Source organism: Zingiber officinale, chromosome 3B, assembly GCF_018446385.1.
Source record: "Zingiber officinale cultivar Zhangliang chromosome 3B, Zo_v1.1, whole genome shotgun sequence".
NCBI lineage: Eukaryota > Viridiplantae > Streptophyta > Magnoliopsida > Zingiberales > Zingiberaceae > Zingiber > Zingiber officinale.
The window spans coordinates 134,098,188-134,148,661 of NC_055991.1; the positions used below are offsets into that span (position 1 = coordinate 134,098,188).

Consider the following 50,474-nt stretch of genomic DNA (forward strand, 5'->3'; position numbering starts at 1 on the left):
AAAAATCACTTGGTGAATCAAGCTAACAGAAACGCTTTCAAGGGTTCACTCCAAATAATCCAAAGCATCGTCGGGGATAGAGGCATTAAGCTGGTCGCGATCAATCGTGGAGCCGGGTAGATCGGCAGGCAGATGTCCCTTTTTCTTGAGTTGATCGAAAATGTTGTCCACAGCGCAGCCAAAAAGTCGGAGAACTCGGTCGACGAACTTATTCACGAAGGTGTCGGACCGGATGTAAGCCACCTTCATCACTTCGAATCGGTTAGGCTTGCTTTCTTTATGAGTCTCCAAAGCCGACCGGGCGCTCTCCAGATCCGCCTTCACCATCGCAAGATCGGCGCCCTTGTCGGACAGCTGGCTTCTTAGAGTGGCTTCCTTAGACTCACGAGCCTGCCGCTCGGATAACAGCAGACCTTCAACATTTTTTAACTTGTCTTCTGTTTGCTTTAATTTCTGCTCGAGAGCCCGGGCTTCCACATTTTTCTTCTCCAGATCCTCAACAGCCCTTTGCTTGCGGTTGGTGGCCAGGGTGATCTTGCCTTCAAAGGTGGATATCTCTTTCTTGAGTCGGTCAATATACCCGACTTGCTCAGTGCTCTTGCCCCACTCGGAAGTCAGTAGCTCTTCGCTCTTAGCCAAGTCAGCCTGCAGCTGAGCCACCTGAGTGTCATTTAAACCATGAGTGGTACCCGACTGACCAGGGGCTTCCTGCAACCGTTTCAGCTCATCCTCCACAAAGGCGAGTCTCTGGCTCATAGCCAGGCCGTCCACCCAAAACTACGGGAGTCAGAAGCAGAAGTGGATCAAAAACAAGGCTAAATTAATAAGTGCGGAAGCCAAAAGGAAAACTCACCCCGGTGATCTGCTTAGTGTAACTGTCGGGCATCTTCCCATATCTCAGCCAATTGGCCCCGAATGATAATCCGGTGTTCAGTCTGATCGGCCGAGCCACCCGGCGCCAAAAGATCTTCGGTAAGAAGGTGGAGTGTGGCTGTGACATGTCTTCGGCGAGGCGTGGCCGAATGGGAAGAGGTCGATCGGCCCGCGCGAGAGGAGGTGGGTATGGGGTTGATGCTTGACCTCAAGATGCGGCCTTGAGACGATAAAGGTGGCAGACTGACGGTGGGAGAAGCGACGAGAGGGTCGGAAGGTGTTCGGTCGGACGAGGCGTGGACGGCCTCTGACGATATCGGGCCAGAAGCGCCGGTCCGATCGACTACCCTCTCAGTTGAGGACGCAGAGCAAGCAACGTTTTTCGCTCGACGCCTCTTGCATGCGTTCTCGAGCGGCGCCTCAGATTGCGAGCCCTCCTCCAGAACAAGTTGAGCCGCCGGAGGCTCTGCGATTGGCGCTCCCACCGCCGCTAATCCGATTGGCACCAGGTTCGACTCCCCACCAGCTTCCTAAGTGAGCTCCTGCTCGGGCATTAGCGGTTCGGGGAGATCTTCCGGCTGAAACCCCCGCTCAGCCAAGACTTCAACCACTACCTTGTCAACATCGGTAGTGGTAAGCTTCGATTGTCCGATCAAGCGTGCCCTCATCATGATGTCAGCTGCAAAATAAAGAGAGAAATCAGTTAGATAAAGATGAAAAAGGTAAAGAGATGATGTACCTAGGTTGATTGGCTCAGACGGGCTGATCGGACTAAGGCCGAAAAGTGCCAAAACTCCCTCCTCCAACAACTTGTGAATGTTGAACTTCTGGCCAGCCAGCATGGAAGCAGAAGCAAGTAGGCAGGAGTATTCTTGTACCGAGGCAACAAAGGTTGAGGCTCCAGCGAAAGATGGCAAGTGGTTTGGAAGGAAGGCCGATCGGGGAAGCGAACAAAAAAAAAGTATTCTCGTCAATGCTTATTAGAAGAAGGCATCCTGTCAAAAAAGACCAGGCCCGGTCGAGCTTGCAAGAGAAAGGTGCCTGGCTGATCGAAAAGCTTCGGGTAGTAAAAAAAGTGAAAAATCGAGGGGGTCAAGGGGATGCGATGTAAACGGAATAAGATGATTACCCCACACAAAAGGCGAAAGGAGTTCGGGACTAGCTGGGAGATGGATAAGCCAAAGTATTTACAAACATCCAGGATGAATGGATGGAGAGGAAGCCGCAGGCCGGCAGCAAATTGGTCGCGGAAGAAGCAGACACAGCCGGTCGGCGGAATAGAAGGCCGATCGGTGGACAGCAGGACATGGATCTCGTAGCCAGGAGGAAATTCTAAGGTGTTGGATAAAGTTCTAGCGTCCTGCTCGTCAAACCTGGACTCCATAGTATCGTACCAGGGGCATAAGACGAGGGCTCGGATGTGCCGGCCATAGCAAAAGGAATAAAGTGAAAGAAGATGGGAAGAAAGACAAGCCGGAAAAGGAAGACAGGGGTAAAGAGAGGAGTTCGCCGGAAAAGCAAAGAAGAGATAACAAAAAGGAGCCACAGAAGAGGGCGATAAACTCACCCGAGATGGAAGCAGCAAGGGTAGTAGAAAGATTCGCCGGAGAACACAGAAGATTCGCCGAAGAACACGGAAGAGATCGCTGAGGGGAACAAACGAAGCCGCCAAAAATGAAAGCACGAAAGAAGATGGCGATGGCAAGCTTATAAACACTCAGAGATCTCGCCTGGCCATCCGATAGACCGCACGGACACTTAGAGGCAGATCTGGCCGTTCAAATTCAAATAGCCCAAAGGTCACATCCCAACGGGTCACGTCAAACGTGCGTCGGCAGAGGGTGACACGTGGCGTGACTCGATAGGGCAGTTGCCAGAGTAATTAAGGAAGCATGCGGCACATGAATGCGTCAGGGTGATACGATTTCCAAGAGATTTTGCGGAGATCGCCCAGGCAACGACTCCCTGAGCCGATCAAGCAAGTTATACAGCTCTGACAGTCTTTCGTTCCTTCCGATCGGCTAGCCGAGAACACCCCAACGAAAGGAAAATCAAGGCCAGATAACCGAGCGCTGGCCAAGAGGCATAGTTGACCGAAAAACCCTGCAAGAGATTGTCTTTTCGCACCAGTTGGTCCAGTCAGTCGGACTTATAGCCTTCTTCGACTAGACTTAAAGAGGAGGCATGTGATCTAGTGATGACCTAGGAGGGCCCACCACCGAGGAGGTTCAACGTTAGGCCGGTCGTCAAAGTCGAAAGGCGGTCATCTAAGAGACTAGCCGAGCCGAAGTCCCCATAGGCCGAGCGGCAATAAGAGTTTGTGGCAGTGGGGCCGAGCCCACAAATCGATCAGCCTAAAGAGTTCAAAGAAGTCGGGCTGAATCTAAGATGGGCTAAGGAAAGAGATACTCAAGACGATCGAAATAGATATACCCGTAGAAGGACAAAGAGTTGGCCGCCTGGATAGACCAATGGGAGGGTCATCAGATTAGCGGCTGACATTTAAGAAGGGAAATATATCTTAACATCTTTTTGGGAGTCAATGTCGCCGGCTGACGGCGCAAATGGACAAAAAATCGTATGGAAGAAGATTACGCCGCCTTGGCAGAAATGCGTCCGCCCCGTTATGGTAAGGTGTCAGGGACCCTTTTCCGATATTAGCTATTAAGGAAAGCTTGGGAAGTCGCGTCCGCCCGGGAAGTGTGTAGTCAACTCGTCGAAGCTCTATATAAGAAGAGGAGTGGCCACCCGCGGAGGTACGCGAAAATACGTCTTTGAGCACCACCATTCGCTTCTTCATTTCCTTCATTTTTCTTCCTGCGGTTGTGTGACTTGAGCGTCGGAGGGCCGTCGCCGGAAACCCCTTCCCGGCTTGGCACTAACGACTTGTGATTGCAGGAGCGAGGCATTTCCACCGCACACGGAGATCCACATTAGCGTTATTTCCCGGCAGCCGTCCACTCAGCTTCAGGGCAGGATCACTATCATTACACATATCACCAGGTTAGGGGTTGAAGCGTTGTGACATAACATTGATAGTTTGAGATACGTGACTATCATCTCGACTTCAAATAGTCCGTGGCTAGAGTTCACAACAATTTTGAAGGTTTTGCAGTATCGACGATCAATGCATCACCAAGTAAGGTACAAGATTTAATTTTCTCAAAGAAGAAGTAAATTATGTATTTTACTTTTATAAACTTTCGACATTGGTATCAGAGCCAAGTTGGTTTGATGCACTTCGTTGACCAACTGATCAACGAATTTACAAGTGAGAAACTTGTGAACCCGCTTGAATATCACATGCGTAGAGTTTCCTCAGGATGTCCAGGGCACACAGAGATGCTCAAGAAGCCTGAGAAGAAATGCTCGACGCGCGTGTTTAACCACACACAAAACTTCTCATTTGCGCTCTCAACATAGGTGCTCAGGAACGTGACTGAGTCGTGGTGCTTGAGAAGAACTAAGGAAGAACTGTGGTGCTCAAGTTCTCGACATACGAGTGTGATTCTTGGGAGCAGAGGTCCGCAGTGCTCGGTATGTAGAGGTACTCAGCACAAAGTGCTATGCAGCATGTGCACTGCTTGACACTTGTTTGAATTACACTCGATTTATAACTCAGAGTGGGAGACAACCACTTGACCTTGGATTGAACCGAGTGTCTCGAGGTAAGACGAAGAGGTCCAACTCTAAGATGCGTGACATAACGCTGCCGGTGTTTGGCCGTGTGTGGATTCACAGCGACACATAGGTTAGTCTTGAGAGTATAAAGTGACTACTTGTGTACAACATCTCAATTCGAATGGTGAGAGACAATTTCAAATTGTGGTGTATGGTGTCTGTTGGCTCATAGTCTCGTCTTGAAATTTGTATTCAAGTTATTTGAATAAAGATGATTTGTAGGGTACACAAAGTTAAGATATTAAGCATTAAATGTCACTAACGTCTCTCTATTTTGTGTAACAGAGATATAACTGCAACAAAGAATGCCATACTGATCTTGTGAAGGGAGACAAGCTGAATGGTGATAACTATGAAATATGGCACTGGAAGGTTCAGTTTATTTTTTAAGGAACAAGAACTTGGGGAGGTTCTTAAGCATGAGATGGTGGACCCCGGGGAAGGTACCATAACATAGGCAAGATGGGATCAGGAGGTATATTGTGCTTCGAAAAAGAAGGATGACCAAGTTAGGGTAATTCTTCTCAATAGTATGCATGATGAACTAATCCCAATTTATGAGCAGTATACTACAGCTGTGTCTGTTTAGAATGCTCTTAAAGAGCATTATGATACCCCGTCAGCTCCTAAGTTGAGGATGCTAACCTATAAGTTTATAACTAATAAGAAGAGGTCTGATCATACTATGAAGCAACATTTAATGCATATGTCGAGTATGATTACCTCTCTGAAGAATATGAGGGAGCTTATATCAAATGAACTTCAAGTATTATGACTGATACAATCCTTGTCTGACTCCTGGGATACTGTTAAGACCTATCTCATGCACACTGAAAGTATCTATACTTTCATGGATGCGAGTAGGCATTCTGAACTCGAGGAGGAGAGTTAGGAGGTGACCAGGTCGGCTTCAGGTTATACTCACTTTGTAGAGTCGAGTAAGGGCTCCCGGGGTACAAAGTGCAAGTGGCGCAAGTATGAGAAGAAGACCAAAGGTCATGGTAAGAAGAAGCCATTTGTAAAGACCGATGAAAAAGGACAAGGACAGAAAGGCAAGAAAATGGAGCTCGTAAAGAGCAATGTCTGATGCTACGTATGTGGTAAGTCGAGGCATTTTGCACATGAGTGCAGTGAGCAAAATGTATATCCTTCTTCTTTACATGCTATGAGTTATGTGTCATCTAGTGTGATGTTCGCTAACTCATCTCCTTTATGGATTATAGACTCAAGAGTCACAGACCGTGTAGCTCGTGATAGGAGTGCATACGTGGAATTCTGGCATTTAAGCCTACATGCGAGAAAATTGTATGTGGGAAATGGGGCATTTGTGGAGGTCGGAGGGATTGACACTTGCAAGCTATTATTGCAAAATAATCAAATCTTGTGTCTCCATGACGTGTTATATGCTCTAGAAATAAGACGGAATCTAGTTTCTGTTCGTAGTCTAGACCAATTAGGATATTGTGCTGTAATTGAAAACTCTAAGGTTTTCATCTCGTATGACAATACTTTAATATGCTCTGGTTTAGTACATGAGGAACTATATGCACTGAACTTGATTTCTGTTCATGAGTTTTATCCTACATCTATCATTGTCTTTGCATCTGATAGTGTAGTGGATGATGTTAATGTTTGGCATAACAGACTTGGTCATATAGGGCAAGAGAGGATGGGCCGGTTAGCAGCATGTGGTTCATTAGGCCAGCTAATCAAGGTCAAGTTATCCTTATGTAAGTTTTATCTAGAAGGCAAAACTACAAGAAAACCATTTGGAAAAGCAATAAGGGCTGGGACTCCATTGCAGTTAGTTCATTTCGACATTTGTGGACCCATGAATATGAGAGCTTGAAACGGAGCCACATTTTATTACCTTTATAGATGACTTCACGCGTTTTGGTTATGTTTACCTGATCTCACACAAGTCTAAAGCACTAGGGTGCTTCAAAAGGTTTATTAACGAGGTAGAAAATCAACTAGACATGAGAGTGAAAATTCTCAAAACCGATCGGGGGCGCGAGTATCTGTCTGAGCAGATTAGAGAGCTTTGTTTCGAAAAAGGCATTACAAGACAGCTAACTATTCCTGCTACTCCTCAGCAAAATGGAGTTGCTGAGAGAAGGAATAAGACTTTATTGGAAATGGTGAGGTCTATGATGGCACAGGCCAATTTACCAATCTCCCATTGGGGGGATGTGTTATTGACTGCAGTCTATGTCCTTAATCGTGTTCCAACAAAGTCTGTGGTTAGCATCCCATACGAACTTTGGACAGGGAGGCAGCCTGTCCTTAGCCATCTTAGGTCATAGGGTTATGCTACGTATGTTAGAGATTCGTCACACAAGTACGACAAGTTAGGCCCACGAGGAAAGTGTATCTTCGTCAGATACTCTGAACACTCTAAATGATATGTGTTCCTAGGAGAACATACGGACGACACAATAACTGAGATTGAATCTCGTGATGTCATGTTTCTTGGGAATAACTTTCCTAAGAGAGGAGAAATTGATTGAAACTACACCTTCTATGAGATAGATGACCCTAAAGGTGCAATCGAGCCCAGAAGCGGGATTTAAGAAGGTTAGCTTTATCACAACCGATGAAACATTCTGCTACAATGTCATGCCATTCGAACTGAATAACGTTGGCGCCACCTTTAAGAGGCTCATGAACAAGGTGTTTTAGAAGCATATTGGTCGTAACTTGGAGGCATACGTCAACGACATATTAATAAAGTCAGCCCGAGCTGTTGATCTGTGTGCAGATATTGAAGAAACATGCCAAACCTTGAGGACATACGGGATGAAGTTGAACTCGAGCAAGTGTCTATTCGGCGCTAAGAGTGGGCGCTTCCTCGGATATATCGTCATCGAATGGGGTATCGAGGTGAATCCAAGTAAGCTGAAGGCGTTACAAGACATGCCCCGTCCCGCAACTTGAAGGAGGTCCAACGGCTGACCGGACTGATCACCGCACTGTCCAGGTTCATCTCTAAGTCATCTGACCGAAGTCATTCGTTCTTCAAGGTTCTGTGCCGAGCTACAAAGTTTCAATGGGACGCGGAGTGTGATCGAACGTTAGAAAAGCTCGAGGAGTACCTAAACTCATTACCTGTATTAGGTAAGTCGAGCGCTAGAGAACTACTCTGGATCTATTTGTCAGCCACCGAGTATGTGGTTGGTTCAACATTAGTAAAGTAGAGCGGCCCTGAACAACAACCCATGTACTTTTTGAGCCATATATTGAAAGATGTAGAGTCCCATTACACCTGTCTTGAAAAGTTGGCTTATGTGCTGGTGTTAGCCGCTTAGAGACTTCGTCCATACTTCCTGGCTCACCCTATCATTGTGATGACCAATAGCGGCCTAGGAAGAGTCCTCCTCAACCTAGAGGCATCCGGACGACTGATCAAATGAACAACCGAACTAAGCGAGTTTCATATTTAATATCAGCCCCGAACGATGATCACAGCTCAGGCCTTGGCTGATTTCATCACGGAAGTCCAGAACACCGAGTCAGAAGCAACTTGGAGAATATATGTTGACAGTTTGTCCACCTGACACGGCAGCGGGATCAATATTCTGCTCATTTTACCACGAAAAGACTGGATGCAACTTTTTGTCTGGCCGGATTATAGGGCCACCAACAACAAAGTCGAGTATGAAACCTTGATAGTCGGCTTACAGGCAACGTGACATGTCGGAGCCCCCTGTCAACCGCCCAACAGCTATCAGGGACGTTCGAGATTAGCAGCTCCCGACTCAAGCTATATGCAGAAGCTTTCGAGAAGCTGAAGATAAATTTTCAAGAGGTCACTGTACAGAAGATCCCCTGTCGGACAATCAAGCAGCGGATGAACTGGCTAAGTTAACTAGTTCATTATCACCAGTCGGGATTAGCCAGGAGATCGAACATGTTTCATTAGTGGTGCACATGGACCGGATGGAGGGAGTGGTCTTCTAGAGCGACTGGAGAACATTGCTGATTGAATTCCTCCTATCGGGTAGCACTTCGACTGATCATGAGGCAGCACGACTATTAAAGAAGAGGGTCGAATGATTCACCCTAATCGGATATCAACTTTATAAGAGATCTTTCTCAAGGTCGCTGCTCAAATGTGTAGGCTCAGAGGACATGAAGTATATACTCTAAGAAGTACATCTTGTCTCCTGTGGAAGTCATCCGAGCGGTCATTCGTAGGCTCGAAAGATCTTCCTGGATGGATATTTTTGGCCAACTCTCTAAGAGGATGCCGCTCGGACAGTAGCCACATGCCTGTCCTGCCAAAGGTATCACAACATCCCGCACCGACCAACCACGGAGATAAAGACATCCACGGTGTCTTGCCCGTTCGATCAATGGGGCACGGACATCGTGAGACTGTTTCCCATGGCGACTGGTCAGTGGTGGTTCCTACTCGTCGCAGTGGACTACTTCTTAAAGTGAGTAGAGACCGAGCCACTAGCAAGGATAGGTAAGTAGATGGTCATCAAATTCATCTGGTAGAACATCTTGTGTTGGTTTGGCATCCTCCACCGGATCGTCTCAGATAACGGGAGGCAGTTCACGGGTCGGAGGCATAGGGAGTGGTGCGAAGGTTATAGCATCCAGCTGGCCTTCACCTCAATGGCCTACCTCTAGAGCAACGGCTAGGTGAAAGTCACAAATCGAGAGATTCTTAGAGGCTTACGAGCTTGGCTCGACCACACTGGGGCAGCTAGGTCAACGAGCTCCCGAGTGTCTTATGGGCACTTCGCACGACTCCAAAAGAGGCGATCGACATAGCACCATTCCAGCTAGTGTATGGAGGAGAAACAGTGGTCCCCGTGGAGGTTGGAGTAGAGTCTGACCGGGTGCAATTTTACAACGAGGAAAATGCCGAGCGGAGATTAATGGAGCTCGACTTGGTGGATGAATTGCGGGATAAGGCTGTCGTTTGGCTAATGGCATATTGACAGCGGATGAGGCAGAACTATAATCGAAGGGTGATTCCGAGGTCTTTCCAGGTCAGAGATCTGGTGTGGATGAAAATCAAGTCGGCCGATGACGTCACCAAGCTCGAGGCACCATGGGGAGGACCCTATAAAATCGTGTAGAAACTCCGTTCGGGGGCCTACTATTTGAAGGACGAAGACGGAAGGCGGCTTGAGCGGCCATGGAGTGCAAATCATCTCCAACCCTGCAAGGTCGGGTGAGAGGTGCGTGAGCAAATATAAATGTACCTATGTATATGCCTTCTGGATACAGGACAGACATGAATAAATAACGAGAAGTTTTCCAGACTCTTGAGCCGATCGACCAAGTTAAAAATCTAGCAGTGACTATAAACCCTTGTCGACACAAACGGTTGAGTAGAGACCTTAAACCCTAGTCTTCATCAACGGTCAAGCGACGACCTTAAACCCTAGTCTTCATCAACGGTCAAGCGACGACCTTAAACCCTAGTCTTCATTAGCGGTCGAGCGGTGACCTTAAACCGCAGTCTTCACCAATGGTCGAGTGACAACCTTAAACCCCAGTCTTCACCAATGGTCAAGTGACAATCTTAAACCCCAGTCTTCATCAGCGGTCGAACGAAGACTTTAAATGTCAGTTTTCACCAACAGTTGAGCAACTACCTTAAACCCCAGTCTTCACTAACGGTCGAGCGACGACCTTAAAACTTTATTGTCATCAGCGGTCGATCGACGACCTTAAACCCCAGTCTTCATCCATGGTCGAGCGACAACGTTAAACCCTAATCCTCGTCAACTGTCGAACGATGACGTTAAACCCCAATCTTTGTCGATGGTCGAGCAATAACCTTTAACCCATGTCTACGCCATTAGACGGTCGAGCAGTTATGAAAACGGATAGTTTGTTGTCGATCGAGAGGTCACATTAGCATAGCAGAAAATATAAAAAGGAAGAGCCGAATGACATAGAACGAAGGAGTGATAATAAATAAAAAAGGCTCGCTGAACGAATGACCATTCATTAGCACTTGCATAAATTTTTACAAGTCCAAAAAAGGTAGTACAAAAAAGAAGGCGCGTGGGAGCAGACTCACTCAAGATAATCCAGAACGTTATCGGGAATCAACTCGGTCATCTTATCCCAGCTAATGACCTTGCTTGTCAAAGCGGTTGGAATGTAGTCGCCGTCCTTCAGTTGAGCGAGCGTCTCATCGATCACAAGGTCGACGAGACGGAGCGCCCGATCAGTGATCTTGTCGTTGAAGACGTCCGGGTAGAGGCAAGCATTTTTCTGTGCATCGAACCGCGTAGGTTCGACATCTTAGTAAACTTGTAGCGTCGCTCGGGAGGCTTCTAAGTCTGCCTTCAACTGCACCAGCTCCTCATCCTTGGCGTCAAGCTGGACCCTCGCTGCAGACCGATCGGCCAACCTGCCCTCTCGTTCGGCGTCTAGAGACGCCTCTGTATCCTTCAGCTTCTGAGTCAACACCCGAAACTCCTTGTTTTTGATCTCTAGATCTTCGATCACCTAGAGCTTCCTGGTGTTGGCCAAGTGGATTTTGGACTTGAAGGAGGCGACCTGTTTGATCCTGTCCGAAAGCTGAATCAACGGACGCTGGGCACGTGGCGCTCTCCGAGTTGCTGACTTAGATCTCCGATTGGTCGTACGAACCTCCGGCGAACCTGCACAGAAGTCGGTCCGGGAAGGGGTTCCCGGCGACGACCCTCCGACGCACAAGTCAGGTAAGCTAACAGTGAAGAAGTGGCTGCCAAAATTGTAGAACGCGTACCTCCGGCGAAGTATAAGGCTCGTTATATAGAGCGGTGAAAGAGCTCACGCACACCTACCGAGGCAAATACGTGTCCTTAGCCCATACCTCGGTATGTGTTTGTCAGAAAGCTTACCTGACACCATACTGCTACAGTCCAGACACGTGTTCGATGGGACAGCAGAACACCTTGCCGCCAGATTTGGAGTATGGCCTAGTCATAGGACTCGACAGCTATCATAAGACGTTCCTTGTCCTTCTCTCCTTAGTTCATGCCGGGACGTCCGGCCGGCACTCATCTCCCGTCCGGCCGGTCGGCACTCATCTCCCGTCCGGCCGATCGGCACTCATCTCACGTCCAGCCGGCCGGGCCGGCCGACATTCACCTCACGTCCGTCCCTCCGTATGCGTCGGTATGCTGGGGCGATCCTCGATAAGGTGCTATGTGGGGACTGCTAGCAGTATGTTACCATATGTCTACGGCCGAGCATGACTTCCGCTCGGCCCTTCGTTACTGTTCAATCGAGCGCCGGAAACCCGACCCTGCCGGGGCGCCTTTTGCCCTCGGTTATTCACCGGTCGACCGGCCGGGAGGTCGACCCATCCTTCTCCGGTTGGCCGACCGGCCTTCCCTTACCCGGTCGGCTACCTGGCCCTTTGACTTCCACGTGGCGTTGACCCCTCCAAATGGGGGTCCCCTGTTCTAACCGCCGGATCACTTGCCTCCCCCTCAAGTCTAGTCGAAGGAGGCGAAGTCCGACTGACTGGACTGCCGGTCTGACTGAGTAACGCCCGCTGCATTAGTCCGCTCGGCCAGGCTTAGGGATACTCATCCGTTCGGCGATGTCTTGCCCGTGCCTTATATTCCCTTGGAATCCATGCGGAATTTTCTCCCCTACTGCCAATCACGTGCGCTGCGCGCGGTAAGGGGCGCTCATTAAATTCGACCAGTGCCCTGCTAACACGTGGCGATCCCACTGTTGTCAGCGTATGGCGGTGGCGTTACCTCCGATGGGACAGTCGCCGTTTGAAATGAACGGCTGGATGATGGCCTCGTTCTTCACGACCTGAATCGGACGGTGGAAGCTGCTCGAGGCCGTCATTATAAAGCTCGCGACTTCTTCTCTTCGCCGCATTTCGCCTTCATCGATCCTCGATGCCTCACCGCTCTTTTCTTCTCCGGCGACCTCGCTTCTCCGACGACCCGAAGCCCCTTGCGACCATCCTTTTGCTTGTAAGCCTTTCTTTTCATCGCTTCCCCCCTCCTTTTCTTCCTGTTAGTCGTCTCTACCATTCTGCCCTCTTCTTTCCTTGCTTTATTTCCTTTTCCTTTCATTCCGCATTCGTTCCCTGCCCTACACCATGACTAGTACCTCACATTCGACCGGCGGCGCTCCTGGTCTCTGGTACACGACCATGGAGAGCCGTTTTGACGAGGAGGACGCACTGCGCCTCGCTCGGACGTATGACATCCCTTCCAACCACCACATAGTATTAGCCACACCGGCCGACCGGCCCCACGAACCGCCGCCCGGCACCGTTCTTTTCTTCCGAGACCAATTTTTGGCCGGGCTACGCTTTCCACCCCCTAAGTTTTTCTTGCAAGTTTGCAACTACTTTCGCATTCCGCTCGGCCAGCTAGTTCCGAATTCCATCAGGCTGCTGAGCGGGGTGGTAGTTCTGTTTAAACTGAACAACATTCCCCTAGACCCCAAAATTTTTCACTACTTTTACTACCCTAAGCAAGCCGAATGGGGTACTTTTGTTTTCCAATCTAGGATAGGTTTCATCCTTTTTGATAACATGCCGAGCTCCAACAAACATTGGAAGGAGCACTTTTTCTACGTGCGTTTCCCCGAGCCACCGGCTTTTCGCATCAAATGGCAAACGGCGATGCCAGCGCAACCGGAGCTCGGCAAGTTCAGGGGCGATCAGGCCTACCTTCACGCAGTCGACCGGCTGGTTGGCCAGCGATATCACATCAACAAGTTGCTCCTTCCGGGAGTACTGCATCTGTTCGGCTTGTCTTCTATCCCAGCCGATCTGCCTTGCAGCATAAGTAAGTTCTCTTATCTTCCCGTTTCTTTTGTTCTAACTGATTTATTCTTTGCTTCTGCAGCTGAAGTCATGTGGCGCGCCAAGGCTACCTAGCGGCTGAAACTGAGAGCCGCTGAGATAGAGGCGGCCAAGAATAAGGAGGTCGCCGAACGGAACTTGTCCTCAGCTGATCCGGTCGGCGGAGAAGATGAGGGGACTCAGGGTGCCTCCGAAGCTTTAGACGCTTCTGCCTCTCTCGATGAGGCTACAGGCGATGTAGAGCCTTCTACTCAAGTCGGGGTAGAGGGCCGTTCCGCCGACGACGTTCCCCTGGCCACTCGGAAGCGCAGACGGCCAGAGCCAGCATCTCAACCAACTCCATCTGAGGAACCCACTCCATCTAATGAACCGCAGCCCGAGCGGGGCGAAGAAGCTCCAGTGCTATCCGGGACGAAGAAGAAGGAGAGCATACCTAGGCTAGACGAGAGCTTCGTGCGGATCGGGCTCAAGCCGAACATGTAGAGGACCCCCTCATGCAGCAACTTGTGGATATGGTACTTCTGACTGGCCAAGTGTGAAGACACATGGAGGCAGTCCAATCGTCTCTTGTATTTCTTGAGCTCCAAAGGGTTCAACACTTCTAACTGCCAGCTGGTCGGAAAGTCTAGCCGCTCGGGGAATTTAACAAAAGAATAGTAGTCCTTCCAATGCTTAATGGAGGATGCATCTTATTAAAGAAGACCAAGCCCACTCGGGCTTGGAATAGGAAGGTCCCTAGCTCGAACAATTTAGGATAGTAGAAGTAGTGGAAAAGCTGAGGGGTCAAAGGAATGTCATGCAGGCGGAAAGGGATGATGACCCTGCACAACAGCCTAAAGGAGTTCGGGACTAATTGGTGTAGAGAAATACGAAAATATTTATAGACTGCGGAGAAGAAGGGGTGAATAGGGAACCGTAGACCGATGGTAAATTAGTCCCTAAAGAAGCATACAAAGCCCGGTGGCGGCTCGCTCGGACGGTCGAAAGCCGAAGGAAGGCTGATTTGATAATCAGATGGAATTTCAAAAGCGGCTCGCAAACTCTCAACATCGCCTCCATCAAATCTGGACTTCATGGGCGTGTGCCAGAGCCTAGGAACGGAGACAGGAGGTTGTGAGGAGCTTGCCATCGGAAACAAAGGTCAACGAGAAACAACGAAGAACTTCAATTGAAAAAGAGGACGCTAAAAACAACGAAAAGATTCGATAGAAGGGGAACGGAAGCTTAGTAGCAAGATCGCTAAGATCGCCGGAGGGGCATAAGAAATCAGACGTTGTCGGAGAGCTCGGAGGTGAAGATGCGGGAAGTAAAGAAGTAGGCGACGCACGTGAGGTTTATAAACCTCGCGGCCGATCAACCTGAGCTGTCCGATCTAGCGTTACGAAAATCTAGAAACAAATCCAACTGTTGAATTTGAAAAGGCACACGTTGTGTCGAAGTGGATATCCGCCTATCACGTCAAGTGTGCGGCGGCAGTGTGGGACACGTGTCCTTCAGTCATCGGGCAACATTTAATGAACTTAATGAAAAAGGTATGGTCGCGTGCTCAGCCATAGTTATTAGGGATTTACACGGTCTTTGAGAAATTTGGATGATATCAGTCGAGACCGTGCTCTCCCAGGGAAGCATAGGGAAAGAAATAAAAATTGTCAAGTGTTGTTGATCCTTTCCCCGATCGGCGTAAAGAACAGGTCACAGGGTTGAACCCGACAATGGAAAAATGAGGCTGAGTGACGTTGGCTTATGTTTCTATCAGCGATTAAGGACCGAGCATAGTCCGATCAGACGTCGTCCGATTGGATGAGGAAATCACCTAAAGCACCACCTATCTAGTCAGTCAGATTTGCAACCTCCTTCGACTAGACTTGAGGGGGAGGCTTGTGATACGACAATAAGAAGGAGCTCACCTGCCCGGATCAATTGCCACAGTGTAGGTCAAAGTCAAGGCGGGCAACACTAGGGCGTAAGCAAGGCTCGTCCGCATAACCCAAGCTGGAAGTGGCTACATCGGTTGATCAGAGGAAGCACTGTCCGGTCGACCGTCTGGATGAACCAATGTCTGATTAGCCCGGTTGGCAGGAGAGTGGGCCGAGCGGACCACCCGTCCAGTGTTGGAACCCCAAGGTGTTTTGATGTAATCAAACAAGTTAAGTTAGGTCCTGTTTAGTTTAACCCTTTTGTCTAAGTGTGCAGGAGCTTAGGAGCACAGGAAGTCGAGCGGAAGACGCGGCTAGTGAGAATGACGACACAGGGAGAGAGTCGACGAGCTCGGTGCGTCTGAGGGACGAGGTACCACGGAAGAGTACACTGGTAGACAATAAGAACGTACGTAGGGATGTAAACGAGCCGAACCGAGCCGAACAGTATCAGGCTCGAGCTCGGCTCGTTTAAGTTATATTCGGGCTCGAGCTTGGCTCGAGCTTGAATTGAGCTTTTATCACAAGGCTCGAGCTTGGCTCGTTTTAGAATTATCAAGCTCGCGAATAGTTCGAGCTCGGCTCGTTATTAGCTCGATTATCAAAGTTAACGAGCCTAACTCGTTAAGCGAGCTCGGGCTCGTTTAGAGTTCGTTTTGGCTCGTTTTTTGACTCATTTTAAAGCTCATTTTAAGGTTCGTTTTATAGCTCTTTTTTGGCTCGTTTTAGAGCTCATTTTTGGCTCGGTTTAAGGATCATTTTAAGGCTTATTTTTTTGGCTCGCGAGCCTATAAACGAACATGTTCGTGAGCTCACGAGCCAAATATCCTTAAGCTCGAGCTCGGCTCGATAAAACTGTCGAGCTTGAAATTGAGCTCGAGCTCGGCTCGATAAGATAAACGAACGAACTCGAACGAGCTTTTTACCGAATCGAGCTCCGAATAGCTCGCGAACTGTTTAGTTCACTTACATCCCTAAACGTACGCGATGTTCGAGGGACGAGAAACCGGGGAACTGGAAGGCTGATCGAGGAGAAGGCCGGAACTTGGGTTCGGGTGAGCCCTATTTTGGATGACCAAGATCACCCAAGCTAACGGAGCCAGAGCGGAAGATCCGGACCGAGACGAGTTGAACCGGAGCAGAGGAACCGAACCGCAAAAAGTCAACACTGTTGACTTATGTGGTCCGGGCGCTCGGAACCTAAATTTTATCTGCGATGATGTGGACGCAGACCGACGCGTCGGGGATAGAATTCTATCCCCTTAGGGCGCCCGGAACCCTTCCAGGCGCCCTGAACAGTGCTATAAATATAACACTGATTTTCATAGTTAGATCAATTCACTTGTAATCTATTTCTCTGTGCTATACTTTCTTCTGTGCTGTTGACGCTGTAAGAGGCTACTCTGTCCGAAGGAGATCTTTAGATAGTGTGTCATATTCTCCTTGGATTAACAATCTTCTGATTGCAAACTAAGTAACTCCTTTATGTCTGCTTTCTTTTAATTAGACTCTTTCTTTTTTAATACAAGTGTTCTTTATTTAGTTGATAGTTCGAGAAAGGTTTGATTTATTTGTCTTAGAGCAATTCACCCCTCTCCTCTTGCCGGCCTCCAAAGGGACCAACAAGTGGTATCAGAGTGAGGACGCTTCAGAAGGACTAACCGCCGATCGAAGCAAAGTAACCAATGGTCGGACCAAACATCATTCCACCAAAATTCGAGGGAGACTTCGCACACTGGAAACGTCGTATGGAGGTATTTCTAAGAACCAATTTTGAAATTCGTTTAATAATAAAATATGGTTTTGTAGCTCCTACGAATCAAAATGGAGAGGAAAAAGAAGTCTTTGGACCAAGAAGGAGCAAAATGATTCAGTAGCGAACAACCGAGCGGAGTATCACTTGCTGAGCATGCTGCCGCCTCAAGAAGTTAACCGCATCGGAAGCTACTCGTCAACCAACGAACTCTGGGAAAAATTCCTGGAACTCCACGGAGACACATCTGAACTCAAGCTCGCAAGAAGAGATATACTTCAGAACAAATTGACAAATATCTGTCTGGAAAAAGGTGAGAAAGTAGCCGATCTACACGCAAAGGTAAAAGAGTTAATTACCGGACTCGAGAACCTCGGTGAAACGGTAACTAACCGGGACACCATACGTTATGCACTCAACGCCTTTCCCAGAACTCCAGAATGGACCTCAATCATCGACGCCTACTACATCTCAAAGGATTTGGAGGTAAGTACCTTAGAGGAATTATTTTCTACTCTTGAATTACATGAAACCAGATGTGCAGGGACATCAAAAGACTCAAGCCAGATTATAGCGCTAAATGCAACCAAGAAGGATGAACCCGAGTCAGATTCAGAAGAAGATCAAGAAGCTTATATGGTAAGAAATTTCAAAAAGTTCTTTAGATCTAATAAATTTAAAAAAATGCAGAATAAGAAAAATCCAAGAAATAGAAGAAGGGTTCGTTGCTACCAGTGTCAAAAGGAAGGGCACTTAAAAGAGGATTGCCCAGAACTCAAGAAGGATAAAGTCAAGACACCTAAGAAGCACAAGAACCTAAAAGCTACTTGGGACGACACTTCATCATCTGAATCCGAAATACAAGAATATGTCAGACTAGCATTGATGGCGAGTTATGAAGGGCAAAGTACATCAAAAGCCAGCATCGATGAAGGGGGAAAGACTTCAGATGAATGCAGCGAAGCAGGGGGAGAGTCAGACTTCAAGTCTGATATGGTAAGTGAGTATGCCTCTTACCTCCTGATCAACTTTATTTTGGCATTAAGTCTATGGCAAAATCCACGTACAAATTAAAAAGTAAAAATAATAAATTTAAAAATGAAAACTTAGAAATAAAAAGAATTTTAGCAAAATCATATTTGATAGAAGATTTTGATAAAGTAAAACTTGAAAATAATAAATTAAAAGAAGAAATAGAAAACTTAAAAAATTCTACTTGTTCAAATATTTCTGCTTTTAGAAATTATAGAGGATTAAACTGGTACTATAGGTTTCACAAAAGTTAGATCAGAAAAATATCAAAAGCTTATGTACCTAGAAAATACCTGATTAACCTTGTAGGTAGGAACCTCTATTGGCTTCCGAAAACTTGTTTAATTTAAAAGGAAAATTAGACTAAGCACTTTCAGCGAGAAAATTAAACATTTAATTTCTTTATGAAGCTTTATTTAGAAAGTGGTTGTTGCTCCAATAACCAAGAAGATCTAGTGCCTCGCCACTACCTGGAAGCCAAGTATCGAAATAAAAGTTTAATTGACTAATTGAAAAGGCATTATATTAAAATTAAATTATGTTTTAAAGGGTTACCCAATATGTTTTAGAAAACTCTCAAAAATACTTGTATTTGCAAAAACTTAAAAAAATTTCTCAATTTTCTTAGAAGTATTTTATTAAAATTTTCTTATTTAGAAATTCTTACCCATACCTAACACTTTCTAAAATTATTATTAAAATTTCATTTAGAAAAATTTGATATCTAAAATTATTTCTATTAAAAAATTTTTTTTCCATTGCACAAAATTTTATTTTAGGAAATTTAATTTGCAAAATCTTTAAGAGTTAACCTTAGACTTGGAACCATATTTTTTTATGTGATCAAAGGGGAAGAAGAATGTTAAGTCTAAGGGGGGTGTATTCAAAATTTTTCATTGAAAAATCTTATTTACACCTATTTGCAAAATTATCTGTTTTTTTCATTATGTTTGTTTTACCCTAACTTAACTTGGGTTGCTCACATCAAAAAGGGAGAGATTGTTATAACCCCAAGGTATTTTGATGTGGTCAAACAAGTTAAGTTAGGTCCTGTTTAGTTTAACCCTTGTGTCTAAGTGTGCAAGAGCTTAGGAGAACAGGAAGTCGAGCGGAAGACGCGGCTAGCAAGAAGGACGGCACGGGGAGAGAGCCGACGGACTCGGTGCGTCCGAGGGACGAGGTGCCGCGGAAGAGTATACCGGTGGACGAGAAGAACGTACGCGACGTTCTAGGGACGAGAAACCGGAGAGGAAGGCTACTCGAGGAGAATGCCGGAACTTGGGTTCGGGTGAGCCCTATTCCAGATGGTCGAGATCACCTAAGCTAGCTGAGCCGGAGTGGAAGACCCGGACCGAGACGAGCTGATCCGAAATAGAGGAACCGGACCGCAAAAAGTCACACACTGTTGACTTATGTGGTCTGGACGCCCGGAACCATTCCGAGCGCCCAGAGCCTTCTTTTGAGTCCGGGCGCCCGGAACCCAAATTTTATCTGCGATGATGTGGACGTTGACCGACACGTTGGGGATAGAATTCTATTCCTCCCAGGGCGCCCAGAACTCTTCCAGGCACCCCGAACAGTACTATAAATATAGCACTGATTTTCACAGTTAGATCAATTCACTTGTAATCTATTTCTCTGTGCTATACTTTCTTCTGTAAGAGGTTGCTCCGCCTGAAGGAGATCTTCAGATAGTGCGTCATATTCTCCTTGGATTAGCAATCTTTTGATTGCAAACCAAGTAATTCTTTTGTGTCTGCTTTCTTTAATTAGTCTCTTTCTTTTTTAATACAAGTGTTCTTTATTTAATTGATAGTTCGAGAAAGGTTTGGTTTATTTGTCTTAGAGCAATTCACCCCTCCCCTCTTGCCGACCTCCAAAGGGACCAACATCCAGCTCGGGTATGACATTGGCATCGTACATATTAGTAATAAACCGATAAAATAATAAAAAAGGAAAAGATTGAGATATTTAATAAGGGGAAGAGAAAACAAAAGAGAACACTCCATCTATCATTGAATACGAAGAAGCTAAGGTGTAGGTCAAAGTCAAGGCGGTCAACACTAGGGCGTAAGCAAGGCACGCCCGCATAACCCAAGCGGGAAGTGGCTACATCCGTCGATCGGAGGAAGCACTGTCCGGTTGGCCGTCTGGATGAACCAATGTCTGATCAGCTCGGTCGGTAGGAGAGTGGGTCGAGCGAACCACCCGTCCAACTCAGGGTTGATATTGGCATCATACATATTAATAATAAACTGATTAAATAATAAAAGAGGAAAAAGACTGAGATATTTAATAAGGGAAAGAAAAAATAAAAAAGAACACTCCATCTATCATTAAATGCGAAGAAGCCAAGACAAAGATGTCTTCTGTCGATAATTAATGTCATTAAAGAGGAGAAGATGAAAGGTCACTAAGAAAGATATAAAAGAGCATGCTAGGTATGAAGAAAGGAAAGATTCATCTATGTCCCTATCATCTTCAATTCCTCTTTTTCTGCTTTCAACTTTGAGCGTCAGAAGACTAACGTCAAGAACCCTTTCCCTGGTTTGACTTGTTTTACAAATAGAAGCGAGGTATTCATCCAATCAACGAAACTACCACATCCTCGATTTTCTAACTTCACGCTTTCGGACAGGATCAAAAAGATAATAAAATATATATTTATAATTATTATTGCAACGATTTGCAATATAAAAACTTACTTTGACATGTTATATTTTTTAAAAAAAAATAAATTTAACCTATAAGATTGTAATTAAATAATAAGCAAATATATTACTCAAAATTCAATAGATAATTTTTTATTCCAATTTAATTTACACGATTCTTCAATTTTATTTAATTATTAAAAAACAGCTTTTCTGATTTAGCTTCAAAACATTAAAAAAAAATTATATGTCTTCTAAGTTTAAAAAATAACTGAGACAAATAAACAATAAAACAATTATTTGAATAATAATACCATCATTTAAAATAATCACAAAGGAATTTTACTCTCGTGCCAATTAGAAGAAGAGAGAAAAAAAATTAGAACAAATTAAAATCAATTGCAAATAGGTATTAATTCGCCATCTAAACTAATTAAAACAGATTATTTAACGTCTACATATCAATAAAAACAAATAATCTAAATATTAATCCTATTTTTAAGACTTCCCTCAACCTTAGTTTCTTTCCCTGCTACGAAACATGCCCTTTAAGGGAAAAGAATCATTCTACTTCAAGGTTTGAATGGTAATGCCTTCAAAATTCTAAAGAAGCGATGTAAACAATGAAGTCAACTTGAGGATGCCACCGCAGTTTCACCATTGGTTTCTTGCTCATCGACTAGATCACTCGACACAGCTGAAGGTATTCTGTGGCGCTTCAGAATTCTCGGTGTAGCAAGCCGCGCGTTGTTGTAGTTAAAAATGATGACTTTCTCTTCATCTAAATCCAGTCGTAGGCTTTCCTCGGAGCAACCTTCCACAAGGTCATGCAAATGCTTTAGGTTCCCAACTTCGACGCCGTTAACTTTCTTCACCTGATGGTTATGTGCATTCGAGATTCCAACATCGGTAACGAGATCAAGAGAACAAAAAACTTTCAATCATCAAGTACATACCTTCAATTCCGTGAACCGTTCGTATCCTGTATTGACATCATCCATCAAAACCTGAAGGGAACAAAGAGATATTTAATCAAAAATAATTTAATAAAAAATTAATAAAGCTAAACATCTAAAATCAAAATACTAAGAGCTCGATCAGAGACTTGGCAGGCACATCATGTAGTTGTAGACTTGGTAGTTGGTTGGAAATTCTATAATTTGGATTTCAAGGATTGGAAACAGAGAATATTCGATAAAGTTATAAGGGAATGGGATCATCACCTCTGGTTCGGCAAGAACCAAGTCATTACAGTACAAGATACAATGTAAAATTGAAACAAAAACCAATGTAAAAATGTCGAATATACCTGAGAAAGAATGACAAGTTGTTCGCCAGCCTTTTGGGGCAATTCACGCAATGCTAGTTCGCATAACCGGCGTGGTGAAGTGTTGTACCATTCCGCCCCATACTCATGGAGGTAGGGTTGGGTCAATGGAACAAAAACTAGACCAGCAAATATGTAGTAGCTTGGAAGTTTATCAAACTGATGGACCGGAACTAAAGTTTGTAACTGCAAATAATAACATTTCGATGCATTAGTTCATGGATAATCTCATCTTTTACCCAATAAGATTCAGCTTTGGGCAAGATAAACTTGCTCAGGTTCACCAGAGTTTCTAAGTTTCTTTCCAGCATTTGATTCATGATAGAGAAGAGAAAAATATCCATGGAATCAATGAACTAATCGCAAAATACATTTATTAGTATCAAGGGCCTTCACTTAATGAATGAGTTATTAAATAAGAATTAACAATCAAAATTAACATCTTGAGTTACATTTTTTTTTAATATTAAAAAAATTCATATTTCCATTCTTCGATTAGAAGGTTAGTCAACATAAAGGCTACTTTTTTCAGGAATCATTAAATTTTAGGGTCTCGAACAACTAGAATAGCCATTTAAACATAAAACTGTAATGGAAATTAGTAATGAACTTACTGGTTGAAGAGAAACATTGAACTGATGCTCCTTCCCATCTCTCAATACATGGAGAAGAGCTGTTTCCCCTGGTTTCTTCATAGACACAAGGTGATCAAAAAGTATTCTCTCTCTGTTTCGAAATGGTACTGCACAAAACAAAATTCCATGGCTCACTGGAAGGATACAAATCCCACTACCCAACTACAAATAGCATAATCTATGCAGAGATTTTTTAAGGCAGAACATTTGGATGATGAAAGAACCTGTGTTTTCAAAGAGATAGGGGAGGGATTCAACCTACCACTTCCATCACTTGCAATGGGCACTCCATCAAATTTAAGGATGATATCATCTTTCTTCAACATTGTATGAGCATCTGATAGAGGATTGATTTTATTAACAAGAACACCAGTCATATCTTGCTTTATGCAGAAGTAACTCTGAAGATAACAATTTTCTGTAGGTTGGCATGACACTCCAAGAGAGCAAAATCCCACATATTCACCCTTCTCTTCCACTCCAGAAATGAAATGTTTGATAATTGGAACAGGAATAATGTACCTATAAAAGACAACCAAGCAATGTTATAATCACTGAAGAGTGGCATATCATTCCTACATGTGTAAGTATTCCATGATACGATATAAAAGTAATAACACACAGATTGTTTGATTAGCTCTTATCAATTATAAATGTGGAAAAATGAAATTTACTATATTTTAAAAAAAAAATAGAATGAAGAGCCTGAATAAATGCAATTTAGACTTGCCAATCTAAATTCCATTTCACAATGATATACTTCGGGGTACTTATGTTAGTGGACAAGTTACAATGTCTACTTTACCAATTTAGCATGTCTAATAATGTCATCTGAGAAATAGAGCAACTTTGAAGTTTAAATATTCCTTGAAGCAGATAAATTGAAAGCTAAGTTATGTATAATAGATATCTTATTAGCATCAGAAATCTTCTTCTCCAGTCTCCTTTCTACTTCTTCAAGGGCTGTAAAGAAAAATTCTCCACCTCAATGGAATGCATCTATGCAAGTACATTAAGTCGTCAATTTTTGCCAACAAGTTGAACAGATCTTAGAAGGTTCAATTCTTACTTACTGCTTACAAAACATAGTGCATACTGCAGTCACATACATAAGATAATGCATATAGGAGTCGAGAACTTGAGATATGAACCATTTTCCCCCTTAATTCCCAGTGTTCCTACCATTCTCCACCGAAAAAAATTGTTTTTACACTTTCATCAGTTTGTGAAAAACATATGATATGCAAATAATTATGCTAAGGAATTAAATGCTTAGGAGAATGTAGAGTCTCGTGTAATCATTATTCCTTTTAAATTAGAAGAGTTGGAAGGTAAAAGTGTAGAGGAAGATCAAAGAAAATATTTAGCCAATGCAATAAAAAGTTAACTAATTTGAATATTGCTAGTGATATAGCCTAATATAATTCATGTAGCCAATACTGATAGCAAGGACAAACACATTAGATAGTGATGATGGTAAGGATGATCAAAAGCATTGTCATCTCCGCATACATGCAACAATGCGAGTTATGAACAAGAATGCATACCCGTAATAGTCTCCAACAATGTCAGATTATTTTGTATAGACTAAAAAATTGTGCCTGAAAAAAAAAACTGAAAGCAAGAAAAAAGGAGAAAATAAAAAACCAATATAACTCACCCGATATTTTCTGCACCTGAAAGGTTCTGAAAAGCAACTCCAGCAACTTTGTCACCCATAATTGCTGGTCCTCCACTGTTTCCTGGGTTAATAGCTGCATCAATTTGTATGGCCATTAGCTGGGTAGCACCATGAACATATTGTGTTGGTTCTACTCTAGATACCACGCCTTTGGTAACAGAAATGTTGTCTCCACCTGCACTCGAAATGATGCTTTGAATTAGATGCAGGGTGAAAGGATAATAGCATTGTTTCAACAGTCATGCAACAAGGTTCTTGCATCAAAATATCACATTTAATTGAAAGTTTAATATTTCATGTCCATTGTTCAAGCTTCTTTGTCTTCTCAAAAAGTAGGAGCATAATCAAAGGCACAGGGGAAGTTTAATATTTCAGGAGCAAAATTCATTGCTACGAGATCCAAAGAAAGCCAAAAGAATAATGACCTTTACATAAATCTTCTTGTTCAACTGCTGTATTAGGACAATTTATCAGCTAGTAAAGAAAAAAAGAGATACTACAACAAAGTAATACAGCATTAACATACGTAAGTATTTCTTAACTTGAGAAGCAACATAACATTATTCTATTAGAAACTACAGAGGAATAAATATAACAGATGCAAGATTAAAAATAAGATGTTTATTAAGAAAAAAATTGGCAAGTGATCAAACTGCCCTTCTGAAGTTAGCATACAGACCTTGAGGGTAACCAACAACAGCAACTTCTTCTTGTATATAAGGAATGTCACCCAGCTGCAGAAAAATCATACCATCCCAAAATTCCTCATTTTCCACAGTGAGAAGAGCTAAATCACATTCATGACCGATAGCTTGAACTTCTGCCTTGTACTTGGTTGGTGAACCATGCTTTCTTACCAGTACATATGTGTGATCAGCAACTACATGAGCATTAGTTACAATTTGCCGCCCAGGAATCACAAATCCTGTATGACATCAGACAGAACAAAGCGGTCATGGTGGTTTGTAAATGAAAACCAGTATATGCAGCTCAGCATATGCAAATGAATTTTCTAAAATAGTTGAGTCAATGAACAAATTTCATTAGATGCTCCTAGACGGTGTAGGTATAACCAAGATTAGGCTATAGTATGCTGACTATATCAGGTGAAAGTATGTGTGGCACGTAACATTTTTTTTTTCAAAAAATTGCCATTTAATGAAATCAAATTGTAAAAAGTTTTTATTTTTTCGGGAAGTTTTTTTGCAAATTAAACTTTGATCAGGTTTTTAAGTATGAATTATTTAATCAACCATAATTCATATTAATAAAAGGTTGTCAATAAATTCCTCTACAAAGTCAAAACTTTTCAGTCCACCTAATGACCTAAACACCATTATGTTTTCTCTTCCACCACCCATTCATTGAATATTGGAAAATGTTTTCTTGTTGAATAAAAAAAGGCTAAACAATGAGAATGCCCCTGGTCATTCAATTTACCTTCTTACTATCCAAACATGGACATGGAATTCTCTTCTTGATAGTGTACTTACTAGGATTCCAACTAATAAACTTAACAAATTACTTCTCTTTGAAACCATCTTCCCTTGTCAACATTATATTGACGAATCTTCAAAATCTGCTATTTAAACATTTGCATATGTCAAAGCGCAGATGCTTATTTTAAAATTAACAACTCTCATAACATAAAATATACAGTCAATATTTATCATAAAAATTGAAAAATATCAATGGATTCAATGGAGAAATACAATTCATATAGCCAGCCCCAAGACAGTTACAATCCGGTGAATGATAAATGATCTTGACAAGCAAAAGAGACCGGAATTTTGATGTGACTGAGCAAAATATGCAGCGAAAAAACGCAAAAGGGGAAATTTTGAACTCACCAGAACCGAAGATCTCCCTCTGCACCTTCCTCTGCCACGGCATGAAGAAATTGGGGCTGCTGGAAACAGTGAACACCTTCACGACCGAATCGAGAGCGAGCTGGATCGCCTTGTACGCGTCGGTGTGTCGGTATCCCACCGTATCTCCATCGTTTTCTGACGCAGTAGGAGAATCCCCGCCGATGACACCATCGAAGGGGGCGGCGGTGGAGAAGGCAGCGGAGGAGGTGGGGGTGCGCGGAAACAGTAGAAACGGATCAGAAGGAGCTCGGCGGAGGAGAGTGGAGGGGCGAAGGGGGAAGGGGCGGCGGCGGAGGGAGGAGAGGCGGCGGAGGGAGGAGAGCATAGTGGGCTGTGATTCGTAGGACGAAGCAAGGGGGTCGTTGAAACCCTTATCGGATCGTCGATGCGCGATAACGAATCGGGTAGGACTTCAAAATCCGACAAATAGATATTTTAGATAAATATACGCAAAAATAAAATTAAAATATACAGTCAAATTTTATTATGAAAATTACTATATTAGGGATATGATAATTTTCTTCTTCGGGAAAGTCTTATATTTACATGAAACAATCGGTCTTTGTTGCCAGCATGATATCGGTTTAAATTTCGATAAAATTGAAATAAATATTTTTTTTATGTGTTAGTAATTATTCCAAAAGATAATAATTATTCATGATTTATTTCCTTCGTATTGATCTTGGAATAGATTGAAGGAGATACTGGGACGAATGTATTCATCTTTTTGTCACCGTAAAACAATCAGACTTAATTTTTTTCAAAATAGAATTACTGATTCCTCGTGCTGTTGAATTCATTATTTTATTTATGGGAAAACCTGCTTAAGAATTCCTGGTAAATGTGATTTGTAAAGGAGGGACAAGATTCCCTGGTAACATGAGAAATTAATAGAACTTGAAAAAGTGAAGAAGATAAAAGGACAAAGTAAATATAAGATTAATTGAACCTTTAATGTTAACAAATATTCAAGTTAGATTTTTTTGTTTCACAAATGCTCAAATCGAAACTCTTGGTTAAAATATAATCCGTTATGAAAGTAGCTCTATATTATTTTTATGCAAAGTATCTAAGTCTCCGATCCAATTAATCTTGGAGATGAATATTCATCTAGTTCATCCATTGAGTAAATTTAAAAACATGAGCGACTCCTGAAAGAGTAGCCCAACTATTTTAGTAGTTGGAGCACTAAAAGAACAAGATTGCCCTACATGAGAATCGAATACTAAGGAATGAATTTTATGGTGAATGAGAATTGAATACATATTGCTTGAGAAATTACCGTGTCTCTTATGATTGCATTGTGCCCAAGGTAATGAACGTAGTTCTATTCTAATAAAAGATAATTAACATCTCTGACAACTCATTCCTGAGTTATGTGAAAAAAGAAATAAATCACAAGATCAATTTATAACCGGCCATTAAATTGACTAGGAGATGAGAGGGAATTTTTTCCGAAAACATGAATCCATCAAAAATTAATTCTTTATCTACTATAATAACTCTGTCTATCCTCTAACGTGGAGCCTAATGAAAATAGCTCTATGTAGCAAGAGAGTGTACTGAAATTTAGAGTAAAAATAACTCGTTTAAAACCATTAGATGCTTGAAATATTTAATTGTTTTGTAAAAAGGAATGAATTTGACATTTTGAACCAAAGTGATTTGATATAGATATCTCCAAATAAAGAATCGATTTGAGTAATTTCTGAAGACTTTAGGACATTTTACCCCAAACAATGTGTTTAATATAGAGTTCATCAAATCTCGGAAGCTAGATAAATTTAACTTTACCTTGTCAAAGTTGAATGCTATGTGATTTTTAAACTGAAAAGTGATTTGATAACTTAAAAAGTGGCTCCCGAGGCTTAACATCACAAGGCATATTGACTGATTAGGGGTAGTTAAAATAATTCATCTAAACACAACATAGCTAGGGCCCTCTACCAACACCCTAAACACAGATTTGTGTCTAATAGTGTTAGTTCTGCATTTTGTTTCTCAGAAGTGGCAATATTCCATGTAACAAAACATAGCATCAGATGTACTCCCTCCAACAATATATTTGTCTTCTCAATGCAAGATATTGAATTTTTAGATGAACTAATGGTCTCAAAACAACCCCGCAATTTTATTTGTTCAGAATTGCACTGAAGCGCGCTTTAAAGGTAGAATCTTTTGTTCCTTCCACCGACCATCTGGTCAACAGATTTGTAGTTGCTGAGCTGAAATTATCTGCATTGTTTGTGTTGAGATCAAATTGCATCTACATGGAGTATGGTTGAGGTGATGCACGAGCACAGGGAAATGCTTGTTTGTAGGAGTAGAAGTAGTAGGGGACTGTTATACATATATATAATCCGAGCTGAACCTGATTGTAATATGGTCCTCTTTGCTTGAATAATGAAAGGGTGGAGTTGGGTAACCTTGAAAGCCATGGAGGACCATTTTTGTTCAGGGGTACTTGCCCTCCATGTGATTCCAAACTCTAACCAACTTGCAAGTGCAATCATATGGGCGCTGCACTGAAGTTGAAGTTAGAGACAATGCGAGTCGTGGTTCAGTGATATCTGTCCAGTTATGTGAAAGAGATTCCAGCAGGTTATCAACGGTCATGTGAAATAGAACTGGAAGATGAGCTCACAGGAAAATAATCTTAAAGGTAATGTCGCTGCAGTAAACTCAGAATGGATGGTTGTTCATAAAACTTGATGTCATGTACATGCTTATTTGGAAAGAAATGTGGATATAATAAAGTCGATTAGTATTTGATGTATGGAGGCTGTGACAGATTATCATAAAGTAGTGAAGAAATACCAACATATTATAGCCTTCATAAAATGAGTCCAAATTTGAAATGTAACCCCTCAAGAAAAAGCTAGGCATAGAAGAGCCATTCTGGTTACCAGTAGCTGCTAAAAGGGCTATCTTGTCCAGTGTAGAATGCTTGGAACGAATCTATGGAGGCAGCCATAATTTTTGTCGAGCAACCTGTATAAAAAATTATGTTTAGTAATAATAATAATAAAGTATGCTTTGGTAGATTGTTTAACAAATTCACCATAATGTGTTATTTTCTATGTTACACAAGTCTCTAGACACACTAGCAAATAGCTTCAATAAATACATAATATATTCAAATTGGAAGATGGATAATATATATAAATAAATAAAAACACTCATCCCTCCCTGGTCGACCAGATTCAGGTTGACCAAATTGAGAGGTGGAAGTCTATTTGATCCATGTACTCCCATTCTTTCTAGCCCACCCGGCAGGAAAGAGGGATAAAAAAAGTTCAGTCATTTGTTTTCCCAAGTAGACAGACAAAATCCACCAGCAGAATCCACAAGAGAAAAATCGAGGCTTATGAAATAATATGCTGTGAAGTTTGCAAGAGATCACCAAAAAAGTAGTACCATACAATTTTTTGCAAACATTTAATAATGAAATGTGATTAGCTTCTGTTCATCTTCATTGAGTTTTTGGTCCATAATGATCAGTCAGCCAAGTATCACTATACAAACATACAACCATCATCTTGTGCCTTACTAGCTGGCACATGTGAAGTTATAGCCAAATCAAGTGTAGAATCATAATATGAAGTTATCACCTTAGCTACATGTGAGTTTATCTAGTTAAGCAACTAATGATGGAGTTAAGCAAGCTATTAAGGGGCCAACAAAATTGTATTGTGATAACCAAATTGCTATGCACATTAACTTTTAGTTGAATGCTCCATGAGGGGACAAACCATGAAGATTGATTGTCACTTTGCCAAAGTGAAGGTACAATCTAGCAAAATTGTGATGTCATTTGCCCGCTCCAAAGATAAGTTAATGTGAGTTAATGGAGTTGCTGAGTCCAGTATAACTATAACAGCTCCACAAGGGGAAAAACCATGAAGATTGATTTGATTGTCACTTTGCCAAAAAGAAGGTACAATCTAACAAAATTGTCATGCCATTTGCCCGCACCAAAGATCATGTGAGTTAATGGAGTTGCTGAGTCCCTAAGAGGTTCTGGGATCATATATAACTATAACAGCTTGAGTTTTCATAGTATCTTTAAGTTAGTTTGAAGGGAACTATTAAAGAACTAAATGTAAATAATCAATGTTTGACTCCCTTGTCAGATATGGAAAGCCTCTGACATTTGAAGACAAATGATGCAGGGAAAATTTGCTAATAAAAGACACCTCAGTGCAAGATTTCCGAATTATAGCTATCCTTCCAGATGGAAGGGGACAAAACATACCTTCTGTTCATCAATGCAGGATGTCTTGGATGTTATTGTTATTTTTGGTATGTGGCGTACTGACCAATTCAGTAGTGAATTGGTCGACACAATTTTTTGTTTAAGCTTTGAAACAAGTTATAAGTAGTACACAGTAAAGTTTTGCATAGTTAGGTATTATCTTTCAAAATATCACTAGTGAAACATCATGCATGTAGTTCAATGGAAGAATAAGATCCATATAAATGATGCCAAAGAATGAGACTAATAGCCAAAACAAAATCCCTAGAAATGGTCACAGTTATACTAGTCAACTTAAAAAAAATTATATTCATGATTCGTAAGATACAAGATCACCATATTGACAAAAGAATGCAACTTGTTAGCACAATATACTTACATGGTGCTATCTGAAATATGCTCAGTCGGCTGTGCTACATTTATTCCTTTAAAGGGAATTTTTTTCCAGTTCATGCAGTTGTAAACAAAAGAAATCAGATGCCACTATGCATCACTATGACCTTTGCCATCCAAACAGATGTACAACCCCTGAACTACAAACTGCTTGAACCCATAAGATCATTTACTTCTCATATTACACTGCTGTGAGCATATAACCTTTAAGCTTGATACAGAAAAGACTTTTTTGCAAGATTTTCAAGCAAATCATTGTCTACAATAATGTTTCTGATACTGCAATAACCAAGTTAACGAAACCTGTAGAGCATGGATATCAAATCTCATTGCAGCAATTCAACAGTTTTATTCTATATGATGAAATCAGTAATCTTAAATGAAGCATGCAGAAGTTGAAAATTTCTATGCCCTCAGCCTATTAATAAATGGTATCTTGGTCATAGCCACCACCACTATCATAACTTGGAAAGATTTAGAATTTATCAGAGAAACTGCAATCTCTTTCTCAATTAAAGTCTCATGAATATACATTTTACTCCTTTAAAATTAATCTAATGCCATACTATTCCTTTCTCCAACTAAGCCGAACTACTGCTACAAAGATGTCCGTCTATATTAGGAACATAACCTTTCTCAATCATCTCATCCTTGATCATACCATAAGTCACTCTGTTTGGTAACAAACCTTTCTCCAGTATCATGTTCAGTAGCTCGTTTGCCTTTTCCATCTTACCTATTCCACAAAAGTACTTGATAAATATATTATAAGTTGGAACATTTGCACGTTTTCCACTCCTTTCCATCCTTATCTTCATATTATAAGCTGCACCGAGGTTCCCTTTTTTACAGAATGCTTCTATTAATGTATTGTATGTTAGGTGGCTTGGCTTCACACCCATCTCCAACATCTCATCCAACAACTTAACTGCCTTTGCTAACTTCCCTTCATTGCACAAAGAACCAATCAACACATTGTAAGTCACAAGATCAGCTCTTACGCCTTTCTCTTTCATTTCATCTAAAAGCTCTACAACTATTTTTCTATCCCCATTTTTGCAGAATCCATTTATCAAGCAATTATAGGTTGAAATATTAGGATTAATCCCTTTCTTTAACATCAATCCTTTCAACCCAGTTGCTTCCTCCATCATACCAGCACGACAACACCCATCAATCAAGGTGTTGTACGTAATAACATTCGGCAACAAGTTGTTCTCACTAATGACATCCAAAAACCCCTTAGCCTTTTCCATGTCTCCTTTCTTACACAATCCATTGATGATAGCATTGAAGATCACCACATAAGGATTCAAATTATAATCCTGCATTTCGGTAAGCAACTCCAGAGCTTCTCCCAACTTGTCCTCACAACAAAGACCATTGATCAAAGAGCTATAAGTAACAACATTGGGGGAGAGTCCTTGCCGCTTCATTTCATCCAGAAACCTCATTGCAAAAGAACTGTTACCATCCTTGCAGTAACCGTTGATCAGAATATTGAAAGTAATCACACTGGGACGAATATTACTGGCCACCATCTCTTTTAGTAAGGAATCAGCCTTGTACAACTTCCCAGCTCCGCCGTTCTTGCAGTGCCCATCAATGAGCGTGTTGTAACTAACTACCGACGGTGAGAACCCCCAGGACTTGATGGAATTCAACACATCTGTAGCTTTCCTCAGCTTTCCTGCCTTACAAAGGCCATTAATAACAGTATTAAAAGTGTACAGGTTGGGTGCTATCCTCCTTCGCATGATCTCCTTATACATAGTTTCCACCATGTCGACCTTCTCCTTTATTAAAGAATTTAATAAAGGGTTACAAGACAGGACGGAGAGGCGGTACCCGTAATCGCCGGTACGGTAGAAGACCTCGATGGCGGAATCGATCTTCGAGTTATTGACCAGGGCAAGGAGGAGCATGTCGGCGAGGATGGAGAGGCAGTCATAGCGGCGGCGGGAGGGCTCGGCGGAGACAGAGAGCATGTGGAGAATGGATATCGCGGAGTGGGTACCGGAAATGGTGAGGTAGTGGAATTCCGAGCGAATTTGGGGGTAGAGCTTATCGGCCGCGAGGGCGAGGATGAGGCGGCAGTGGAGGTGGAGTTCGAGGGGTACGCGGTAGTGGCTCTGGGACCAGCGGGAGAAACATAGGGCAGTGGCAGAGGAGGAGGGGCACTCGAGAATGAGGCGGAGGAAGGATGCGACAACATCTGCAGGGTTGGCGGCGGAGTCGGAGATAAGAGTCTTGAGGCAGGACCAGTCCTGGCGGGAGGCGAGATCACAGATGGTGGCGGGATCAGGAGAGCTCAGATTACTGGCGGCGGTGGATGTGGCGGAGCAGATCGATCGGAAAAGAAGGCGTCGGTGGAGAAGGCGGGGCATCAACGGAATGAGACGACACCACGGGTTTGGGTTTTTCCAGCATCCCGGTTCTGTATATATAGTCGGAACCGACTTCAGTCACGACTTAAGCAACGACATGTTGGCCAGATTTTATATCACGCCCCTTCCTCGCTTACTCCTCAACAGCTAGGGTTTCGAACTTGCAGCGAGAGAGAGAGAGAGAGAGGGAGAAATGTCGAAGAAGAACAACTTGGCGAAGCGGAAGAAACAGCACGAATTCGACCTCAAAAGTGAGATTTTTGCCCTCCTCGTTATTTTTCACAAATGCCTCTCCTTCCTTTTCTCCCTTCGCCTTTTTCCCGTGTTCTTTGTACGTTGACTGTGTTCTATGCCTTCTGTGTGTGTTGAACTTACGATCAGGAGAAAAGGAAGAAAGGGAGAAGAAAGAGAAGAAGCTACAAGCTAAAAAGAACAATATGAAGGTGTGCCTCTTCACTAAGATTGCATTTTTTTTCTTTCAATTTATCGTTGGCTTTTTAACTTCTTAAAGTCATTATCTCTTCTTTTTCATTAACATTGTTTGAAAATGTATTTCTTTTAATCATGAACTCTTTTGGATCAAAACTCGGTTCTATGCGTGGAGAACCTAAAGCTCATACAGTCATACGACTCTGATATTTTGTTTTTGACCTGAGATTTGATTTGAAACAAGAACATCAATTTGAGAGCCCTCAGAGGTTTACTGCAGAATCACTTTAGGCTTACTGATTCTACATTTCTATTTCAGTTTGGTTTTATGATGGAATATAATTTTAACTGTTCTTGTTATACATTGGTGTGGGGCACCAGAGTCAAAAGTGAACAAATACCTAAATGCTTAAAGTCATTTTGAAATTGTTGGGAATGTTATGGCCAAGCAATTTTCGATTCAGTATCGCCCAAGCAATAAACGGCTGAAATGGGGCTAAAGTTCTTCAACCTTATGAGCATCAATCTGTCAATTCCTTCTGTTTGGACTCCTTATTTTATACAGGATCAGAACTTTTAGATTCTTTACTCTTCACCGGGCTAAAGTTCTTCAAGCTTATGAACATCAATCTGTCAATTCCTTCTGTTTGGACTCCTTATTTTATACAGGATCAGAACTTTTAGATTCTTTACTCTTCACCGGATGAAACCTTGCATGCCTCAAAGAACCCCTCTGGCTAGACCTTGGCATGGAAGCAACGTGAGATGTTTCGTGTTGGTCAGCGGGTGGAATAAACTCTTTCGCTTGTGCAGACTGACACGAAACAAAATTACATTTTATGGTTTCCAGTGCTATAAGCCAATTACAGTATACTGACTGGATTTGTTTTATAGCACTATGATAGATATAACCTTGCATTGTAGGGAATAAGGAAAAGGCAGATGTATTCAGGCTGAAGCCTCTGCCTGGATACTAATACAGATGTGGATCTAAGAATTCGACACTTTGTTTTTAGAAATATTTATACAAGATCGACAAAAGTACCGGTTCAGGTCGAAATGCCCCATTTTGACACAGCTACTGAGGAGGTAAATGAAGGTTGCCTGAAATGAAGGAACAAATGACATTTTTTTTTTCTGTTCTAAAATCTGGAACTTGTATTTATTTGGCTGTTTTTAACTTGAATCGTTCTTTCCTTGAATTTTACTTACCTTTTGTTTGCTTTAATTCAACTTATATAGGTAGATGGTTCTGCCATGAAAAGGAGGAACAAAGGAAGGTTTCGAGTTGGGAAGGTGAAAACCAAATTATCCAACTTGGCCAAGGCTAAAGCAGCCCAAGCCATGGAACTTGACAAATAGGCAACCATTTGAATGTAGAGGCTTGATTACATGAGCAGATGCCAGCAATTTGAACCATGTATCATGCGAGTTTAGCTAGAACTTGTATCGTTCTTTTCACTGAACAACTGCAAAATTAAATCTTGCTATGTTTCTTAGAGACTCGAGTGGTGTGTAATTCGCACGAATTTGAATTTTGAATCCAAGTGTTTGGCTGGATTGCCGTTAAAAGGCTTTTACATACAATCTTGTAGAGTCCTCAAAAGTCAGAATGATCTAGTGATCAAAAGTATTACAGCATCCATCCATGTCAATTTTTTTAAATACATAATTTACTTTAAATTATATATTTTATGTAAACTTTATTTTACATCAACAATCCTATCTATTTTTTAAATTTAAATTGAATAATAAAAAATAGATATATAAAAATAATAATAATAATAAAAGTAAAATAGAGAAGAAAATAATAGAAAAATAAAGATAATAAAAAATTTATTGTAGTTGATGTAATGTATAGTGAAAAATGATGTTTAAATTTAATATGGTTTATCTTAATATAACAGTAAATAAAAAAATAAGCTTTTTTGAAAAATGGGTCAGGATGGCCGAGTGGTCTAAGGCGCCAGACTCAAGTTCTGGTTCTCGTGAGAGAGCGTGGGTTCAAATCCCACTTCTGACATTTTATGTTTTTTCCTTTCTAAAATCCAACTTTTCGAAAATGTCATTTTAAATTTAATATTAAATTTTTATATGGGGTAATTGCAAACATTGAACGTTATTTTGACGCAACATTAGTTAACCCATAGGATATTGCGACATGAGATCTTAGATCAAAATTTGATGTGTCAAACATACCTCCCTCTCATATTTTGGTAGTTGTATTAATAGTTAGTAGTCATCTGAGACAAGTGAATGAAAAAAAGAGATGGAAAGGATGAAGGAGACTCCATTGCAAATGAGATTTATCTCTTTCATTTTGGCCTAGGGACGGATTGACGGGGCGCTGAGGCGAGCGAATGAAAAAAAAAAGAGATGGAAAGGATGAAGGAGCTCTCTCACGCGTGGACGCACAAGGGAGTACAAATCCAAGACACTAATTTAAGTTGACTCATGTGTGAGCATGACTTGCATCATCGAAATTTATCCAAGCGAACGAACTAATATTTTGCCGCTCAAATTTAAATTTTCTACCTACTCAAGTGAATAACGGATATATTAACTAATGTTAACAACATATCCAAAACCTCCTGGCATTTTGATCTAGGTGAGTAAAGGCATTAAATGGTGAGATCTTGAGTGGAGTGTGCAAGAAAAGTGATCTCTGTCTACCTACGTTTTCTCATTGTTTTTCCTTTGTCATGCATCCACTCAGCAGATCCACTTGTGATAGCCTTTAGGTATCTCTTAGTTTATCATAACCATCAGTGTTTGCTGAGGATCATGGTTTACTGTTATATCATGGGAAACAGATGACCTAGACAACCTCAAAGCACAGTTAAAAGTGAGGTGAATCTTGTTTAAGGATACTACGTAATATGCATATCTCAACATCGTTTCTTCATGATTTAGATAATTAAGCGATCTCATTCCTAACTTAGTTGTGACATCGACTTGGGATTATTTCCCGAGTGCTCTGTATCTTCTATTCCTGACTCGGCTACACTCGGCATCTACTCAGGCGACATGAGTCCCGACTCAGCTGCACTTAGCATTAACTCCGGTGACTTACATCTCGACTCGATTGCACTCAAAAATCCACTCGAGATTACTTCCGAGTACCTGATGCTCCATGCTTGAGTACTTCGCACTCAGGTGATACTGTGACTTCTCCTCGACTCAAAGCATTTGGTTGACTTAGCGCTTGGCACTCGGAGTCAGCTGGGACTCGGATTCGGTGATATGAGAGCAACCATCTTCCATACTACCTAGCAACTCTATCTAATCTTCAAGATCGATAATTTGAGATTATTAGCTAAGCCGCTCATCAGATAAATATAATTTGATTTATAATTTCAATTTGGACCTCACTCCTTGTATCTACGACAATGAAACTTATTTAGCGTGGAAAAACAAAAGCATGAAAAATCCATATGCGGACAAAACAATGATAGATAAAATCTAATGAGCAGCCTCACGGAATGACCAAACTATATATGTACCGGACAATGATCGTTGCATGCATGTTCACTCTTGCCTAGGGTATAAATGAATCAAGCCGTTCATGAATTATTCGAAAATTAATTCGATAAAAATTTATTTGAGCTCATTTAATGAGGTTCGTTAAGATAAATAAATCAAGCTCAAGCTTTACAATATTCGGTTCGTTAGTTCGTGAACATTAGTAAACTCATGAATAACTTTTAAATGAAAAAATAATAGTTTTGATATTGAATTTATAGATTTTACACTCTACTTATGAAAAATATAGATAAATATATTAAATTTATTTATTAAAATAAAATTATAAATTTTAATAAAAATATTATAATTTTTCTAAATATATAATTTAATTTTTATGAATATTTAAATTTTAAATTTATATTTATTAAGTTCATTTAAGTTTGATAAAAGCTCGAATAAACTCGTGAGCTATAAGTATATTCATTAAATAAAGTTCGAGCTCGGTTTGATTATAAATGAGTCAAACTCAAATATTCAAGAGTTCGGTTAGGTTTGGCTCGGTTGCACCTCTACTCTTGCATTGTTTGTGAAAATTAATCAGCCTGGTCCCAGATTTAAATTAAAATGTAAGCTTTTGTAAAATATGTGTCAGGATGGCCGAGTGGTCTAAGGCGCCAGACTCAAGTTCTGGTTCTCGTGAGAGAGCGTGGGTTCAAATCCCACTTCTGACAGACATTATCTTTTTCCTTTCTAAAATCCAAATTTTCGAAAATGTCATTTTTAAATTTAATATTAAATTTTTGAGCTATGATATTCATCTAGAAAATTCTTAAGGATAAACACATAAAAATTTTCTAGATGAATATCATTTCTTTAAATTTTTATATGGGGTAATTGCAAATATTGAACGTTATTTTGACAAACATTAGTCAAATTTTTTATCTTGTATTATTTTCTCATGCTTAATTTGTAGGGGTGTAAGTGTAATTTTGTATTGTTTCTTTTGGTTCCCTATTTTACTGACACTTCCTCACTTTTCTCATAGAGAATTAAAAAAAACACTTTTTAAAATGTAAAAAATAAAGAAAAAGGACTGATATCAATTGTCATCTTAACTTTATTTCTTAATCGAAATATATACATCTAATTTAAGTCAAGGTCAAACTTTCATGAATAAGTTTACTCTTCCTTTTCATTTGTGTATACTAATCGATTCCCCCGTGCATATTGACTTATACGCCACCACGTCGACTAAGAAATATATTAAAATAAGGTGGTGAACGCAATTTTTGAAATTTGTGAGGACTTTCTAACATTTTTTGTATACCTTCGCTCTTTTATTTTTCATTGAATTTATCCTTTATTTTCAAGTTTAAATGTGACTCAAATACTATTCTATTTTAGCAATAAAAAATTAAAATATTTATATCTTAAAAATTGTTAAGGAAAATAATTAATTATCTTACCTTTTAAGGAGAGCGCACAACGTTCAAGCTATTATTTTATTACATAAAAAAATTACGAGTTTGGATTATGAAAATAAATTTTTATAAAATGTAAGATAAAATTGTATATAATAACATTCTGACATCACATGACATGAGTTTTATGTATTGGAGTATTTTTTATCTTATTATTTTATTAAGAATATGTATCTTTAATAACTAATTGAAACTAAAAATAAAATTATGTTAATATTATTCTTTTCATACTAAAAATAATTTTAAGATTTAATAATAATTTTCTTTAATTATTTTATATGAAAAATGTACATTATAAATATCTTGGATTAGTGACATTAAAAAATATATTTTTCATAATTTTTTAACTAAAATAAAATGTGATATTAAATTTATTCTTCTTCTATAAAATATAATATTAAATTATTTTTTTTTTATGAAACGTCATTAAATTTTTTAGGAAGAAAAGTCTAAGGACAGATTTTCTGGATCAGAGGAAGTCCTATTCATTCATTAGATGGGTGGATTAAACCCCACCTGTTAAACAGATGGAATCCAACTCATCCAATCAATAAATAAATAAAGGATCAGGATTAGTAAGAGATCCGGGACTAGAGGATCTCTGTCCAAAAAAATCTGTTGTAGTAACTTACTATTGAAGATTTAGCTCATCCTTATCAAATTATTATATTGCACATATAGTACGTGTGTAGGGCCTAGCAGAGCTTTACCAAATTATTATATGAAAAATGATATGTTCAAGTAAAAAAAATTTAAGGAAAAATTCAAAGATAGACACATAAAATGATGGAACCTAAAAAAAAAATGAAATGATGGGTCATAACTTTATGTGTCTATCCTTAAACTTTTCTTTAAATTTTTTTCCTTGAGTATATCATTGCTCATAACATATTACACGAACTGTACACGTGCACATGAACTGTGCACGTGCGATGATGAGTATAAATAAAAAAATCATTAAATATTTTGAGTGTACTTCTATTCAAATTAATAATTACTCTTTCTTTCTAAATATAAATATGTAAATCTATCTATCTAGAGTGTATTTCTATTCACAGTGACAACTAAATGATTTTTGTATTTCTATTCACAGTGACAACTAAATGATTTTGGTTAGTTAACTGTCCAATGTACTTAGAAAGCACTTGAGTCAAATTACATTAATTAGGTTAATTAATGATGACGACGATGATATAATAATCTAGGTGTCCTTATCCTATTGGTGAGTGAGAGCTAATATAAAGATTTAAATTGTACAATGCAACTTTTATTAATAATAAAATATTCTTTAATGTTGATTGAAAATTTAACAGACAAAAGAAGAGGGCTAAGTTCTTGTATGTGATCTCATGTCGAAACTATAATTTGTTGAGTTGTCGATTCAATGAATTCATTCATGGTGGTATAAAAGTGAATACGTTCATTCCAGCACCCTCATCAATTCATCTCAGAACCAACACGGAAAAGGTAAATCACGGATGACTACTAGCAAGGACGGATCTAGAAATTCAAGATGGATTAGGCTGAGTTTAAGTTGATTGAATCCGTCAAGTATATCATAGAAAAGGTTTGAGTTAATTTCACGTGAGCATATTATCATCTTATTGTATAAAAAAATTAAATTAAAATCTAAATCCATCGATAGACACCTAAATAAAAAATTATATTAATTTAAATTGGAGATGATTTAAATATAATTTAGTTAAATTGTAATCAGACTAAATACATGGATTGATTAAAACTGACTTAGGTTATTTTTTTGATACTTTTTTTTTTCACCTTTTGCTCTCCACGTACCAGCAGCCACAACCATCCTCACCGCCTCACAATGTTGACTTCTTCTCTTCTTTTTCTTCCCTTCTTTTCTTCCTTCTCTTTTCTTTTCTCTGGTTTTCCCAAGTGTAGCCTTTGCTATGTTCTTCTTCGATGACAACAGCAACCTTGCTATTTCTTTTTCTTCTTCCAGCCACTCTTTCCCTCCCCAACTCTCCTCTTCTCAACCATAGTAACCCTAGCTGCTCTGTCATCCTTCATCTCGAATAGCAGTTGTTGTTGCCCTTTCTCAACAACAAAAGCAGCAACTTGCTGCCCTCTTTTAACCACAGCAGCAGCCATCTTCCAGCATGACGGCCAACAGCTCAACAACAAGTTTCTTCCAAGTTTACTTCAAGCCTTAAGCAACATGTTTCACTTGTCATGTTGTTTAACAAGAGCAACAACAATAGTGCTCTTCTCTTCTTCCATTTAGTTTCTTTTTTTTCTCCCAATCCACAATAGCCGACTCTAATTCTCTTCCTTTGTTTTCTGATGAGCATAGCAGCAAGATCCAGTGATCCACCGCCGCTGAACATTGTCAAAGCCTACCGACTCATCACTGTTGCTTGCTTGCCATCGTAAGCTAAAGAAGAAGTAACACTAACCTCCTTTTCTTTTTTTTTTGTTTCTAAACTGTTGTATTTACTTGTGTGCGAGAATCAATCGATTACTTTTCTTTCCCTTGATGTTGTACTTAGGCAGGGTTGGGCTGGGTATAGCCCAGGACAATTTCTGGGTGGCTCCGTCTCTGACTACTAGCTTTTAGAATAATGACTAGCACATAAAGGAGATATTTATCTCGACTTTGCCGAGATTCGAACCCCTTCAATAAATTCATTCATGCTCCATTCCAGAGCGCCCCTTTCAAATTTAGTAGTGGAAATTTAGTTGGAATGGACAGTGGGCCCACCAAATCCTCTCGGCCATTGTCATGCAACTTCATCGAGTAATTATTATGATCCGGTGTAGCGAGATTCAATGTCTTTCCATATATGACTTAAGAAATACACCGATTGTTCCTCGCCGTTCTGCCTGACCAGTGCCGAGTCGACCACGTGCTCGGTCTAGAATAGATAAATTCAGAATGGTTCACCGACAATTAGCTTAGCTAGTACAGGTAATGAGTTAAGATATTCCTTAAGTTCTTCGAGCACCCGGTCGCACTCCTGGTCCTATTGAAACTTGGTGGCTCGACGCAATATCTTGAAGAATGGTAAGCTTCGGTCGGATGACTTGGAGATGAACCGAGACAATGTTGTTATCCGACCGATGAGACGCTGAGCTTCCTTCAAATTTCTGGGTGGTGACATATCTTGTAGTGCTTTTACTTTGCTAGGATTTGCCTCGATGCCCCGCTCGGTGACGATGTAGCCCAGGAAGCACCCACTCTTTGCGCCGAACAGACATTTGTTCGGATTCAGCTTGATCTCGTACGTCCAGAGTGTCTTGCAGGTATCCTCGATATCTGCACATAGGTCAGCCGTTCGGAGGGATTTGATTAATATGTCGTCGACGTATACCTCCATGTTACGGCCGATCTGCCGTCGGAATACTTTATTCATCAGCCTCTGATAGGTAGCTCCGACGTTTTTTAATCCAAATGAAATGACATTGTAACAATATGTCCTGTCGGCCATAATAAAGCTGACATTTTCCTGATCTTCCCGAGCGAGCGGCACCTAGTAGTACCCTTGATAGGCGTCCAGTATGCATATCAGTTCGCACCCCAACAGTGGAGTCTACCATCTAATCAATCTGAGGTAGTGGGTAGAAGTCCTTCGGGTATGCTTTGTTAATCCCGGAAGTCGATGCAGACTCACTACTTATTGCCCGGCTTGTAGGGATGACAATTTCATCCGAACCAGATGGAGGATCCGACATCCGACCCGAATGGAGGAGGGTATGGAGGGACTATCAATACCCGATACCCGACCCGAATACCTGATTAAATAATATATATACAGATATTAAAGAAAATTTTCTTTTTCCAAAATCAACTTACTATTTTTGTTGATATTAGGAGGAGACTATATAGATGTTTAATCTATTTTTTAATTATATATATATATTTTTTAAATAGGTTGTTAATTTTAATATATTTTTGTTGAATGATAATAGTTGGATAGAAAAAAAAAATTATAACTATAGAAGATATTCGATCATTTAATGGGTATGGGTATAGAAGATATCCGATGGGTATGGGGACGGAGGATATAGAATCCGACCCGAACCCGACCCATTGTCATCCCTACCGGCTTGGAGACCAACACTACATTTGCGAGCCAGCTCAGGAATTGAACTTCCGGTATGTGGCAGACCTCCAGCAACTTATCTATTTAATTCTGCCCGGATGATCAGATTTTGTTCGGCGCTAAAGTCTCTCTTCCTTTGTTTTACTAGCCGAGCGTCCGATCATACATGAAGTTCATGTTGCGCAACGCTCGGGGAAATTCTGGAGAGCTCGTGTGTCGACCACGTGAACACATCGTGGTTTTGCTGGAGACAGGCGATCAACTCCTCCTTCTATTCAGCTTCTAGATCGGACGCTATGAAAGTTGTTGCTTCCGCTCGACAAGGATGAATTTGCACTTCCTCTCTCTCCATATAAACTAGAGTAGGTTGTTTTTCAGTGATGGTGCTTACCTCTAGCCTGGGAGCCTTCTGAGTGGATCTGGCCTCAGTCTTGACCATCTCAACATAGCAGTGTTGAGCGACTAGCTGATCACCTCTAACTTCTCCCACCCGGTCGTCTACCGGGAACTTGATCTTCTGACAGTAGATTGAAACTACTGCTCGGAACTCATTGAGAGTCGATTGACCCAAGATAATGTTGGTGCAGCGGAGGCCGGAAAGAGAGGGGTGAATTGCCTGAAAAATAAAAACTATACCCTCCTCGTCTTTCAACTCAAACAGATAGCAACAATAATAAAAAATAAATAGCAGAAATAGAAGAGAGACAGACTTTTAACTTGGTTACAACTCAGGGGGTTGTTAATCCAAGGCGGTCGGAAATCGTACTAGCAGAGTCTCCTTCACTATAGGCGGAGAAGCCTTTTTTACACACTTAGAGCACTCACTATTTGCTAAGAATGAATACAGAGTTGGTTACTAAGTAGATTTCTAATTCCTAGCTCCAGGGGCTTTTATATAGCGCCTGGAAAGTCTATCCCGAGGGTCCAAGGCGCCTCCAATGAGGTTCAAGGCACCTCCAATTCGGTGAGTGGATAGAATTCTATCCGGTGCTCGAACGATCATTTTGACCAGCTTGGAAGCGCCTCCAACAGTGTTGAAGGGGCCTCCATTGTTGAAGGTGCCTTCAACACTTATTGAAGGCGCCTCCAAGATGGACTGCGCAGGCGCCTCCAGCACTTCCTTTAAGGCGCCTACAGCTAGCTCTTTAGCTCCTTTTGACTTTGTTTCAGCTTCCAAAGCTCCGATAAACTTGGGTGATTGCGGCCAACCGAAATAGGGCTCACCTGAACCCAATTTCCGGCTTTTTCCTCGAGCAGCCTTCCTCCCCGGCTTAACGCCCCTCGAACGTCGCGCACGTTCTTCTCGCCCACCGGTGTACTCTTCCGCAGCTCTCTCGTCCTTCGGACGCACTGAGCCCGTCGGCTCCCTTCCCATGCCGTCCTTCTCGCTAGCTGCGTCTTCCGCTCGACTTCCTACGCTCTTAAGCTCCTACACACTCAGACACAAGGATCAAACACATAGTAGGACCTAATCAACTTGGTTGATCACATCAAAACAACCACGGCGTTCAACAGATAATGTTGTAGACTGAGGGGGTGTTTACCATGATGAAGTTAGTGGTTATGGTCCTCCTGAGTGGCTCCTCTCCAAGTGATATGACCAATTTAGCTAGGCGATCGGTTGCACCATGTTGCCAGTGAACCCGTATAGTGGGGTCGTCATTGGCAGTAGCTCGCCTCAGTCGATCTGGAGTTGGTCGAAAGCCTTCTTGAAGAATATGTTTACCGAGCTCCTCGTGTCAACAAAAATTCGGTGGATAGTGTAGTTAGCGATTACCGCTCGGATGACGAGGGCGTCATCGTGAGGGACTTCCACTCCCTCGAGGTCCCGAGGCCCGAAGTTGATCTCAGGGCCACTTGCCTTTTCTCGGTTGCAGCCTACTACATGTATCTCCAGTCGGTGGGCGTATGACTTCCTGGCTCGGTTGGAGTCACCACTGATCGGGCCACCAGTGATGATGTTTATTTCCCCCCGAGAGGTTTGCTTCTGTTCTCCTCCTCCTGAGCGGATGACCTATTCTGCTCGTGAGCTAGGGGATGACCAACGCTCTCCCTCCGTTGATGATGGCGTTGTCGCTCGGGTGATCTTCTTGTATCCTCCCACCGTCCGGCGGATTGATGCTCATGTCGTCAGTTGGGAGATGGAGATTGGCGACGATAACCCCTTGGGGCCGGTATGGTGATTCACGTCAGACCACGGCAATCACGCGCATTGTGCGACGCCAACTGGTGAAAGGAACAAAACATGAGTGTCCAGACCTTGCCTTTCAACATCTTTGGTCGGTCGGAAGCCACATGCTGCACGGCATGCACCCTCGTTTCCTGGTGAGGTCGGCCTTGGGCTCTCGGCCTTTCGGTGGTTGGTGACCGCTCGGCGGTCACCGTTCGGCCGACACCGAGGGGTCGACTGGTGATTCCTTCCTCTTTGCCGCCTGCGCCTCCTCCACATCTATATACTCATTAGTCTTCTTGAGCATATGGTCGTAGTCGTGGGGTGACTTCCTGATGAGCGACCAGAAGAAGTCTCCCTCGACGAGCCCCTGGGTGAAGGCATTCATCATAGTCTCAGATGAGACCGAGGGGATATCCATAGCTACTTGGTTAAATCGCAGGATATACGCACGGAGAGTTTCTCTTGGTCCTTGCTTCAAAGAAAATAAACTAACGTTTGTTTTTTACTAGCGTCTACTGCTCGCGAAGTGGTGTAAGAAGGCCGCTCGGAAATCCTTGAAGCTTTGTATCGATCCGTTCGGCAGTCTCCTGAACCATCGTTGAACGGAGCCAGAGAGCGTGGTAAGGAAGACCCGACACTTCACCCATCTGTGTATTGGTGAAGTGTAGCCGCGTTGTCAAACTTACCCAAATGGTCGTTTGGATCGGTCGACCCTGTAACGGCCCGCCTCCTACGTACTAGGCTGCGAGGCCGGTCGCTACAGTTATGCTCTGCTGGACTATTAATGCGGAATGAAAACTGGCTAATCTAAAATTTTACTGAACTAAATGCTGTAAAGTGTAACTTAGTGTTCTGAATGTACCTAGGAGTTGTACACATATTAGGGAAGACAATCTATGCCTCCCGGATGGACTGCTAGCTATAATCAGGCACTTCAATCGATCCATAGATCGATTGGTCTGTCGGATCGATCCCATGATCGATCCAGCTTGCTACTGGCAGGAAATAACTCTCTGGATCGGTCGGCAGACCGATCCATATGCTCCCTCGCCTCTGTATGCGGCTGGATCGGTCTACCGACCGATCCAGGAGTACCCTGATCGGTCGGCTTGACCGATCAGTAGCGCACTGATCGGTCGGCTGACCGATCAGTGAGCGTCGGTAATCTCTGTTCGCACAATGGATCGGTCGGCTGATCGATCCATAACAGAGGCCAACTCTCTATTCGCGCATGGATCGGTCAGCTGACCGATCCAGCGGCACAACCCATTCCGTGATCGGTCTGTAGACCGATCAGAGTTCTGATTTCGGCCTGAAATTCTGATTTCAGCCTGAAACTCTGATTTCAGCACTTGGGCGTGCCAAAATCTCACATATGAGTTATACACTACATGAGAAACATTCTAATAACATAAAACTAGTATTCTATACTTAACATGACACATAGTTCACTGGTTCATAGTATTACACAACTAAACGTGCATGAAAGTAAAACACTAAAGAGTTTTACGGTTTAAACTTGCTAAGTCCCCTAAGAATCTTTTATTCCAGTTCCTGCCACACACACCATCTCTGCATTGGCCTCCAGCTTCCTCTGCTAGTCCATTTTCCTTTTACCTGTATCTGCAGTATAAGGAAAATAGTATCTGTAAGCTAAAAAGCTTAGTAAGAAACCATCTACCTCACTAAAACATGCATACGATGCAATTATGATTTTAAATCATGCTGTTTGAAAAGATATGCTAAGTATACTGAATAAACTAAACATGGCATGGCATATAAGCATACAATCATGGCATGACAACTAATCATATGAATCAATAAAGATAACTGAACTGAACATATAATAAGCTAAACTGTAGCTAAACTGATACTGAATTCCAACTCAACTAACATAACTAATTTGAGCTTTGAAAACTATTTCATAATAAGTGAAAATACATAATCATGCTGTTTGGGCTCGGCAACTGTACTTGCTGTGCGCGCATCCCTAACTAGACCCGGGTTTGCAAGTCCCGAATTTAGTAGGGTTAACTAGGTTATCTAGACCTAGGGACGACTGTGGGAGTCCAACCCAATGGATACAGTGCCACTGAAAATAAAATACTGAAATAGCTAATACTATTTTGCTGAATCTAGGTTATCTAAACCTAGAACTAGGTTGTCTGAACCTAGAGGCGACTGTGGGAGCCCACCCATTGGACCGTAGTCCCATATAAGCTAAAATAAACTAATTTACTGATTTAAATGCTTCTAATGCATTTACCTGAGCTATTAAAATGCCTAATTTGCATTTTAACTTAACTAGCTATTTTATCGAACACCTAGTGTGCCCCAACTCTCCCCTCTATTAGGGAGACCACTTCTAGGCACCCGACAACGTCTAGGAACCCCCACTGAAGAGGGAATACGTGTCCGGCCCATCTAGAAGTACTCACTAAATCCCTAAATCTGCGAGGAGGGTCAAATTTACCCTATGCGTCGATAAAAACTGCATATAGCGAAACTAGTGCGTATAAAACCAAACGGAGCTACTTATACTGCAGGTGAGGGGTTTCTTATCTTGTGTGCTAGATTTCTTACAAATCTAATCGCTAGAAATTCCGGTGGAGATGACTTCCCGATGATTCGCTCGCGTCCACGTGCTCTACTCGCGGAGGGGAACGTCCTTGTGCTGAAATCGTCGCCGGAAAGTGACCTTGGGGCCCTAGGGAGAGAACCCTAGGTCTCCTTGTGGTTGGCGCCGAGAGAGGGAGGAGAGGGAGAGGTGGCGTCGGTGAGTTAGTGTGAGGAGAAGAAAGTTGCCGAACCAAGTTTTTTTAAAAATAAACCAAACCTCAACTTAAATTTCCTATTTATACTAAGTAATTAATTCGGCCAAACCAATTATAAATATAATTGATTCCCTTTCCTTTCAGCACGGCCCTGCTGGGTTCACCGGTTACTAAGGCTAATTAAAGGTTTAACGGACCCGAGAGGTCCCGGATTCGATTCCCGCTTAAGCCATTTTACTTTTCTAATAATTTTTGCTACTTCCGCTACTCGGAAAATTCCGAAAAAATATCTAATAATTCCAGAAAAATCATAGAATATTTATAAAATAATTTTGAGAATTTACGGGCGTTACAATCCCCCATACCTTATAAAAAGTTCATCCTCGAACTTAGAATAATTCTGGGTACTTCTGTCTCATGCTGGCTTTTGTCTCCCAAGTTGCCTCTTCTGCTGTGTGACTGTGCCAAATGACTTTGACTAATGGTACTTCCTTGTTCCGCAATTTCTTAACTGCTCGGTCTATTATCTGAATAGGCCGACTATCATAGCTGAGGTCTTCGTAGATCTGTACCGACTGGGGCTCAATCACCTGGGTGGCATCTGGGGTATGCTTCTTCAGCATAGAGACATGAAATACGTTGTGGACAGCTGACATTTCCTGGGGTAGCTCTAGCTCATATGCTACCTTGCCCACTCTCCTGCTGATAAGGTATGGTCCCACATATCTGGGACTAAGTTTGCCCTTCTTCCCAAAACGCATCACTCCCTTCATGGGAGCTACTCTGAGGAACACTGTATCCCCGACTGAGAACTCTAAGGGTCTGCGCCGTGTATCAGCATAGCTTTTCTGGCGGCCCTGAGCTGTCTCTATCCTCTTGCGGATCTGCTATATAGGTGCTGTGGTATCTGCTACTAGATCTGTCTGAAGTTCTAGTTCTTTCTGTTCACCACTCTCATACCAGCAGATTGGAGATCTACACCTCCGCCCATAGAGAGCCTCATAAGGTGTCATGCCGATAGTGGCCTGATAGCTGTTGTTGTATGCAAATTCTGCTAAGCTCAGATATTTGCACCAACTTCCCTTGAAGTCTAGGGCACACGCTCAGAGCATTTCTTCGAGTACCTGATTCACTCGCTCCGTCTGACCATCTGTCTGAGGATGGAATGCTGTGCTGAACCTTAACTTAGTGCCCAACGCTGACTGTACACACTCCCAGAAGTGTGATGTGAATCTGCTGTCTCTGTCTGAAATGATGGTTCGTGGGACTCCATGTAGTCTGACGATCTCCTGGAGATACAACTGAGCTAGCTTCTCCATGGAGTAGGATATCTTGATAGCTAAGAAGTGGGCTGATTTAGTCAACCTGTCGACTATTACCCAGATGGCGTCAAAACCATTCGTGGTTCTGGGCAGTCCCACTATGAAATCCATAGAGATATCCTCCCACTTCCATTCTGGAATCAGATAGGCCGCAGGACTCCTCCAGTCGATGTTCCGCCTTGACCCTCGGCGGTGAGGCGATGTTAACATATCTGGCGATGTCTCGCTTCATCCCGGCCACCAAAACGGTTCTTCGGTCTTGATACATTTTGGTGGAACATGGATGCATAGGAAGTCTTGTGAGCCTCATCTAAAATCTGTCTCCGTAGCTCCTCCCGATCCGGAACACGTAGTCCATCACCAAAATACAACATCCCGCTATCGGACACTCGAATTCTCTACTGATTCTGCTAGCCCTTGCTTGATTTTCTGAATTCCAGGGTCCTGCTCCTGAGCTGACTGAATATCACCAAGCAAGGTAGACTCTAAGGTCATAGTAGAGAGCTGTCCAACGATGAGTTCGAGACCGAAATCTACGATCTCCTTCTGTAGGGGCGGTGACATGGCTGTAAGATATAATAAGGTAGCACTGGATTTTCTGCTAAGTGCGTTGGCTACCTTATTGGCTTTCCCTGGATGGTAGAGGATGTCTATATCGTAGTCTTTGACCAGCTCAAGCCATCTGCGCTGTCGCATGTTCAGATCCTTCTGAGTGAAGAAGTACTTCAGACTCTAATGATCTGTATACACTCTGCACTGAGCTCCATATAAGTAATGTCTCCAAATTTTGAGAGCGAACACTACTGCTGCAAGCTCAAGGTCATGAGTAGGGTAATTCTTTCTCATAATCCTTGAGTTGCCTGGAGGCATAGGCGATCACCTTGCCGTTTTGCATCAGTACTGCTCCTAGTCCCAACTTAGAGGCATCACTATAGATGTCAAAGCTGCTGGTGTTGTCTGGTAGAGCCAAAATGGGAGCACTGGTCAATCTCCTTTTTAGCTCGCTGAAGTTGTTCTCACAGTCCTCTGTCCACTGAAATTTCTTGTTCTTTCTTGTAAGAGCTGTCAGTGGGGAGGCTATCCTGGAGAAGTCCTCTACAAACTTTCTGTAATATCCTGCTAATCCCAGAAAGCTCCTGATTTCGTTGGCGTTCTTAGGTCTCTTCCAGTTACTTACTGCTTCTATCTTGCTGGGATCTACCATAATACCATCCTTTGAGATGATGTGACCCAGGAAGGACACCTGATCTAGCCAAAATTCACATTTCGTGAACTTGGCGTATAGCTGGTTCTGCTGAAGGGTCTGCAATACTAGTTTCAGGTGCTCTGAGTGTTCTTCCTGAGTTCCTGAGTAGATAAGGATGTCATCGATAAACACAATAACAAACTTATCTAAATACTCCCTGAATACTCTGTTCATGAGATCCATGAATGTAGCTGGAGCATTGGTCACGCCAAAGGGCATGACTACGAACTCGTAGTGTCCGTATCTAGTTCTGAATGTTGTCTTG

General features: G+C 42.0%; 3 protein-coding genes and 2 non-coding genes across 5 annotated transcripts; 3 read left to right on the forward strand and 2 right to left on the reverse strand.

Moving 5' to 3' along the window:
- Positions 1 to 21,092: 21,092 nt before the first annotated feature.
- LOC121967926 (protease Do-like 10, mitochondrial) lies at positions 21,093 to 26,567 on the reverse strand. Its single transcript, XM_042518467.1, has 8 exons — positions 26,197 to 26,567; positions 25,026 to 25,271; positions 24,326 to 24,521; positions 22,928 to 23,187; positions 22,645 to 22,772; positions 22,013 to 22,216; positions 21,660 to 21,710; positions 21,093 to 21,578 (listed from the first exon to the last, which is right to left on the reverse strand). Exons 1-8 carry the CDS (start codon positions 26,540 to 26,542, stop codon positions 21,333 to 21,335), a joined length of 1,677 nt encoding a protein of 558 aa, XP_042374401.1. The 5' UTR covers positions 26,543 to 26,567; the 3' UTR covers positions 21,093 to 21,332.
- Positions 26,568 to 28,085: 1,518 nt separating this feature from the next.
- LOC121967925 (pentatricopeptide repeat-containing protein At1g09820-like) lies at positions 28,086 to 33,299 on the reverse strand. The gene is made up of 2 exons (XM_042518466.1): positions 30,852 to 33,299; positions 28,086 to 29,208 (listed from the first exon to the last, which is right to left on the reverse strand). Exon 1 carries the CDS (start codon positions 33,250 to 33,252, stop codon positions 31,447 to 31,449), a length of 1,806 nt encoding a protein of 601 aa, XP_042374400.1. The 5' UTR covers positions 33,253 to 33,299; the 3' UTR covers positions 28,086 to 29,208; positions 30,852 to 31,446.
- A 44-nt stretch (positions 33,300 to 33,343) lies between these two features.
- LOC121967927 lies at positions 33,344 to 35,253 on the forward strand. The gene is made up of 3 exons (XM_042518468.1): positions 33,344 to 33,503; positions 33,634 to 33,695; positions 34,924 to 35,253. The coding sequence occupies exons 1-3, from the start codon at positions 33,446 to 33,448 to the stop codon at positions 35,041 to 35,043; spliced, it is 240 nt and encodes a 79-aa protein (XP_042374402.1). The 5' UTR covers positions 33,344 to 33,445; the 3' UTR covers positions 35,044 to 35,253.
- A 367-nt stretch (positions 35,254 to 35,620) lies between these two features.
- TRNAL-CAA lies at positions 35,621 to 35,704 on the forward strand. The gene has a single exon. It is a non-coding gene; the product is annotated as a tRNA-Leu (tRNA).
- Positions 35,705 to 37,793: 2,089 nt separating this feature from the next.
- On the forward strand, positions 37,794 to 37,877 carry TRNAL-CAA. Its single transcript has one exon. It is a non-coding gene; the product is annotated as a tRNA-Leu (tRNA).
- Positions 37,878 to 50,474: the final 12,597 nt, after the last annotated feature.

Bases quoted from the DNA above. Each gene is read 5' to 3' on its own strand.
- LOC121967926 (XM_042518467.1), bottom strand. From the start codon at position 26,542: ATGCTCTCCTCCCTCCGCCGCCTCTCCTCCCTCCGCCGCCGCCCCTTC. The intron at 24,522-25,025 runs GTCTGTATGCTA...TTTCGAGTGCAG, and splicing joins TGTTGTTGGTTACCCTCAAG to GTGGAGACAACATTTCTGTT. The intron at 22,217-22,644 runs GTAAGTTCATTA...TATTATTTGCAG, and splicing joins TCAATGTTTCTCTTCAACCA to TTACAAACTTTAGTTCCGGT.
- LOC121967925 (XM_042518466.1), bottom strand. From the start codon at position 33,252: ATGCCCCGCCTTCTCCACCGACGCCTTCTTTTCCGATCGATCTGCTCC.
- LOC121967927 (XM_042518468.1), top strand. From the start codon at position 33,446: ATGTCGAAGAAGAACAACTTGGCGAAGCGGAAGAAACAGCACGAATTC. The intron at 33,504-33,633 runs GTGAGATTTTTG...ACTTACGATCAG, and splicing joins GCACGAATTCGACCTCAAAA to GAGAAAAGGAAGAAAGGGAG. The intron at 33,696-34,923 runs GTGTGCCTCTTC...CAACTTATATAG, and splicing joins CTAAAAAGAACAATATGAAG to GTAGATGGTTCTGCCATGAA.